Source organism: Cinclus cinclus, chromosome 2, assembly GCF_963662255.1.
Source record: "Cinclus cinclus chromosome 2, bCinCin1.1, whole genome shotgun sequence".
NCBI lineage: Eukaryota > Metazoa > Chordata > Aves > Passeriformes > Cinclidae > Cinclus > Cinclus cinclus.
This window is the reverse complement of record NC_085047.1, coordinates 112,453,620-112,524,970: the sequence shown is the minus strand read 5'-3', so window position 1 is coordinate 112,524,970 and position 71,351 is coordinate 112,453,620. Positions and strand designations below refer to the sequence as shown.

Genomic DNA, 71,351 nt, shown 5'->3' with positions numbered 1-71,351 from the left:
GTGACTGTTCTGAGCCATAAACTGCCATCCAAAAGCTGAGTTTCTAGTTATATTGAATTCCCAGAAAGATGCACAGCAATCAGAGCTTTCAGAGGAATCTGTGCAGTTGTTTTATACCAGCATTTCTTTCACTGATGTGTTGTTCTTTGCTTTTCACAGAACCATTTATTGCTTAAATTTGTTACAATAGTTACAATTTGTTATTCTTCTCAGCAGTTCTATAGAAACATATTTTCACATGCCTATACATAGGTAGGAATATATTTTCTACTTTCTTTTTTTTCTTAACAGAGAAATTAAATTTTAAAAAAGCAACAGGAATTTTAAAAGCCTTGGATTCAAATCTGGAAAAACTACAGGGTTTTTAGCTTTATTCATGCAAAAAATAATAAGAGAGAGAGAACGAGAAAGAAACTATTTTTCAGACTTGTACATGTAGGACTGCAAACGATGCAGCACTACTCTGGCAGCCTGCAGAGATCATTGCCACTGGACAGCAACCTGTTCTCAGGCTGGATAGGATTGATGTGGAGTATTTGGAGCTATGAGATCTTCTCTAAAATCACTGCTTGTTGCTGAAAATTAGAACTCTTCTCCTAACTTTACCAGGCAGCTGTTACCATTAGCAGAGGTTTCATCTGCAAAGTTCCTGTGGACACAAGGGCTCCAGGACTTACAGCCTGTGGTTTCACAACACAAGGCCATCAGAAGCAATTCTGGCACAGACAACTGACCCTGCCCTCCCTTCTTGTCCCCTGTGCCACTCCCTCACACCACACTTGAGACTGGCTTAGGGAATGGATCCAGCAGAAAAGCAAGTAGGGAAATTGTGCAGAATACCCACAGCAAAGGATTCCTGGGGTTTGACCAAGCTCAGGTTCTTGGCAGCACGGGACAAAAACAGATGGGCAGCACAGAAGGAGGCAGGTGAGCCCCAGTGTGAGCAGAGGTGAGAAGCTGAGGGTGCCCACAGCTGTGCTGCCAAAGATGCCACAGTGCAAAAGCACAGCCTGGCTGAGCTCCCACCATGAACAGGGCAGCTGTACTTGGTGCCTCTCCTGAATGCTCTTCTGGCCTAAAAACATGCCTGTGTCCCAGCTTTCCTGAGCCAGCTGCAATGTCCTTCTGGTGACGCTCAGTGGATTTCTCTCCACAAAGTTGTCCAAGCTCCTCCTGGATCCACACGAACTTCCTCAGCATCTACAACACCTCTTAAGGGAGAGAGCTGCTCCATCGTGGAGCCATGGAATGGGAACAGCCAGAGGTGTGGCAGAGCTGGTCCCAGGCAGGGGACAGAGACTCCTGTGCCTCCTGGCAGGACTCCACAAGGCCCTGCTGTGGCACAGACCAGGGGCAGGCTGGCCACTCGTGATTCCTTAGGATTTTAGTTTTTATGTTTCTCATGTATTTGTAGTCCTGCAATTCTTCAGTGTATAACTCTAAACTCCATATAGAGTGCTGGCTGCTGCTTTCCCATTTCGGTCAGACAGCACAATTCCTCTCCAGGCTGGGAATGAAGGACACCTCACTGTCTTGAGCCACAAGAAATCCAAACAAAAGTGAGTTGGGAGGAAGCAAACTTGGGGTAAATGAATTAATTACTTGAAGCTGTAATTGGAAGATTAACCTCCAATATGCTAAAGGACCAAATTTATAAAAGTGTGAAAACCCCTGACCCATTGTCCATTTTGGGTGTAGCCCCTGCGGGGCCTTCATCTACCTGAAATGTACCTGAAGGCCCTTCAATAAATATAACTGCTTTTTATTCCCTTAGTTTTGTCTGGCCTCTGTTTTTAGGTAGTCCAAAAAGGCATCACTCACACTGGGCATGATGGTGGGGGTTGTTTTGGGGCAGGAGAGACACTGGCAGAGTGTGAGGCATTGGCCAGGGAAAGTCTGTTGAAAGCCAAGGGGCCAGTTTATGCTCCAGAGCAAACAAGGGGGCTCAGGAATATGTGTCCTATCCCTCTCCTCTTCCGAAAAAAAGTACCAATTTCCCAGACTTTCAGCATTTTCCCTGAGAGCAGCTGGTGGGGTTCACTGCTGGAGGCAGGAATTCAGCTCATGGGTTGTGATTCCACCTGAGACAACTGTTCCTCCACAGTCCCACCACATGGGAACAACCTGGAAGAACAAGTGGAAGAACTGCTCTCGCTTCTGTCTCAGTGCTGATGGACTGCATTTTCTGGGTGGGAATGTCTGTGCTGCTGCTGAGGTGAGTTATGGCAGAGTGTCAGGTCGTTCAGCATCCTGAAGATTTTGGCTTCTTGCACCTGCCACTTGAACAGCCAACCCTGGCATTTCACACTCCCACTGGACCAAACTTCAAGCCTTTTGCAGAAGCTGAATTTTCAAAGAGGCCGAATCCCCTGCCATGATAAAAACGACAGCATTACTATATTCACTTCAGTTTGTGTCTCTTTATTTGAAATTGCATCTATACCCTAGAGTGGCTGAAACTCTGGATGTACAAATCAATTGAAACTGAGTCACTGGGCTTGATAAAAGCAAACAGACGTCATCATAACAGGAGTGAAGTCCTGCTTCAAGCCTCAACCACCCTGCTGAGTTAAGAGATTAATTAGAGGAATGCATGAAACTGAAAAGAATAAAGCAACCATTACACATGTTGCTAATATTTAAGGAATCTTGGCCAAAAAAAAAAGAGAAAACCAGCTAGTGGACTAATGTTTGCATTGTAAACTGTAAATTTACAGTGTTAACTTACTCCAGAATGAACAAACAAATATTTTAAGCAGGCGAGAAAAATGCACATACTTTCAGCAAACATTGACATCTTCTCACACTGGGGAAATTCTTGTCATGCTTAACCCAAGTGTGACACAATGCCTTGTAATAATTATCCATTACTGGAGCTTATCTGGGCTTGCTGATAACCTGGTGTTCCTGTAGCACATAAAGCAGGGCATATTTCACCCCATTTATCTTGGACACCACTGTATCTGATCCCTAGGAGGCCCAAGTGTATAAACCAAGAAACACTTGGGTGCTTTAAATGACTCACTTGGGGCTATATTCAGTCTTTGTAGAGCTGAAAAACGTGTCAAGTCAGATGGGTAAAGCAGGGCAAGAATATTACTAAATATTCATCTCAGGAGCTGAGGGCTCACCCTCTTCCAGTCTCACCAATTGGGAAAATCACTGTAAGTGAGTTCCCACTGATACTCCAAAACTTACCCAGAACAAAAAGTCAGGGTTTCTTTTAAATCAGTAAATTTGTGATGTCTCACAGGTAGATGCTCCAGTACTGCTTGGTGGGAAGTGGATTCTGTGCTGAGAATGGGAGAGAGGAAGGGTAGATGGTGACAGAGGGAACAAAGCCTCTTATCCAGGGAATCATAACACAATACAGAAAGCAGAGTTATTGATGGCACAGGCTTGATTCAGTTGATAAAAGTTTCACCTGTTTCTGCCTTTTTTTTGTTCATTTACATTAGGTTACATCTGTGGACGTGTCTTTTATACTGATATGGAGAAGGGACATTGAAGAAGTCAAACAACAGATGCATGGGGAACAGTGAGGAGATAGGGAAGAGAGTAGTGAAGACAAATATACATGTTATATATACTCCTCTCTCTTTCAGCAGATGCACATTTTCAAGCCACAGAATGCAATTTTCATGCTGTCTCTAGACATAAGGATAACTGCTCTTCAGGAGCTACTTTGTGTGTTAAACAAATATGACATTTACAGATTGTTTTCTCTCAGTACTTATTTGTTATGTCCTGAGCTAATGACCTTAAAAATTGCTCTCTCTGATGGCGTTAGTGTGAGAGATTTCCAAAAAGCATGAGATTGCAATAAACTGTCAAGTTTGCACAGGTGCACTGGAGATTAAGAGATCAGCCACAGAGCCATTAAGATCTATGGCAAAACGCCCAATGGGACCAAGATCAAACCTTTAGAGTGTTTTTTAAAATGTCATCATTAGGAGAGAGATGCCTTCCCAGGAGCTCCACATAATGCTGGATTTTAACCATACCCTTCTGCAGTGCTCCTCTGAGATGGCAGCTGCTGGAATTTTCTTACTCATTTCTAAATAGATGAAGCAAATATTAATTCTGCTGGAGCAAGGATCAGTGGCACATCCTCACTGAGATACGTTACAGAAGCCTTCAAATTCTTCCTCGCCTGCAGGGAGAGGCACCTCAGAGGTGCAAGAAACCCATTTGCACTCATTGCACAGGGAGATATTTTTACCTACAGTGAAAAACTCTAAGCAGCCAGGTTTGGGGGAAAAATTTGCCCATTAAAAGGTGGATTTCTCACCAGTAACTGTCTTCTCTGCAGACACATATTTCATTCTTATCCCACAACCTTTCCACCCAGAAGGACTCTGGCTCAGGGAAATTCCACTAGCTGGTGTGGTCACAGGCAACAGTGATGCCCTGAGCTGCTGCTCTGCACAGAGAAGTGTGGAAAGAAATCAGTTTTGAAAACATTCCACTGCTTTCACTGATATTTTCCTGGAAGGACAGGCAAATTTCCTTTTAACTGCCTGGGAGTGAACTCCAGAGCATCCCAGCCCCATGAGCCAAGAAATACACTCCAGGGTGCACAGGCAAATGCAGAACCCTTGGTACAGCAGGAGCACTGGCAGAGATTTGCTTTGTAGTGCTCAGACACAGGGATGGCTCTGCCTGAGTGACAGGTGAGGAGCAGAGCATTTGTAATGGCTTGGGAATGCCTTTCAGTGCTTCTCATCTGGAAAATGACATCATCAATGCTGAGGTTAGATTTTGCTTCAGTTCTTTGTTGGCGAAGTCCCACTTCTGTCCTTTTGTGCTGTTGGCTTTGCTCTGTAGCATAAGTCTTACACCACAAATGAGGAAAAAGAGAAAGAGTAAAACCTAATCCAACTTTTTTTCCCCCCCCCCAAACATTCCACGTTGGTTTTCTCAAGAGAAAACCTGTGTTGTTCAAAGAAACCCAAACCCTGTGTCATGCTGTTGAGCACATACTTTCAGTTTGTTCTTCAAATATTTTTGTAAGATAGAGAAGTCAAGCAAGCAGGAGGTGGGAAATGACCAGATCTGAGGACACAAATGCTCAGCAAGCTGAGTCACCCCCAAACCCAGCCAGCTGCCTGCACACAGCTCCCCTGTTGCTCAGCTGCAGATTAGTTCTGGCTTTGGCAGAAATTCTGTCAAACAGGTCATAATAGGGGCTACTTCTGCAGCATTTCATGGCTGATGTTGTCCTGGCCAGCTGTGGCACAGCTCCTGAAGCTCTGCAGTTGACAGCTGGCAGCTGAAGGTGCTTTTTCAAGCCCATCACAACCCCAAATCAGAGCAGCATGAGGTGCTGCTGACAAGAGCCAAGAGCCAACACAGCCCTTCTCAGCCTTTTCCAATACAAAGGCTCATCCACATCTAGTGCTTAATGGCCAAGGGAGGAAAGAGAGCAGAACAAAGGAAGATGCTTGTCTTTATGGAAAATAGTAAAAAGGGCAAGAAAGGCAAAAATATTCTCAACATGAGACAACAATAAGACCTTCTTCCCTGTCCCCTTTGTTATATCCTTGGCCTTCGCTACCATTCTGAATTCAAGGATGGGGAGATTTGCAAGGTAAAAAAAGCCCAAAGCATCCCCTGCAGGGCAGAGGAAGGAAGGGAACTACAGTGAGCCCTTGGGAGAGGGTCTGGATATACAGAAGCTCACAGCACCCACCTGTCTATCTGCCTTCCTCTCATGGCTGTGGCCATGAGGCAGACAGAAGGCACCCTGCCACAGCTGGGCACTGCCACAGCTGGGCACTCTGCCACAGCTGGGCAGCTCCTGGTGCCCCAGCCCTATTGCCCGAGACAGGCCAGGTAACTTTAGGTGCTGTTGCTGCTGTTTTCCCTTCTTCTTCCCCTGCTGCAATCTGTGCTCATTGCTGATGCAGGGAAGCTGAAATACCAGCCTGCTTGGTGAAGACAGGCTTGGCAGCCCCTCAGGGTTGCTGTTCCCTGCTGCCAGCTGAACAGACACACAGTCCAAGGGAACCAGCAGCTCAGGATGGGGAGGTTACTCCACGTGAATGGAAGGAATGTTTTGAGACCTGACAGGGGGATGAGGTGTAGGAGCAGCACTAACACAGGCTGTGCCTCTCTGAAGGCCTGGCAGCTGCTGATCCACAGGCAGAACAATGCTGTGGACTCCAGCAGATTCTCCAGGCTCCCTCTAGCATCAGAAACAAAACATGGGGGATTCCAAATGGCACTCCAAATCTTAGGTTGCCTGCTCCTTGACTACACTTTTTATTTTCCAGGGAAGTTGAGTTCTTCAAGAACAAACAGATTCAGTATTCCAAAAGCATCCAGCCAGGACCTCCCCAGGGGAGGAAAGGGAGCCAGCTCTGCCTGTGCTGCAGTAGGAATGAGAGCACAGCACACAGAGGTCTTCTCAAAGCCTGGCCCACAGGCAGTGCAGCCACCAAGAGAGGTTTCTGCTCCTGGGAGAGCTCTCCAGGGAACAGCCCTACCTCTCTGCCCTGTCCCAAGGATGAGCTTCCCTTGGCCAACTGCTTATCCCTTCCCCACCCTCATTTCCTTTCTCACTTCCTCCCTAAACAGAATCTCCTTCTTTCTACGTCATTGTACTTAAGGGCTGACTCCTTGGAAGCAAGCTTCTTTTTTTTCTTCCTCCTAGTTCCAGAATGCCTTTTTGTCTTCCCTCAAGATCTGCAGGAGTGATTGTTTCATTCTCATCTAGGATTTTTTAATTTAGGATTGTTGGATCCTCATTTAGGACCTTAGCATTCTCCTGTCTGGAGAGGCAGAGGAGCACAGGCCTGGAGAAATTCTCCCTCCCATAATTTACAGGGGTGAGAGCAGGAACACTCTGGGCAATAGAGGAGCTGTTCCTTTTGGCTTCTTCCACATTAAGCTTTCATAGCATGAGCTGAAGAGAGTTCACACAAATGGAGACTGCTGTGAGCAAGCTGGGCTGCAGATAGGCAGGAGCTGAAAGCCTCTCTTTCCACAGGGCTCTTGGTAATCTGGCAGGAGCAACATCTTGTAGGAGACTTGTAGGACTTAAGATGAGCCCTTTTAGCAGCTTGCAGGGGTCTCAATAATTGCAACAGGAGGACTATCGGGACAGCAGAGGACATGTCACAGCTGCACAACTGGCTGGGAGCAGGACTGGCTATCCTCAACACCTCGGGCTCCCTCTTCTCTTTCCCTCAGCCACTCATTACTTGAACTGCAGCACCATCCTCCTTGTGCCTATGAGACACTTCACTCACTTACCTCAAAGAATTTTGCAACCCAAGTAAAAGTGATCAGGCCAAGGCAGAAAGGAGGGGAGTTACATGAAAAGAGAACCAAAGCAGAAAACTGATTTAGAAGACTGAACATTCCAGCATACTCCCTCTGAAATCAGGAATGCTCAAACAGAAGCTCAGCCCCTCAGCAGATTTGCTCCATGTGGTTTACCTGTGCACACAGGAGGTCTGTGACTGCACAGGGAACTGAACCCACATCCCTTGAGTCCAAGATAAGCCCAGCAGCTTATCTCAGGCCCCAGGGCTGCACCTCCTGCCCCAACAGGAGCCATGAGACAACATCTCCTGCCTGCCAGTGGAGCACAAGCTGTCCAATCTTTTGCTCACAGAAACTGGAATGCAGGTCTAAGAAACTGAAATTTAATAGCAGCAGGGCACTTCAGAGGAAATGCTTAGTTTGTGTAGTAATATTTTCCCTTTTTTTGTGTGGCATGATAGCAGTGCCTTAGTAGCACTTCCCTCTGCTCTCTTGTGACAGCTTTATCAGTGAGAAGGTTGCTAGTGGGTCAGCCCCTGACGCAGACAGCCTGTACAGGAGAAGCTCCCTATCACTACAGAACACTCCATTATAATTAAAAATTAATGGCAAATGCACTCTCTCTCTCTCTCTCTCAATCCTGAGAAATGTGTATCATTCCAGGGACAAAAGCTTGTGGGATGCCAAACACTTTCAGTTAAGAGGCTCTGCGAATGGCTCTGTGGCAGCTCCCTCATCAGCGTCGCTGTGCTCTCATGCTTGTGATCTGCCCTTGAAACCTCGCCTCTCCCTTGGCCACTGACAGCAGCACTATTGTTTTTAGCAGCTCAGCTTTTCAGCTGACTTCAGGATCCCCAGAGGCCATCCCTTTTTTTCTGCCTGTGCTCCGGATTGCCATCAGTGCTCATGAAATGACTCCAGCACCGTTTGGTCCCTTGCCATTTACAGCCACGAGGGCATCTCCTTTCCCTTGGCTTCCTTACCCGGGACCTGTCTGCTGCTGGCTGAGCTGCCTGGGCACTGCAGACACTGGCTGTGCCTGACAAGCAGTCTCAGAAGGTTTCCGGGGCAATGTTACCCTCTGTCGGCATTGTTAGAGCTCAGCAGGGCTGCTCAGGATCATTGCTAGAGAGGCTTCCTGAAGGGGCTTCCTTGCTGGAATGTGGATGACTCACTGCTCTCAGCCGCTCTCGTCTCAAAGACATCACACTCCTGCTGCACCAGGGCAGTGATGATGGTCGTGAAAATCCCTAGGAAAAAACACTTGCTGCAATATTAAAAGGAGAGAGGATGTTTGGGAACAGCAGTCACTATTGGTAGCTTCTTGCTGCTGAACAATTTCCGAGTGCATGGAGAGCTCTGTGTCCCTTTGCACCAGCCACTTCATTTTCCAAAATGCAGCTGCACCCAGCCAGGTGTGGAGTACAGAATACAGTGACGAGAGCTTGTGTGTTTCTGTGCGTGCCTGCTGGGGAGCTTGCAGAGAGTCTGCACATGTGAAGCAGAGGTGACCACCTGCCCACCCAGTTGTGGGTCCATAATGTGTTACAGATCCCACAGAGATCCTGTTTTCCCTGTGAGCAGCTCTGCCCACACACCTCCAGGGTCAGCAAGAGCTGCTGGGGACCCATGGGGAGGTTAGCAGGGGAGCCTGCACTTGGGTTTTCAGTGGCTGGATGCCCTTCAGGTTGGCCACCCCGTCCTTTGCCCAGGTTTGTTACTTGGAAAAGGCATCCCACAAAATGCCAGCACCATTTCCTGGCACAAGCAAGGTCCTGGTGCTTTTGGCAACCTCTGCGAAGTCAGGCAACTCAGGACACTCACTCAGCACTGTGTATCCCAGTGCCCCCCAGCCTGAGCACAAACATGCTGCCCCACTGCTGGGAGAAGAGCCTGGAGCACTGCTGAAACCCTGGGCATGTCTGCCCCAGCCTCTCTGCCCTGCCTCCAGCAGCCTCAGACATTTCACTCCCCCATAGCAATGACTCTCTTTCGGGCAGCAAGGCCCAGTCTGACAAGGGAGAAGCTGGAGAGGGACTCTGTCAGAAACTGTAGTGACAGGACAAGAGGAAATGGGTACAAGTTGAGAGGAAATTTAGGTTCAATATTAGGAAGAAATTCTTTACTGTGAGGCTAGGGAAGCCCCATCTCTGGCAGTGTTCAAGGCCAGGCTGAATAAGACCTTGAGCAACCTGAACTAGCGGGAGGTGTCCCATCCCATGGCAGTAGGCTGGAATGAGATGATCTTTAAGGTCCATTCCAACCCAAACCACTTGGGATTCTATAAAACTGATTCTGGGCACCACAGATCCTGCTCAGGAGGAAGGTGTGCAGAAGAACTGGGCTTTTTTTCCCTACATTCTCCATTTTCTGTTTTGTTCTAGTACAGGGTGACTGCTGCATTTTATTTGACCCTGGTGGTGACACAGCTACAGAAGAAGCAAGGAGGGATTTATTTCTGCAGAGAGCTTCAAGCAGCTCAACCGATCTCCTAACACCCAACCCAATCCCCTGCCTCAAAGCAAGACTCAAAGTTCAAACTTTTCATACAACTTCAAAGCAAGGCTCAGGTGGCACGAAAGTCCCTTAGGCAGCTCAGTCAGAGCTGACCTTCTCCATCCAGCCCAGGTCACACAAACCCTTCCCATCCCCAGCCCATGCCAGCCTTGCCCTCAGTGGCTGCTGCCTCTCCTATCTGCAGCCCAACAGCACAAACATGTGCATTTGGAAGGACCTGGCATTTGAAGTGCTTTCACTGCAGTCACGCCCACAGTAAAAATTATAGCTCCCATAAATGACATGTGCAACTACAATTTGGTCAAAGTCTTTTCAAGGTTTCCGACTGAGCAAGTTACAGGTTGTAAAGGTCATCATAAAGCATTGGAGAAGTTTAAATCTCTACGACCTGGAGAGCTCTCTAATGACTTTTTATCAGCTCTGACTTGGAACTTGCATATTCAAGCAGCAAACAGCAGTTGCAAACGTTCCTGCATGGAAGCCAGGAAAATTCCAAACAACACAGACACGGCCAGATGCAGCTGCAAATGAAATGCTATGAAGAGAAATGAAGGGGCAACCATGCTTTGCATAGCTCATAACTTGTAGTAGAAGCACTAGGCAGGGATAACAGAGCAAAGAGGTTCCTTATTCTCCAGGAAAACTCCTTTTTCCTCACCTCCAGCATCCTCGCAGGACTGGAGGCAGTAGAGGAGATGAATCATACAATATTTGCAAGACTTGTAAAATCTTATCAATTCTGAAAGCCAATTTGTGCTAATCAGCACATATAGCAAGTGCAAATGATAACTCAAAGGAGCAGCTAAACGACTGGTGCAACCAGATGAAATTGAATCATCTGAAAGTTCACTTGTGGCCACAATACCAAATTGTCACATCTCCCATTCTCCCTCCAATTCTTCCTTAAAAGGGACTTATTTCCCTCTCTTAAGCAACCATAACAGGATGATGTGCCTTGAACTCCAGCTCACTGCCCTTCTCATGAGTGCTGGGAATGGGCCAGTGTCGTCATGGAACCAAACACCACCTCCCCTCAGGACAGCTGGTTGCTGTTCCCACCCAAGCTCTCACAGTGCCCTTCAGAGATGCCAGGCCCCTCCTGCTGCCATGCCTGTCCCTCAGCACAGGGAGCCACCAGCCTGCTTTCTTCTACTGAGGTTTGCCGATTTCTTTCCAGCCAGATCATGGTCCAGCCTGAACACCAGCCTGAGAGACTATACAAAGAACTAGTGGGGCAGTACATTACGCAGATAAACTTCTTCAGCTGCAGGAAGTAAGTTTAGGGGATCCTCATTTATTTTACCTTTGCATCTAATTTACCACCAGCATCAACTATGAAGAGCCAGTACCTCCCTGGAGCATCAGCAAACAGGCATCATTCCAGGGCTCTGTACAGTGTATACAGACCGAAAGGAGCAAAGTTCACTTTTAATTGTGCAGCTGATACTGTGAACTTTCTTCTACAAGCAGTTAAAACACATCTTTCATCTTCTGAGACAGCTAAGCGTCAAATTTTACTTTCAGTTATATGGGTTTAAGTCTGGAGTAATTGATAATCTCAAAGCAGCACCAAAAATCACATTTTCTCCTCCACTGAAACTCTGAGATTGTGCAACAGAGGAAATGGCAAGGCTGGAGAAACTCTGGACTTTGAACACAGCTACTGAAACTCATGCTTTGACTGTGTGAACCCCCTTAACTCCTGTAAGCTACCAATCCGGTTAATCAAGTAATGCAGTTAATCAATTAAGTACTTCAGTTAAACAAATACTACACAGAAGAATCCCAACTTTTCAAAAGCATCCAAAAAAAGCAACACTCCACAGCTGGCGTTTTTTACAGTCCAGCCTGAACTCTTGATTTTAAACCAATAAAGCTTCCTAATGGTCCTGAGTTTCAGAATTAAGCAAATCTGAAGCAAAATAAAAGATGAGATTTACAGTGCATCTGTTGACCAGTCTTTAATTGCAGCAGCCTCTTGTGTCATACCATGTCCTGCGTGCCATGCATTGTTCAACTTCACACATAAAGCTTTGGCACAGTCTGAATTTCCAGAGTCTCTGTTATTCAGAGAGTTATTTCTTTTATTCATAACCTGTCAAGAAAAGGGTGTCTTTCAGGAGAAAGGGAGACTCAAAGGAGATCCACAGTCACTTAATAGCCTAATTTCTAGCACTAACCACATCAAGACAAATTAGGCCTTCACTCTTCTCTTCCAACAGGGATCTCTCAAGCTTATCAACACGTAAGATTATAAAATGCTGCCTGCAAACAGTAGAGTGATCTGAAAACTTGCAAAATCTGTTATTGCAAAATAGGCACCAAAGGGTAGGATTCACCTCGCCTAATTTTAGCCATCTAAATAGTTGGCATCTGATCTCAACAAGTCACTGCAGCTTCCTCTACAGCCAATGGCATGAGATTCCCTCCTATTTTAGGATGGAAAAAGGCAGAAAAGAAGGCATTGATGCTGTTGGTGGGGGAGAACAGATCAATAGTTTATGATAGATCTGGAAGGTGTGGGAGAATCCCACCATGACATGTCCAAGAGTATGCACAGGGTGTAACAAACTCCTGTGGGAAAAGCTGCAGGCTTCACACCACAGTGAAAAGGTTCAACTAATTGTACACAGCCCTAGAGCTGTGAGGAGCAGGAGGGGCTCGTCCCTGGCTCCATCAAATGGGGGATTAGGGAAGGAAGGAATGTGAAAAACAGAAGAATGATCTAACAGCTCATCATGCAATCTGCAATTACTAATGTCCATTTCATTTCACTGAAACATTTGAGACACCTGGAACATTTCAAATACTCTGGAATATTAAAGGGTCAGGTTTATCCCTGGCTTTTATCCACTCACCTTGTTTCAGCATAATCTGACTCCAGTGAATTTTTTTCCAACCAAAAAAAGTACTATGAATTTGCCTCCCTGTGATAAGTTTCCCTCAAATGCTGTCTTTTTCTTTTTCATAAACTCAGTTGATTGTGAACACCTAGAAAAAGTAAGCTTGGGGAAAACACATTCTAGAGAACTGTTCAACATAGGTTCATCTCTGATGTTTCTGATACTTTTCCTTTCTAGTATTTTTAAATATGCACTCTATTTACAGATGAGGTGACTTCTTCTTATTTTTCAGTCTTGCATAAGGAAACACTTTGTACAGAAAAAGGACTTTCTCGAGGTTGGTGGGTCACTGATGATTTGGCTCTGAAGAAACAGTCCAGGCAAGCTACACCTGAAAACACAGTCATATGGGAGACACTGAAAGAACTTACAATCAAATCTGAGCAGCTTGCTGGGGAAAACTGTATCTCAAATCACCCCTTTGAGCATGGCAGACCATGCCAGTGGACACACAATTAAGATGAAGAGCCCTGATTCGTTTCCTGATTTCACATGGAAATGAGGTGCAGATGCACTGCCTGTCCCTCTCATAATGTTGGATTTGGCCCATCACCACAGTTCACTGACCTGGCTGTGAGCACCTGTGTCACTCCCAGCTTGTGCACACCACACTGATCCTTGGAAGGTCTTGGTTTCAGGTTGGGAAGGGCAGGGAAATTTTCAATAAATATCTGAAATCCACAGGACATGAGGCTCCATCAGCTTTTCTGCTCACAGAACTACTTCCTTCTTTTCCTGTTATTTCTTGGCTTCCAAGGTTTGATGAAAGACCTTTGTGAGCAGATAATTCAATGCAAAGTGGATGATGCCCTTCAGTGTTTCTTAAAATCGAACACTTTCATGAGTTGATATTCCAGGAAACTACCAATTATCATTTTGATCCCTTTAGAATTAAACTCTAGGAGGATTAACTAGGATAGCAAGATAAGAAAACACATCCAAAGAAAGCACACTTAACAGAAGATTTAAAGCCTTCCACAAATCTGTACTTGGTAAGTTCATTGTGGTGCTGAATCAGACATGGCAGAACCCTGCAATCCATCCGTGTATGAGATCTCTATCTTAATCCTCATTTTACAGCCCCAAACCAGACTGTTACCATTTGCAGCATCTGAGCCAAGTAATTTCAAGCTGATTTATTACATTTCTAACTCTGAACATCCATCATTCTGCAAACAGCCTAAAGGGAGATACCCTATACCTTAACTTACACGTTTTACAGTGGTCTCCCTCTAAAGCTGTCTGCCAATCATGATATTTAAATCCTACGAAGTTTACTTCGTGTTTTCTGTAATTTGAAGTCCATATTGTATCTTGTTAACACACTGGGTTCCCAGATGAGGTGCAAGAACTTTACTATGGAAAAAGGTGCTACCACAGCACTGCACTTCTCATTTGCTGTTCCCTTGAATAGCCTCACTTAACTGGCCCTCTTTCTGACATAGAAATAATGCTATCATTTTCTAAAAACATTAGAAATTCTACCAATATCTAGCACCAAGTGTTTGTATTTACCCCTAAGGTAAGCAAGCTGTACTCAGAAGCTCCAACAAACCCCAGGGTTGTGAGGGGATGTGATGCTGCACAGGACAGAGAAGCAGCTCATTTTAGCCTCTTCAGCACACAACTGGATACCACAAACAACAGCAATTTATTTTCCTTCTCAGGGCTTGTCTAAAAACAACAGCCCAGTTTCTAGCATGCCTGGCAGCCACAGACCAGCTTGACTTGCAGTTAAGAGTGAATCTGAATACAAATTTTGAAGGCAGAATCTGTTACATGCTACAGAATTTCAGTTTTCTTTTATTACAATAGAAAGAGGTGAGAAATAACAACAATAAAACTGGAACTTGGGGTGCATTCTGACACAAAAGAGTTATGAAAGGCAACAGAGTTTTCCTCACAGTACAGTAATTCTAAAGGATGGACCAAAAGGATTATTTACCGCTGCAATGAACTGTTATCAAGGAATGAGACTATTTTATCCCATCTAGACAGCAAATACACAACACAACCACAGACCATTTTGGAAACCCATTATCAATAAAATTCTGCTCAAAGAATATAAACCTGTCCCATCTCTACCAGACCACCCAAGGTTTCATTTGGGCACCTAAAACTCAAGTACGCTTTTCCTTGGGTTAATTCAAATTCCCACAACGGATTTTGTCACCGGAACTTAAACAGAATTTTTTTCTTTTTCAATCAAGCCCATCTCCAACAACACTTGCAGCATAAAAATACGGGAAATACACGAGCATCTGGTGTCGTAGAGCTCTTCTATGCTTGGCAGTCAAACATTTTAAGGTCCTCGAGGAGTTCTTTGGCGAGGGCCTGCAGCTCTGCGTGCCGGCTCTGGGACAGAGCGAAGATGCGCTGCAAGGGCAGCGTCTCGCGCACCTCGGCGCCCGACCTGGCCAGCACCTCTGGCTCCAGCAGCACCGACTGCAGCAGCCGCAGGGCGTGCAGGCAAACCTCTGTGTCCGGGTCTAAAAGCAGGGAAGAAAAGCATCCAGAGCTTGTTAGAAGCCAGTCTGAAAGGATCCACCAGGCAGACAGGGAATAAGGGAAGTGGTGTAATTCCCTGGTGCCGGTGCCGTTTGCTGCTGGCTGGCTGGCTCTAGGAGGTACCTGAAAAACACGTTTTTGCCCTCCCTCAGCAGCTTCTGTTTGCGAGGGAGAGATAACCAGGAACCTTCCTCTTGTGTTTCAAATGTTGAAACTGCTGTAAAGCAGGGAATTTATCAACCTGAATTTATCCAGTCAGTACCCAGGATGTACTGTTGGATGCAATCCAATTTAAGAGCAGAACAAACTGTATCCCATGATTATTCAGACTTAAAAACAAACAGACTAACAAATCAAATTTGCAGTAAATCACCAGGCTTTTCTTTAATTTCTTTTTATATGAGGCTTCAGATTTCTTCAAAGCTCAATGAAATATTAATCTTTATAAAACATTCTAGCAATCACATATCAACCTTGCAAGTGTTTAATTCAGTCTGCACGAAATTGAAATGGGTATTGAAGCACTGCTGTTCAGGAATGTGCCAGGGAAATGCAGCAAAGACCTTTGACTGACTTAAGCCAGGAAGACCTGTAATAACTCCACTGCTAAGAACACAGGATGCATTTTTAATTACTGAAACATTAGGAGCATTACATTTTAATCATTTGCAATGGCCCATTTGCATTTAGTGGTTTACAGCTTCATAAAAAGCATTTGGTAGAAAGACTTCCCTATTCTGCATATTCCAAATGAAAACACCTAATATATTTTTATAGCTGAAGCAGTTATTTGTCCCACGTGCCCATGCATTTTTAACGTGTTTTTCATTAGCATACCTAGTCTTCAGCAAGCTTTTGATAAAGGGTTGTGCAGAAAGGTTGAGAAAATTAATTCAGATCACTTTGAGCACAAAATCACCAGAGAGACCAAAATCTCACTGAAGGAGCATAAAACCAGTGCAGTGATGAACCAGAGTGCACTGAGATTGGAGGAGGTATTTGGTGGGGCTGAGGCAAGCTCTTTCCTTTCCTGGCTTTTTTCACATGTAACACTGGTGACCTGAAAAAGGACTGAGGAGAATTATTTATTAAAGCATAAGGGTTGAAAGCACCCAGGGGGGCAGAGAACAGGATGTGATGGACACTGAAGAAGACTGGATCTCAGCATGAAACTCACTGCTGAGATGGGGATTTTTAAGTAATTCCCAACAGCACAAGTCTGAAGAAAAATATTAAAGACTGTGACATCTGATCTACACCCAAAAGCCAGGCACTCACTCTCTCTCTTCCCCCATTTTCCATCATAAATGGAAATAACCTAGTACAAACCTTTTAAGAAAGGAGTTCCACTTTCTCCTGGAAAACCAGCAGAGTGGGGTATAATCTGAGGGCACAGGTATTGTCCAAACCCAAAATATAACGTGCATTTTCTCCTTTTCTGTGCAATGAGAATCCTAGCTGTCGGGCATGCTGGACAATTTTAAACATGACAAATCAATAAAATCCCTGTGATTAGTGCTGCACAGCCATGGCACAGCCACTCTTATTGCTGACATGAAGGCTGAGGGCTCTAAGGAGTCTCTCTCCATCATCACCTCCAGCAGTACCAGCGGGTGCAACTTTCTGAGTGATCAGCAGTTGTAACTCCTGGGGAAATGCTACAGCTCAGCCTCATAGAAAGACTTCATGCCCCATTTCCTGGCCAGCAACACTTCAGTGAATCCTTTTGAAAAAAACTGGGTACAAGTTTTGGTTTTCAGACTTATTCTGACCTAATCAAAATTCGACTAAAAGCCTCGAATTTTTTCCTCCCTTGCCTTCCTGTTTTGCCTCCATGCCTTCCACATTGTATATTTTTAATGCCTTTTTTTTTTGCCTTATATATTGTTCAAAAACTGCGCAGATCACCTCCCCCTTTTTCTGTTCTTAGTATTATTCTACACTTTTTCATTGGAAATAGCAGCCACAAAATACAGCCCAAATAGGTAACAAGAAGGAAGCTTTGGGGAGTGAAATCTATTGTAGCTCATTTACAATCTTCCTCTGTGTGACATTATTCCTCCATGAAATAAAGCCACTAATACTTTTTAATGGCTTGCAGTACTGCTGGGAAACTTCATATATGTAAGATGAAAAGAGCTTTGTTATTAATACTGTTACAGGAATCAATATTAGTATTATCTGCAAGTGTTTAAAGGCTGTAGAAATTAAAGAATTGATCAGGGGAAGCCTTAGCAGGGGAGCCAAGAAAATGAAGATCTGGAGGAGATCAGGAAATTATTTCCAGCTTGACAAACAAGAATGTTTTCCAGTAAAAGCAGGGAGGTTCTAGGAAGAATTTCCAGCAGCAGCCAGGGAAGCTCAACAGCTTGAGTCATTCAAATGAAGAACAGATTAGGCACAGGGGCATCCAGCAAAGGAAGGAAATGATCCTGCACCAGAAGATGACTTAATACACATTCAACCTCAGATTGCCATTGTTTTGAATGTATTCTGAGATGTTCTGAGTTAAATAACTACATATGCCTTAAAATACGCTCCCTGAGGATTACATGTGGTTTTGAGAATACTACTTATTGAGGATAATCATGTTTCCTAAGGGGATTTAAAAAAAATACCAGAGAAATGTTTCTTTTGTCTCCAATATCATTAGGGACGTTTTCTAAAAGCCATGTCTACAAAGCACTCAGAGAAATGTAAGGAATCTTCATTATTCAGCATTATATTTATGTCAACAGCTTCCACATTTAGTCATTTCTACACTAGCTGAGTAACATTTTGTTTGTACAAGATCAAAAAATCCTTAAGCTGTAATCAAATCAGTACATCACATCCTCCCAACCACCAGCACACACATCTCCAACTACAATTTCAAAACTATCACCATTATTCCTGGAGAAGAGGGGGAGAAATTAAGCTGCTTGCCTCAGCCAGGATCACAGGCATAGCACAAACCTACCACCATCATAAGGCACTGATGTAATTTTACCAAGGTGTTGAAACTGCTGGAGTTTGCTGACGTCCTGCAAGCTTGCCAGCTCAGTTTGATGTCACGGGCTTTCACTCACTGACAAAAGGCAGCTGATAACGTGGACGGATTTTAGTCACATCTGTCATTAGCACCAGGCTCTCAGATGAACTGTCCCCTACAGCAGTGTTTAAGTAATTGCATTACATCAAGGCTGAACAGCTTATCCACAATTGGCTCTGAGTTGTGTGAACTCAGTTTACACGTGGCCACACCATCCCCATGCCACCTGAATGCAAGATTTATTGCCAGCACACTGTTTACAGCTGTGCCTGTGTACATGAGCACAGAAGTTCTCAAGGCCAAGTGCAAGGTCCTGCACATGGGTCGGGGAAATTCCAAGCACAAACACAAGCTGGGGGATTGAGAGCAGCTCTGAGGAGAAGAGCTCAGGGGTGTTGGTGGATGGGAGGCTGGATATGAGCTGGCCGTGTGTACTGACAGCCCAAAAAGCCAAAAGTGTCCTGGGCTGCATCCAAAGCACCGTGGGCAGCAGGGGAGGGGGAATTCTGCCCCTCTGCCCTGCTCAGGTGAGACCCCACCTGCAGAGCTGCCTCCAACCCCTGAGCTCACAGGATAAGGAAGACATGGATCTGTTGGAGCAAGTCCAGAGGAAGGACATAAGGATGATCAGAGGGCTGGGGCACCTCTGCTATGGAGACAGGCTGAGAGGTGAGGCTGTTCAACCTGGAGAACAGAAGGTTTCAGAGAGACCTTAGAGCCTCTTCCTTTAGTGCCTAAAGGAGCTACAAGAGAGCTGGAGAGGGACTTTGTACAAGGGAATATAGTGACAGGACAACGGGCAATGGTTTAAACTGGAAGAGAGTTAGATGAAATATTAGAAAGAAAATTCCTCACTATTTGTGTGTGATAAGGCACTGGCACAGGTTGGCCAGAGAAGCTGTGGATACCTCATCCCTGCAAGTGTTCAAATTCAGGTTGGATGGATTTCTGAGCAACTTGATCTAGTGGAAGGATGTCCCTGCCCAAAGCAGGGATGGGGGGAGGGGGTGGAACAAGATGCTCGTTAAGATCCCTTCCAATTTAAACCAGCCATTCTATAACTTTACAATTTCAAAAACTTCCCACCATTGCTGTAGATATGATTTAATTCAATTCCTGTCTGATTGCAGCAGGAAGGAGCAATCTGCCTCTCAGCCTTTCCTTGTAATGAGCCTGTCAGAGTATCTGTGTCCAACAGAGACAGCCACAGCCACGGCTTCCCCCGTGTAAGATTCCTTTACATTGCCAATGCTGGCAGGGCTGAGGCAGCATCTGCAGCAGCAAGGATTTCCAGACCTTTCTATACTGTTGGTAAGTCTGAGGAGATGAGAAATGCTGTGGTCAAGATGCTCTGAGGTGAAGGAGCAGGGAGAACACCAAAGTAGAAAAAAAGATCAAGTTTTGCTGCTGCAATTCTTACAGACACAAATGCACTTTCTCTCTGCAAAATTTTTGCACCAGCTCCTGTGTTACAGCTGGATTTCTGCCAGTCTCTTCTCTGGCTGGGGGGCTGCTCCCACATGGAGTTCAGCTAAGGAGAACTCCCCACTCTCCTATAGACACATATGTCATGCTTTTATCAGGGAAATCCTTGAGGGAGACTCCCAGGATCCGAACTGAAACAGCAATTCAGTGCCAGTTTGCCTGGCCTCTACTCAGGGGATGAGAGTGAACAGGAGTTTGGACAGAGCTCTGTAGCTGGTGGGTAACACTGCTCCTCACCAGAACATTAATTTGCAAGAGCTGTTAGGCAGGGCAAGGACCTTGTCAAGCAGCTCCTGCTCAGATGGCAAGGACAGCCCGGAGCTCCATCCGGGCAAGCAGCCGAGTATGGAAAAGCATGAGTATGGAAAAGGGCAAACATTCCATGAGACTTGCCCTGGCCTCTCTTCCAGCCTCCCAGATAACTGAGGCTCAGGGAACTCTGCGTCACAGCCGACATCTCTGCATTTACCCAAATGGATGTGGGTTTAAAGGGCAATCCTCTACTTGAAATTAATTTCATCATCTGAAGAACAGCATGAAGATGAGTCAGGGGAGGTTTAGACTGGATATCAGAAGTTTTTTCAGCCAGAGGGTGGCTGGGCACTAGAATAAGAACCACAGGGAAGTTGTCACAGTCCCAAGCCTGCCAGAGTTCAAGGAGCATTTGGACAAACATTCTCAGGCACATGGTGGGATTCTTGAGATGTTTTCTGGGGTCAGGAGTTTGACTCAGTGATCCTGATGGGTCCCTTCCAATTCACCATATTCTATGGTTCTATGACAAGAGGAGGAAATTCTTGCGCACTTGAAAGACTGGTTTTCATTTATGAACCAGAATTTATTTTAATGCAGACATCAGTTTATAAATATGACGGTTCTGCTTGTCCAGATGTTTTTTAAATAACATGCTGCCATGCAAATAACCTGAAATTTCAAAAGCTCTCACAGCCATAATGAATTCAGACAGAAGAGCAAGGCATTAGAAACCTTCAGAGTTAGTCATGAAAAGCAAATATTGAGGGTGCAGGCAGCAAAGTGAGAATGTGCTTCACACAAGCATTTCTAATAGAGAGCATAAATTGCAAAGAATTTGGATAAACAAGGTTGGATTTCCACATGGAACTGTGGTGGAGGAGACTGAAGGGCAAGATCTAAAATGAATCCTATTTCTGTTTTTGTGCTTTGTTTAATGAAGTACCTGGAGCAATTTCCCAGCTATGGACAAGAAATGTCACTGTCAAAGTGTCTCTGAATTCCACGCTTTTCAAGTATGCAAAGAGACAATTTTTTTAAACTGCATTCAAAGAAAAGGAAAGTGGGGGGAAAAAAACCAAAGACACACAAAAAGCCCAACCAACCAAAAAACCTGAACCAGAGAAAGTAGAGAAGAGCCTAGACTCCTTTTCTCCAGCACTCATTTGCAGGCAGATGTTCTGCATGATCAAAAATGAAAAATATTAAATTTAGTCTTTATTATTAATACCTGAGCTGATTGTTACTTCTTATTCTTCAAGAGATCCTTGGCAGAGTCATGTTCCAATCCACTTCTTTGGGAGGTACAGAATGGATGTCTTATTGCATCTTTAGATGGAAAACACCAGAAAAAAAAAAAAAAAGACAAATCTCAGGTGGCTCTCTACCCAATATGATACAGGCTTCTTTTTCTGTGGCTGAAGACAGGGCTTCTTTAATCTGAAAGTTATGTGAAACCCTCAGCCAGGACACCAACACAGGGACAGCAGCTGATGGAGGAAGCTAAAGCTGCCTATTTTGTCCAAGATGGGAACAGCTGCTCTGCAAACAAATGGTGCTCCACAAGAGGAGCACCCTATTGCTCCCACAAGCTGCTCCACAGACAGAAATCTGAGTCATCATTCATGTGCTTTATGCTGGCACCAGGCTGGGAAGGTGTAGGCAGGCACAGCTGATATCTACACAGAGGATTCAGTGACCAGTGCTGGTTATTAAAGGGTGTTCATCTTTCAGAAAGTTTTTAAAAGGCAGAAAAATAAGGAAGAAAAAGACAGTCCAGCTCATGAAATGTTAAAACTACAGAGACCTGCATTATCTTCAAAAATTGTGTCAAACATTTGGTTTTCTCCTGTGATCAGTACAGCCTCCAGCAGAAAGAGCTATTAAGAATTCCTGTTGGTGAACATGAAGTCACACCAGCTCATCCAAGTTTTCCAAAGACAGCAGGCTAGTTTGCTGTTAATATTCCTACTCCATTAGAAACCTTTATTAGATTTTTCCCCTTCTTTCTCTTCCAATCAATGTATTCAGCATCTAGGCACATTTCTATCTCTTCGAAAATGCTGTGAGACAACTTGAATCAAATCCCTCTTTGCTTCAGATACAACAAAGGGAAATAAAGACAATCGAGTCAATTATTTTCCCTCTTCATTTAGTGGGAAGGACATTCTTCTTCAGGGGACAAGGATAGGCAAAGACTATGAACTCAGAGAAGGAATTTGAGGGAGTTATCAGCTGCATACAAGGCAGTGGGAGAAAGATGGGAGTGAGGTACAGGCTGAGGTCATGGACACTTGTAAAATGACAATGGAAAAGCAAACAGGATGATTCTCTGAAAATAAAAAAATATCAGAGGATGATTTCTGGGGCCTCTCTTAGTGGGAATGGTGATAAAAGCATACAAAACTGGAAAGCTGAGTCATGTCATAAGTCTTAATCAAAACAGGCTTTGAAGAAGCTTCCTGCAGGCAGGCAGCACATCCAGGACACTCTGCCAGCACAGGGTAGAGATCTACTCTCCAGCATGGAAAAAACAGGACCTTATACTGTAGCAGCTCCAGGTGTTTATGAGCTCAATCATGGCTAGCAGAACCTGAAGATGCTGGTCAGGGAAACGGGAGAGGAGCAAGAGTGGGAGGAAGGTGCTAGATTTTCCAAGTAGAGACATTTAGAGATAGATTAAATGCTGGAAAACTACAGAGATCTATAGGATTCTTTGAGGGTACTTTGAATTGGTATTTTTTTGCTAGAACAGCTTATGTGTATGTTAGCCAACATAAATTAAAAGGAATACCTGGACTAAGACATGTAAAATTTCAAAGCACAGCTGAACAAAGGACCACGTATTTGATGCTCTCTGAGGATCCCATTTTTATCAAAATATATTAAAAACCCTGTAGAAATGGTGTTTCCCTTACAAGGATTACTTAATTTCCTGAAACCTTGGAAGAGAAAGCCTGTGGCATTCCACAGCAGGAAATTATTTGATGAAAAGCTTGAGCAGCTATGTTTTCTGTAAAATAGTTAAGGGAACCATGAGCTATACAAATAGCTTTCAGTTTACCAACCCTAACCAAAGCTTTTTCAAAAATTCAGCATCAAAATAATGTCTGGAAAAAACAGATGCAATCTTCCTCATTTCAGCTGCTCCAAGTGTTTAGCAGTAGTACCTTAGCAGGGCTTTAGCAGAACGGAGCGATAATTAACCTCAGTTCTATCTGCACACCAAAATCTCATAAATCTTGAGGATGCCCAGGCAGGACAGTGTCACAGCTCTGTCCCCCTGCTGTCCCTCACGAGCTGTGCATGCAGCTGCCAGCCCAGCCCAGCGACAATCCCTGCTGGCTCCTGCACAGGGATTCGAAGCCTCCCAAAGAGAAGAGCTTCGATGTCACCCATGTACTTGACAGTGACAACACAAGTCCTTGACGTCCTTGGAGTCCTGCACTGGCTAAAGGCATAGCTGGGAATAGTTCTCCAGCCCTGGAGCTCCAAATCCTATTAAAGTATATGGCCTCTCTTCAGAAAGGGACTCTTTTGCAATCGGTCAGTGTAGTTACAGACTTGGCTTCTTCCCCCAGATGTGTACATTTCCCTTTGTTAATGGTAGTGAACTGATATGTGGTTTCCCCTTAAGGTTTATTTTAAGGTTGGTATGTGAAGACACAAGTGGCTTCTTTTTTAAACCACTTCATCAAATTTCACCATTTCCTACTCTTAAATCTACCACCTTTAAATTTTACATTGATGGAATATTACATACAGTGCCAAAAACTTTGTGGAAAATGCACACCTCCCTCCAGCTATCTGCCCTTCATGTTTACTTTTATTCTGTCAAAAGCTAATCAGGTTACAGATACAGATTTCTGGTTTGTTATTTGCAACATCCATTGCAAACCTATAGAATCCTGAAAGTCACAGTTGACAAGGTTTCTGGAGCAACTTACCATTCAACAGCCACCAAAGCAGGGGAATAAAACCTGGACTCTCACTGATGTACTTCAAGCCTTTCATGTTGATACTCACATTGTAAAGTGACATTAGCATTAGCCTAGAATTGAAAGAAAGGAGATGTAAGGGCCTTTCATTTCTTTGCATTCTTCAGCATCTTTTGTCATTTGTGTCAAGCGTGAACTGATGCAGAAGCCTGTGCTAATAATTTACATTTTGGTAACAGAGATAAATCTCTAATTATGCATAAGCAATGTTGTGCAAACCTTTGTTTCTACTGTCAAAATGGCATACTCCAAACACATGGAAAAGAGTAAGAAAGTCCCAGGGAGGAGCTGGAATGTTCTCTGTTCTGGAGCCAGCTTGGCTACTGCTCTGTCTCATGCCTGAGATAAACCTGCATGTCACTGCACTGACACCATGTCCAAACAAAAGGGAAATGATAGTTCCAAATAGACTTCACACCTCACATCCAATTCTCAAACAAGGTCTCATGGATTCAGCTCCTATGCCACCAGCAGACTTTTGGACACTGTGTGGACACCTTCAGAAAGCAGAAAAGGTAGTGACCCACTGCAGGCTAAACTGAGTTTTAAGAGATGACACTTATGTGCTCTGAGTTTGATCACCTCACTTACTAAAGAGGAGAAAGAAGAAAGAGCAGATTTATTAAATATACTGCACCAGTGGCCACTGCCAAGCAGGGAGAGGTGCTCTGGATCTGAAACTGCAGCTGGTAAAGCCCATACACTTCTTTTCATCCAGCCCCTGCAGCTCTGGGCTTCCAGAACAAGCCCTGACAAAAGAGCACAGCACTACCTGTAATCAGCCAGAATGGAAATAATCAATAAACCATCATCTTATAATGGCAATGTTAACATTTCTTGAGAATGTCTTTCACCCTTAATCTGTTTGACATTTGCAGTTAGAAATAAAGTGACGTAAAATGGCACTGCTGTGTTTGTATTTTTATTTCACTTGTTTGCTTTGTGCAGACAAAAGGGATTGGTGGTGGTGATCCAGGGAAGTGCTGAGGTTTTTGGTGTGCTAGAACACCCCAGAAACCAATGCAGTGGCATATTAATGTGTAACAGCATATTTAATTAAACACACTCACCTAGGCACAATAGAGAAGCATTTCCAGTCCCTTAATACCCACCTTCACCTCCAGTATCAGCACATTTTAGTAAATATTTTTTTGAATAATAATTGCAAAAGTGCTTATTGAAGCAAACCTGACATAAATGATTACTGGACAAACAATACTTTCTGATGTTTTTTTCTAAAATCTGGAGTGAGTCTTAATTATGCATTTCATAATCTTCCTACTTAGACAAGCCAAATTTAATTAACATCTTGTATACTACTGTATCTGTCAATGCTTTCTTTAAAATCTAGAACTAAATGCACAGCTAAAGCCCCTTCTTGTCTTGTTAATACATGGGATTAGTATATAAAATGTACTATTATGTTTAAATATGTCTCTTTACTGGCTACTTTCAACTGCCACAAAAGCAAAGTTGAATATTCTTAACCACTGAATTATAGCTACAAACAATTATGTAAATGTTTATTGACTGTATAACAATTACAGACACTGAATAAACCCTACACCAATGAGAAGAAAACCCAAAGTCTTTCACATCTGCTATTTCAGAAAGGCAAGGACACCCCTGAGATTTCAGTCTCAGCACTCAGGTTGATGGCTGGGATATATTTATTCCATGCTCACAGACTACAGGGGTTATCACAGCAGTTTTGTAATCAGTGACAGGTTCTCCCTGTAATTTTTTTGTTTATATACTCATCCAAATAGAACACAGGATTGCTAGAACTAGAGAAGAGTTATCAGCTTCTTCCTCTCTTTATCAGCTCACTAGAATTGGACTCACAGTTTCCCCTGATTTGTCACACAGCAGTGAAAAATATTCTCAAAAATAAAAGCTGGAAAATAATCATAAAACCTCAGAACTAAGCAAAAGACAACCACAGCACTGAAAATTAACAGCCAAATATTTACTTCAACTAATTGGATTATAAATTGATGTCCTCCCACATAAAGCTATAGTGATGTTTTAAGAAAAACACATTGCATTTCCAGAATAATGAACAGACATTTTAACCTGCGAGGTGTAGTTTTAAAAATGCATCTATCTGCATGAATAAGCATATAAATGTATGTGTAAGCATTGTTTATGATGACTCCAGAGTCCATCTTCACCTAATTTTGAAATTGCACTAGAATTTATGGCAACCTTCATATCTCTGTCTCACAGCTGTCTTTCACTTTGTCCTGGCTTGTGTTCCTTATGGGAGGAGAAGAGGGAGTTCTTCTGACACATCTGCTTATGAAAATGCTAATTAAGGTTAACCAGCAGCTAAAAAGCCTTACATGCAAAGAACAATACAAAAACAAATCAATCAACCCCCCAAAACCCTTCTTTTCTGGGCTGAGAAACTGCAAACTGGAAAACTCCCCAAATGGATAAGAAAAAAATCTAGTGTGTGTTAGTAACAGGTTTTTCAAACTGAGCAGTGACAAGACACATATAGAGCTCATTAAAAAAAGGGACTTCTTTTCTACTATGGACATGAAAGACAAACACTGGGAAACATTTTGCACTAAATCATTTGAGCAAATTAGGCTCCCTCATTCTCTGACAAGGCCATGAAGAAATGTCCTTCCTGGCATTTGCTCTAATGTCAGAATACAGCAATTTTTTTTTAATCCAATGGCAAGTTCAGAGTAATGGAAAAAAATATTGTTGCTTCTGTGGGATAAATATCATTATCAGAAAACATCATTCATCAGAAAATATCATCACTGCACTACATTCAAGCTATTGTAACATATCCTTAATATTTCTCATTTATCAGCCACCTTGAGCAACCTCTTATGCAAGCTTTCTTCCACTTGTTAGCCTACAAAGCTGCCCCTGTTGAATTCCTTGCCACCTCACAGGATTGTTCTAGGTATATTTTACCAGCAGTGTTGTATTGGCAGCCAAGTTTACAATAATTAAATGGGTAATTCTTCTGGGTAATTCTTCTGCAAAGCAGGCAGATTTTTAAGTATAGTAACAAGCAACCCAAGGTATAAACTCAGAAGAAAGCCCTTAAATCAAATTACAATAATACAATATGAAATGACCAAAAATAGTTTATCTGGACCCATAGACATGCATCCACCTGAAATTCAGTGTGTGTGTGTGTGTGTGTGTGTGTGTGTGTGTGTGTGTGAACATCTTCCCTCCTCCTCTCAAAGTCCTCTTTTATTCTTATCCCATTTACAGATTCTGAAACAGTATGGATCCTCTTTTCAGGGTTGTTTTTTGGTTTTGTCTGTTTGGATGGTTTGATTTTTTTACACACATGAAGGCACAAATTACCTTTTCTTTTGTAAATTGGGATTCTCATACAATTCTTTCAGTTGGGATGTTATAAAAAAATCCCTACCACTGACCTTCAAGCCCAATGCTTGGGAAACAGAGTAAATAACTGATCTCAAATCATCAAGGCACTCTCTATAGCACAGGCAGCTCAGCTTTCCCCTCACCACCCAACAGGGAAAGGCAAAAACCTTCAGAGGGCAACTTGCTCCCCCTCATACAAGCAATCACCAGACAGCACCATCTCCTCCCAGTGACTGTGGGAAGGAGCCTGGTCAGTCAGCAAATGCTTGACATCCTCCTTTCTGACAGCTGAGGTTAGGCAAGATAAAAGCCCTCCAAGTGAAGACCCAGCCTGATTTCATGACTATCACATCCAACCTGCCTAAATGTGTGCCTGGATGTGGTCAAGTTACTATAGCTGACAGGGCTGCTGTTTGTCAGCTGAGCTGTGACAGCTGCCTGGAGTATGAATTGTTTGTGTATTTATGGAAAAACTACCACAGTGGCTCAAAGAACTTTCATGGACAAAGGAACCAGGTGTACAGGACCAATACCCACAATTCAGCAGATGAGCCACTCCTTAAGCCACAGTAATTTGCTCAGTCAAGGCCATATAGCTTCAGCTTCTAAGGTCTTGGAGAAAAAGGCAAAGACAATTGTTTATTTAATCTCTCCATCAGCTGAAAAGCACTTTTTCAGTAGCTGAACTGTGCAACAGGGCCTTGCCTTTAAAGCTGCATTGCAAGGCCACTTTTCAGGCATTGTCTCTTACAAACTGCAGGGTGTGGTGAGTCTGGCTGCTAAGGAGCCTAAAACGATTTAATTTTTGCTCTTCGAAGATCCACAATTCACTTTCTTCTAAGGACATGTGACATTTTACACTTCATACTAAAAGGGAATAAAAATGAGTTCACATTTCCCACATCATCTCTGTTGTAAAACTTGACATCACACCTTCCTTATTTCACACCAAACTCATGACCCCCTCCCAAGCTAGAAGAGGGCACCCCTGCTCACCTTCACAATACTATGGTGCTTAAGAGACTTCCCAAGAGACACAAAACCTGGATAAAGCTTTGTAGTCAACCCTAGTGTACCTGCAAGGAATGCTACTGGGAAAAGAGCTTCCAAAAATTATGTTTCCTCTCCAGGAAAGGAATAATGGGAGAGTGGGAAAACTATTGTCATGACTTGAGCTGCACTGCAAGATCATGCATTTCATTTGAAAGGGACAAAAAAGGGTCAACATACACTTTAAATTTGTTACAGAGTCCTGGCTTCATTTCTCCCAGGAGATGCATCATAGTGTCCAGTAATTCCTGACTGGAACTGACCAGGAACTCACGGCCACATGCCAGTGCAGCCACATCTGTGGGAAAGCAAAAAACATCACCAAAAATCATGTTTCAAACAAAAGTTTAAGCCAATTATCAGGACCACTAAAAAGATATGTCAGCTGTGAAGAATGAACTATGGCATTGATATAAACTTCAGACTACATGCACCTACATAGCAAATACTGAACAACAAACACTGGTCAAGCTCCTTCAAAATTCTGCATTGGTAACCAAAGCATTTATTCAGAATGCCCAATAGCAACACAGTAAATTGTGAAACAAAAGGCTGTATTCATCCACAGGTAATGTGCGACTGAAACAAAGCTGATCATCATAGGTTCCACTTTAAAGGAACAGGACTGTAGAGTTTTACAGCTACTCAATTCAATATACCTGGTACATCACACAACCAAGACTCTTATAAACATCTACTCAAAAGTTATTTTCCTACCTCTCTGCAAGTGTGGCATTATTCAAGCACAAACTAAAAGAGGAAATTATTTCTAAAGGCTACTGTTCTAAAGCAGACTTTCTTTTATTATTTTCCCTTATACCTGCCCCCCACTCAGTACAGTGGCATAATGCATCACATAGTAATTTTATTATCTTATATTTATTGACATCCCAACACCTACAAATGCCACTCAGAAAAGCTGTTCATTCAAGATTCACTTATTTATACCAATATCCACTGTTTCATCTATCTTGCATGATGTCTTTATTGTAATTTTGACAGTTACAGTTTCACTGAACAATACAGAAATTCAGATGATGTATCAACCTTATGCCTCACAGCGTCCCAAACCAGGCACAGTCATTCTACAACAGATATGTGGCTTTTTACTTATTTTTTGGCCCTAAAAAACAACAACAACAACAACAAAACAAACAAAAAAAAAAAAAACAAAAACAAAAAACAACTCAGTATGGAAGTCAGGTTTATAACCTTCTACTTCTCTTATACAGTGAAAGTGCAGTGTATGTGACAGTAACAAAATTTTTAAGCACTTTCAAAATCCTTAGTCCATGTCTTAAGCTAGGACTGATCTACTTGCACTACCTGCAATTTGTCATCTTGTAGATGTTGGCATCACTGGTGACTCACAAAGTAAATTGTTCAATATGTACACTGGTACAATGGTCCTCGTTTCATTCCAGACTGAGAGATGCAATAGGGAATTTCAGAACTCAATGGCTCTTACCCGTCTAATCCTTAGCAATGTCACAGGCAGCACAGAAGTGCCTTTAATAGAAGTGTCAGTAACAAAATTTGATAGAACTTTAGAAAACCAGAAAGTCACCCAAGATACCAACATTGACAACTTAACCTGAAAAGCTGTACTCACTGCAGCCTCTATGAGGCAATACACATTCCCAGTAGGTGAGGAATGCTATTCTGACACACAACATTAACTTACTTGTTACAATCCCTGCCAAAGCTAAAACAAACTGATTTTCCTCAGAATCCAAATCCTGCTGTTTCATGTCTTCACTTAATGACTTCACAAAGCTCTCCATGGTCTGGGCAGTGATTGCAAAAAACTTTACTGCTTTAGTCTGCAAGTATGGAGGAGAAGAAAGATTACACACACTATAGCAACTATAAATATTAGATGCTACAGTAAAACTGCCCAATCTTCCAAATTATTAAAATGTCCAGTTACTTCAAATAAACAACAGAAAATACCATGTATTCACTGAGTGACGTTTGATCCCCTAATAACTGAAACCGTTACCTTAGAAGAAAACAGGAAGCTACTCAATGCTATATTTATTCATAAAAATACTGAACTACTACATATCTACCTCCTAAGCACACAATAATACATAATCAACCAGCAGAAATAAAGCTTATTATCAGAAGTGAGTACATTCTCTGTTTTGCAGTAATTGCACCAGGTGTTTTACAGTTACCTGCCCTACTACAGCAGCTTTTGTCAACATCAGCTGAAGATTGGAGACTTAACATGAAGTTTCTAAGAAAACAATGAAGTCCCAAGGGAAAAAAAAAAGCAGAATTCAAATGGATCCTAATAGGAGTCATTAATTGCTCAGTACAGCATGGAGAGTAATAGACTGTGCAGAAGTTCTTTGGAAAAGGAAATTGAGGTCTCTCCTGGGTCACAGTTGAGCTTAAGTCAACCATGTCACGTAAGAAAAAAAAATCACCACAGCAGAGCACACAAACAGAAGCACAGGCTGTGACTGTGGGACATTCTTTTCCCCTCAGCTGCAATCCTGCTCCATTTGGAGGTATCTCAGCTGAGGGAGCATCACCTGGTACAAAGCTCAGGGCAAAGAGCCTGCCCTGAGGTGCAGAGTCCACAAAGAGGGACAGAGAGACCTGTTTCTGTTTATTGGTAATTCTGACTAGTAAAACATTGCTGGAACTCTATTTCACACAGCAGATGAAGGCTTTCATAACCAAAATAGTGTGGCATAGAGCCCATAATGCTGGGTTTCCCAGTGTCTTTAATAATTTTTCTAATTGTTTCATGAAGCAGCTGAAACTTTTAGTCATTCCCAGCAGTGACCCAATGAGAGAGTTCAAGAAATGCCCGAGATTCTATTCATTTTGTAAAGTGACTGAAAATCTTAATATTTTTGCAAAATTACTGCTTTCACAGTATGTGCAAAGCTAGTGGTAACATTTATTTATTTATTCCTCCACTGCTGCACATTCATCACATTAAAGATGTACCATTCCTGTGGGGTGACTTCAGCAAGAGGGGACAAAAAGCAGGCTGTCAACACAGTATCTTCACAAATGATGCTGTGGCCCCAGAGCAACAGGAGCAAAGGGATCACAGAGAAAGAGGAATTCTGCATGTGCAGGACGTAGTTTTTATATGGACAACACTCCTCAAAGACAGCAATTATAACACAAGCACTGACTACAGCTCAAGAAGCAGGAGGGTGAGAGAAAATGAAGATCCCAAGAGGTCATTATGAAAATACATATTCACATGGGAACATGAGGGTACTAAGCACGCTGAGTAGTTGGTACGTTGCACACAAAACACAGAAAACAAGAGAAATCTTGCATCTCCCAACCTCTTGAGGTTTCACTGGGGTCCTCTCTGCTGATCCTCCTTTCCAGACAGCCACTACTTAGCTAGCACTGAGCTCCAGCACAGACCCATCAGGTTTATAAATAGCAAACATTGCACACTCTGCACAATCTCTTATTAACTTGATGGCATTTTCATGGGACTGAAGAATGTGTCACCCACACACATTGAGATAAGGACAGCTTTGAAAGCAGCCATTAAGGTGCTTGAGCTCACATGGTGCAATGAACCCTCTGCTATCTGTGGAACTCCTGTGTGAAAGCTCCAGGTAACATGAAAAATTGCTGCCACAAAATATAAAGTCGTTTGTCACCATATCAGACAACTGAAGTAGCAAAACACCTTGTAGGATCCAAAACTACTCAAGTTGAAGCAAGCCTTGATACTGTTCTAAAATCCAACCTCCAGGTTGTACTTCCATATGAGAAGCCCATCATATCTGGCTGAAGCTTTTTGAAAGACATCTAAAATACTCTCATGGGAATTAACTTACTTCTTTTTTTGGTACATGCAGGTAGGAAACCTTGAAAACTCTCTCATGGTGCTTCTCTGGATGTCTCTTCAATTTCTCTCTAGGAACATGGGCAAAACCAGCAGGCATCTCTCCCCCACTGTCTTGAGAACTACCTGTGTCACATTTCAAATCTGCTGCTTAAGTTCTGATTTTCCCAACCCTTATGGACACAAAGTGTACCTTGGTCACTAACATCATTTCAGTCTGTTTGCATTACAGGACTGGAAAAAACACCAACTTCTGTATTGCTTCAAAGACTGAAAAAAAGCTTGGGCATTGTTCTGTAAGGCAGGACATGATTCTGAATTGATGCCACCTTCCTCATGTGCTTAATTATCAGCAACAGTTTCAAAGCACCCTTGATGCTCTCATACACTTCTGTAGTTCACAGCAACTTCTCAGGGGAGGAGGGAAGAAGCTACAAGCTGTACAGCTTGTCCCAAAATAACCCAAACAAAATCTTCATCATCTTTTAACGACCTGACTCACTGCCAGTTGCAATCTGTGGTTGACACAATGCCACATAATCCATTTATGCTTTTCCTAGGAATCTTGTTGCAAGCCCAGGCACGTTTTTTACAGTGTTACATGCACCATCCCAAGAAAATGATGTTGCTAAATGTTGCTCTGATCTTCACCTGAAGTACAGCAGTTCAACAGGCTTTAATGACTTCTGGAAATGACTAAGAGAAGTATTTTGCATTTCAAATCAATCTAACCCCCCAAAGCATTATAACTTCACCTTTGGGTTTTTTACCTTCAAACAAATCTTCAGGCAACAGCTTTGTTTTTAACTAATTCAACTGAATAATAATACTAAAGACTGCATTCAACAACCAGCCTTGTTCTTTACATTTTAACTGCTTCATACAGTGTTTTACAGATGTTTTTCCCAGTAACTGCTGCTGCTTGGATTTGGAATCATCAGAAGGTGTAATTAATTAGGCATCACTGTACAGCTTTCTAATATCCAATATAAAGTTGTAATTGTATTTTGGAACACCCAACTAGAACAACTCTTACAAACACATTGGTTTACCACTTACTATAATGAACTAAATCCTTTTCATTCAGCTGTTCATCATGCTGCTGAAAAATCAAGCCAAAAGAAACTGTGGCATCAGTTCACTCAGATTAAATACAGTAATTCCTTCTCATGTTGGCTGTGTCAAGAATGAAAACCATATTTTTATCAGGCCTGTTGCCCTAGTCCCTCCTAATTCCATCAGCTGCACTTAGCAGTGAAATCGTGATAGCTGCAATATTACCATTGCCATTAACTGTTGTTGTTTTGGTTTTGTGGTTTGTTATTGCATTTGTTGGTTTTTTGTTTTTTTTCAAACAGTCTACTCGCTCATGTTTAATATTGATGATTTAATATTATCCATGAGCAGTGAGGGTCTCTAAATTTCCAGGAGTCATTTATGTATTAAGGCAGCAGAAAGATTTAAAGAAGTTGAGACTCAATTGATCTGTCTTTTCTCCATGGAAATAGCTCCTCCAAGCTCTCCACAGGCGGGAAAACTCCTGCATGTGCCCACGAACTATTCTCTCCTTCTGTTAGCTTATGAAGATATTTACATTGTGCTAACTGTAGCCTTGCTTCCAGTTCAGCTGTGTGTGGTGGGAAACAGATAACCCCCATTTGGTAACAAAATAAATAATTACTGCATTTATTCATAACACTTTACAGCTCCAACCCTTCTTAAACCAAAATGGATGATTCCCAAAGAACATGCAAAACAGGAAACATTTTTGCTGTCCAGACAGCTCCTGAAATGCATCCTCAAAATGTGCTCCACAGCAAGGCCCTTATTTTAAAGGTCCTTGTTTCAAAGGCCTGAGAGCACTCCCAGGGGTCAGTATTCAGCTGCCATACTTACTCCTCCTAGAATGGATTTCACAGCCTCCTCATTGCTGGATACCCCCCAGAGCAAGGTGCACACTGCTGCTCCCATCTCTGTGCAATACTCTGCCTGCTGCAGGAGCTGCTGCTTGGCCTCGCTCAGCTGCTGCTGCAGGTCCAGTTTCTCCTGGAGCAGGTCCAGTTTCTCCTGGAACAGTGTAAGGAAACTTTGGTTGCACTTCACGTCTCCCACACCAAGTTTCTAGGCTAAGGGACAGAACAAGAAACACAGTCACGGGCATTTCTGAAATGGAGGGTAACCCAGAGCAGCTGCAGACACATTCCTTGCCTCCTGAGCTCTAAGTAGTGCAGGCTGACAGGAACCAGAAACTGTCCACAAGGTCAAACCAAGTGACCCACTGAGACTGAGTGGCACCTAGAGAAGCCTGATAGGAGACATCTCCCACTGAGCAAACAGCTCCATGTCTCTTCAAGAGAGAGGGGATTTCAGCATCAGGGGCCAGCCTTCCCTGACACCTTCCAAAAGATACAGGAAACATCTCACAAGAGGGGAAGGTTGTTTTGTTTTTCAAAACAGGCTTCTGCTCCAGCCGACAAGGAACATTTGCTGGATATCTAGGATAAATACCATTGTCTCTTCCAACTCTTTTCCATTGGCATAGATCTGAGCAGCAGTGGCAAAGAAAGACAGAGTCCCCAAAAAACACAGCTAAGGTTTGAAGTTTGGAGGACCTTCCATTACAAAACCAAGGCACCACTGTGCATCCATGAGGTTCTGAGCAACCTGATCTAGTGAAAGTAGTCCCAGTCCACAGTAGGTGGTTGGAATGAGGTAACACAACTCCAAAATCCCTTCCAACCCAAAGCATTCTGTGACACAATGACTCTATGATCACGTAAGTGAACTGCTAAGTAGTTCTTGCCACAAAACATAGAGAGAATAGATCAACCTACAGAACCAGAACACAACTTCTATTTGGCAGTACTTTTTTCCAATCACATGGGCAGCTGGCCAGAAGAATATCATGGAATTGGGCAGGATTCTAGGCCTCACTGGCTTCCTACCAGTTGCCACAGGAGTAGCAAAGCTGCTGCACATCTCAGTGACTTTTAGAGCCAGCACAGACAGCAAGATCAAGGCAGGGATTCTGCAATCTGTGTCTTAGGGTGGGTAGGGGCTCCCAGCTAACTCCAGGTAGAGTAGTATTAGTGCTAAGGTCAGTCCAGGAAAATGATGCTAATTCAAATATTAAAAGAGAGAGAATCACAGATCACACAATGTTCAAAACAGAAGGATCTTACTCTGCCCATTTTACAAACATGATATTTTCAAATTCACTGCAGAAAACACCTTCCTCAGCTCAGCCTTCCCAGTGCTTGGTGTCAGGATGAGGTCTGGGGAAACAAGAAGGAATCTTTCCTATGTCAGTTTTGAAAGCAACTAAACAGAACAAGACTTTCAACCATGTATTGTCATCAAGAATTTACGTATCTTGCTGGTTTTGGGGTTCACCTCAATGCTTCATATTGAGGGTTTGTAAAGAATAGAAATGTAAACTCATCTGAAAATTTACATAATTGGCTGCATTTAGCTGCATTGGCTCTGTCACCAACTACCTACTGAGCCTCCTGATCACACCTATCAGCCTGATTTGCACTGCTGCTGATGGAAAGCACAGGTGAGGATTTCTAAAGTTCAAGTTTAATTCCTCAAGTAGACTGTGTGTATTTACTCTCTGGAGTCTCTCTCACCTATATATGCAAAAGACTAACACTTGCTGCTGATTCCACAGGCAGAATCTCCCAGGAAAAGTCTCTTATTTCTTAATACTTCAATCATTTTTAAGCAAATTAGCCAAATTCCATCTTTTACATGACTCACTTCCAGGCCAATCAGCTTTTCTGCCACCATGTGTATCCACAAAATGTCCTCAGGCATCTTCCTGCCTAATCCCTATATTCTCTCTGTCTTTTCCACACTGTCCTAGTCTTAGGGAAATCTATCTTTAATTTTATTTGCATTTGGATGCTAATACTGAGTAAGACACAAAACCCAATAATACCAAATCTAGATCCCCCAACAAGCATGCAAAGCCAGCACAAAAAATGCCAGAATTTTTAATAGATCAAAAGCAAAACCAGAACAAAGATATGAGGCAAGGAAAACAAAACAGTACATGCAAGAGCCAGGAAAATAAATGGAGCCTGCAAAAGCAAATAACCTGGCTGGAAGCAACACTCCTAAGAGCTCACATCACCCAGCAATCAATCCCTGTGCTATGCAACACCACCATCTCCAGGAAAAGGTCAAGGCACAAGAACACAGCAGTGCCCAAGTATGGAAGTGCAAAAAGACAGACAAAGGAGACATTAGCCAAGAATAACATGTGCACTTCAAGTTTTGCTCAGGTTCAGAAAGCACAGCAATGCCCTAAACAGTGACACAGCACAGAGAATTTGGAATGCAAAATGTTGATTTATGATGGCCTCAGAAAAGGACACTGCTCAACCAGAAATGTATTTATTCCATGTTTGTTTCAGTGAATAATTTTCTTCTCCTTCAGAAGATAAATATGTAGAAAACAATTCAGAAACTCCACACAAGGATGCCTAGAGCAGAACAGCAACCAAATGAAAAACACCAAAAAGTAATTAACAGGGATAAAAATCACTCATATACACATACCATCTTTCTGTAACCTGAAGAGCTAAAGGACTTCACATCATGAACACAATCCACTGAAATACACCTTCCTGGCATTTAACAGAACCCAGTCAAACAACTGCCTCACACCACACAACAGCAAAGACATGAAGAGAAGAGCTTTGAAACATCAAAACAACTGTTCCTAGTAAACTATCCATGCTTTAAGTAAAACTCATCCAAAATAAATCATAAACCCAAAGCACCTGCCCTTTATTTTGTACTGTTAACAAGAATCATAGGTGGGACTTACTTCGTCAGGATCTAAAGCAACAGCATTCAGTTTTACAGGGATTTTATCCTGCAACTGAAGCCCTCAGTGCACAGCAAAATGAACTCTGTACCTATTGCTGAACTGCAATATCTATCCCAGAATATATTTATTTTGAAATAAGAAATTTCAATATAATCTTTTTAATAAGGAATCCAGATTGACAACTATTCCATCATGCCAAACTTCATTCCAGAGTGTCTCATTTACGCAGATGTGCACTGAAAGTGCATTTCTGAACTCTTCACTATTCCTTTTCAAAAATGAAATAAGTTTTGTGGTTCATCTGTCTTTGTACAATCACAAGGCTGGAAAATGCCAGCTGTACAACCCCAACTACTGAAGATGGCTCCAAGGAAATGAACTTTTGCAGGAAATAATCACCACTGATTCTCACAGAGAGACTCATTTGAACCCAAACGGCTTCACAATCTGAGAAGCCAGTGTCTTTGCTATTCCTTAATTGTTAAGAATCTCCCTTCTCATAATCACTAAATACAATATTGACAGAGCAAGAGGAGCCCTGAAATTGCTCTTTGATTCTCAACTGTACATAGCAATTGGATCAATAGGTGCTTTGAGAAAGACTATTAACACTAAACAAATGTACACAGCTCACAGAAAACCAAGAGAGGCTGCTTTCATTCTGTATATTGCACTGCTTAAACTATTCTCTGTTGCCCTCTTTGCAAATATGTTATAGCAATGTTAAATTCACAAGAACCGATTATGTGAAGGACCTTTTGATTCCAGCTATGGCACAATCTTCCCAAATACCCAGTGTTTTATACTTTGACATGTTAATATGGATACGCATGACTATCTGGATAGAAATCCCAAATTGTTTTTGAGACTGAGGATTCATTTTGTGACATGAAAATGAAAATTTTATCATTACTGCTTTTGCAATTAAAACTCAAAAGACACAGATATCAATATCCTGGCAGCAGATCTACCTTCTTCTCTCTCATGCAATCTGCCTGGGCCGTTTCCAGACGGGCTCTGAAGTGCTCACAATCCATTCTCAGCTGCTCTATTTCCTCCTCCTTCTTCTCCAGGTCTGTGACAAAATAAATCAGATAAAAGAAAGAAGGAACACATTATGGTCATCTGGCCGGCGGCATTAAAGCAAAGAGAACCCACCAGAAGTGACTTTACTGAGGTACCTCAGTCGTTTGCTTGTGCGAGATCACCTCCCTGTGGCTAAACGGGAATCTCACAATTTGCTGTGTGGCAACAGCTCTGAGAAAGCAACACGTCTGATTTTAAAAAATCACATGTAGCTGTTAAATGCTGAGGGTTGAGAAGATTTTCAAAAAATTACTCAGTTTTCTACTTTGTTTTCTTGTTGGTTTCCATTAAAACTCTGTGAGCGAAATCTTACCCAAGTCAGTGACTGTATTAAAAACATAAGAAAAATACCAACAGTAGTCAAAAGTGAGGGTTTCAATCTACAATTTACAACTTACATGGATAGCAGGAATGAAAAGCAACTATTCCAAATATTTTTAAACAGTATTTATAAAGTAGAATAAGCAACCTGGGCTTGTGAAAGTTGTCCCTGCCCACAGCAATGGGGTTAGAACTGGATGATCTTTAAGATCCCTTCCATCTCAACACAATCTGTGATTTTATGATTATAAACTATTTAAACATTGTATCAGTTACAAGAAAATTTTATGATTACTTTATAAAATAAATTTCTGATGTTATTGAATTTCTGATGTTACCAGAAATTCATTCTAATTTAGGCACTTTATTTTAGTGAACAGAAATCAAGTTAAAAGTATTCCATTTCACCAGCATGATGCCTGTTTAAAAAAAAATTCTCTTAGAAGGACAGTTCAGTTCATTTTACAGGTGTGTATGGTATTTTACTTTAAACAACCAGGTCTCGGATGCTCAGTATCTATACTGAAAAAAGGAAACATGTTTTAAGTAGTTCCAAAAAGTAAAATCCGAACAACATCTACTGTAACCTTGGTTAGTTTAAAAAAAATAAAATACACCCCACTTCAAACACCACACCCTTGAACATGACAGTTTGGTCTATGGCTTAATACACTTGAAATACTTCCCCAGGCATGTGACAGTATTTTTTTCAATGGAATCACCAAAAATCATATCAATTTCGACCATAAAAGGCAACACAATTTAAAATTATCTAAATATGTTCTTATTAAACAAAGGACTTGGCTTCTGGCATTCTACTTAGTAATTCTACATGATTTGAAAAGAAATATCTTCCTGCTATGGTCCTAACTGACAAGTTTATCATCTTAAATACACACACATTGCCTTGAGTAGCCCGTATAAAAGGAGAAAAGCTGTGATTAATATGAAGAGGTAGAAGACATTTCCACTCAGCCCTTGAGTGATTCCAAGCCAGCAACACTTTTTAGCAGAAAGCAAAGAGGCAAGGCAAGGGCTAACTGCTGAGAAATATCTCTGTGCCAGGACATGCTCTCTGAGCAACTCACTTCTTTTCAACCTGCAGTCCAAAGGAAAAGAATGAAAGGAGGAATGGGTTAATTAAGTTCTTCAGGATAACTATGGTCAGTGGCAAGGAACTTTCCTTCTGTCAAGTGAAGAAAATTCAGTCTCATGCACTTCTGACTATGTGAGTGTGAGTCCCAAGAAGCTGACTGAAGATGTCTTGAGGGGGAATAGAACATGCTCTGCTCACCTACAGCAGGCCAAGAACCTGTTTAGCCTTGCCAGGTTAAGCTCATCCAGTGAAAATCCCTGTCCCTGCAAGGAAACAAGCTCTCCAGAAAAAGAAGACTCACTTCCAGCCTTTGAGAGGATGGATCCAACCTGAATCTAGCCAGCAGACTCATGAAGATGCCACATCCTTCACCAGCAAACTTCAAAGGACCTGAAACCTGAGCCACAAGGAGAATAATATTGACTACTGAGTGGTAACACAATGCAACCTGGACTTTTTTAAGGGCTTCAGATAAAAGAAGGATGTGTCAACATCCTCTAAGGTATCACAATATTTTATGTAGAAGGAGAAAAAAAGGAGAATAGTGGAAGCTGCTGAAAAGAGACTTACTTCTAGTTGTTCCTCATTTGTGGAAGCTCCCCTGCTATGCCCAGGCAGCCCTCCCAGCGGGGCCTTTACTCTGAAGAGAAAGAAGCAGCTTTCACTACCAACTTGGGTGAGCAAAATAAAAAAATTGAAATTGTACCTTCACACAAAGAAGAAATATATAACTTCACCACTGCAGTGGTAAATCAGACTCTGGGAAGTGGAACGTGCTTCCAAGATAGAGACTCAAAAGCAGAACAAGACACTGGGCACAGGAAAGAAGAGAAGGCTCCCATTTCAGATGTGAGGTAGATTCGTTCTCATCCACAGAAAGTTATAGGTCATACCAAGAGATTTTCTGGACTAGAGATCTAATCTCAAAGGTTTGGGAGGTGGAGAACTGAGTACAATAGGGATGAATGCCAACAAGTGATGGAATTCCAATTCCACTGATCCAAATGCTAGATCAATGTGAAATGCTATTTTTATTACTCTCCAAGTGGAGTGAGTTACACTAAACATATCCATAATAATGCAGAAAAATTGTTTGACCTGTACTTCTAAGACTCCTGGAGCCAAGCACTCTTCCTGTGAGAAGGGTAATAAGAACAGAAAAGAACCCTCTTTTCAAAATTAACAATTACCCTGGCAAGAATCTTAATGAGGCCCTGAGAGCAGCCTGAAAAGCACTGCCAGCTCAGATCTTAGACATCACCCCAGGAAGCCTCAGGAAATGGGAGTTCTATTGACCTAAACACAGCAGTGAAATGTGCAAAGATCTCAAGGTTTCTCAAAGCTGTTCAAGACTCTATCAGTCCCACAGCTGAATAGGCCAGAGGTGTTGAAAGTCTCTAACTGTAATCTGCACTTCTTGAGGAGCAGGAGGCTGCTGCTCAAGCACACTTCAACAGTACCCAGAAAACTGCAACAGCTGAGGGAAGTCTGGAGACGTACAGATCACACATTAGGCTCCTCTAAGACCAACATGAAAAAACGTCTCCAGGAGCTGCCAGGACCCCTGTGAGCTTCACATGCCATACCAAGAGGTTGTATGTAGCACACAGCACCATTCTGAGAGTGAGGGCTGCTTGTGTTCCTGTGATGTCCAACCTTCAGTGATTTGTATGCTCCAAAGCCTCTTTTCAGTCTGCTTTACTTCATGCTGCTGAGGTAGGAGAAGACGAAAGCAGCAAAAACCTCCACTTGGCTTATCCAGCTGTAGGGGCACACAATGGCCAGAGCCTGAATAAATACTGAAATGACCTCATTACCTGCAAGAGAAATCTTCACTGTGGAGAAAGACTCAAGAGAATTCAAAGTCAGTTTCAGGCCCTGCCCTAGAGGACCCACAGAATGCTGGGCAGACAGCACAACATTTCAAGGAGCCTTAAAATCCCCATGTTGATGCCATGAGCCTGCTCTGGGTGGCCCCAAGAGTGTTTCCTTGATGCCTGGCATAAGGAATGTAAGAAGGATCAGTGAGAGGAATCTCAAGACAGGTAGGTAATAGCTAATTGAGGATCTTGAACACTTAACACAGCTGGAAACACAATGCATTGCAACAGCAGAAAGAGAACACTTTCAGAGCCTATCCACTGTTTGTGACACAGAAAAAGTTTCCCAAAGAGTGGATCACTGAGGCAGCTGGAAACTCTGCCCCTTGTATTACATTGTCAGACACAGGCCTTGAGCCCCTCTCTTGCTCTTCCTTAGCTGGCTGCTGCAAATTAAGTTCCCATTTACCACTTGATATTCTAGAAGAGACACACTCTCTGTAATCTGTCTCAGTGCTTGTTCCATGTCTTTTCAGGCAAACCCAAATTCAGGTAAATTGTACAGCTGCAGGTAAGCTACAGGCAAGGGATGGAGCTGACTCCTATCTGGCCCTGATGGCATGCTGGGAGTGGGGTAATTTAAAAAAAAAAACAATGCACAGAGAAACTCAACATTGAAAAACTGGACTTTATGGACAGGAGTGAAAGGACTTTTATTACAGAATCTTTTTTTTTATTATTATTAGTAAAGTACACAAGCTAAAAAACAAGACAGATTAACACACTCTTCCTTCAAATTCTTACCCACTGCTATTTACCATTATTTTGTAGGCTTTTTTTTTTCTGCACAGTGACCTTTTGAAAAACAAAATGCTTTTGCCATTTTCAAAGGAAAACAACTATTTCTTCCTCATACAGCTTCCCTTACTGCCTGAACTATGTATGTATGTTTTTATCCAGAGTAAAATATTTTTAAAGATTAATTTGACATTTCTGATTATTCCTAAGGCAGCCTGTAATTTTCTTCACTATAAACATATTAATTTACTGAAGCAGTCACTGAACAACACAGTTGAATCTGGAATAGCTCCACAAACTACTACTATTTCTGGGGCACAACACTTTGTTCTAAGCAGTTCTGGCAGAAACTGCAAGAGCTTGTAAGATAGTGCTACTCACTTGATTCAATAGCATCCAACTTCTGGAATGTCCCCAAGATATCTCCATTTACTATTTTGGGTAAGAAATCCCGCAGTTGCATAACTTCAGTTGTCAGCCTTTCCAAATCCCTCCTTCTAACTTTCACAAATTCCTCTTTGGTCTCAGCCTTCTGAAATAAAACAACAAAGCAAAACAAAAACAAACAAACCAATAACCAACCAAAGACACTGTAGTGCTTTTCTGCTTCAGTTTCTTTTCTTGGACAAAAATATTCCTCTCTATGACATCACTTCAGAAATTTGTAACTTTAAGGAGAACTATCCAGCAATCAAATCCAAAAGTCTCTGAGGTTGATCCTTTGACTGTAATCTTAATTTTGAAATGGCCTAAAGTAAACAGTATTACCTCTCTGCATGTGTTTCTTCACCCAAAATGTATGCAGTGCATCTGAGAATGCTGCAAAAATTAACACTCACATTTTAAAATGTGAGCAGCATACACCAAGCTGGTGTTTCATGACTGTCAAAAAGGATACAATTACTCAGCGTTTTAATTAATTCAAACATTTAAAAGATCCTCAGTCCTAAATTACAACAACTTTTCTGGAGGAAGCTGAACATGTTTTCAAACCAATTTATCTTTTTTTGAAGAGCAAAAATTATTTCCAGACATCTGCAACCCAATCTCACATAAATAATTTAATCCCAAGGTAAAACAGAAATGTTTCCTAGCTTCCTCTCCTGCCAAACTATAGCTATAGAACGATTTTCATTCAATATTCCAGCAGCATGTATGTTAATTTCAAAATTACAAAGCTATTTCTGTACAAAAAAACCCATTAAGTTCAATTTCTGATGCACACAAATGCATGCTATATTGGATATGAAAAAGGCTGATACACACACACCAAGAAAAAGAAAGTTTTGACAGGTTTTGACTAAAACATCAATCACTTAATACACTTTCAGAATGCAAAGTTGTATCTTAGTATTGCTTCACACTGCACTGAGAACAGTGCTGACAAAAAGAGATTTTTTATGTGTCAAATCTTATTCCAGAGGGAAGAGGCTAACAGACAAAATCTAATCTCCTACAGGTTCCAAATGTGCCATCCCCACAAACCTCTCAAGAGCAGACACACAAGACAAACAGAAGGCAATCTCTCCAGCCATTCCCTACAATTCTTCCTGCTTCCCTGTTTCCACAGATTGAACATTTCCCTTCAGTTTTGCTTCCTCCTCTATTTCTTTCCCAGCTGTCTTTCAAATCCAGAGAGTTTTGGGACAGGTCAGTCCCACCTCTGCAGGTTCAGAGCTGTAATGAAGGTATGGAAGAAGGATTGTTTTTTAATTTGAACTGTAAGCTTTAAGATGCATCCAGGAAGTGCTTATGGCAATGTTCATAAGGTCAAGCAGCACCACACAACGTGACTCTAAAAAAATTCTACTCGTCTAGGTTTCAAGAAAGCATGGAACAAACAAATGGGAAGAGGAGTCTTTAGAGAAATGTCATCTGCACGTCAACAACCACGGATGACAGAGAGAATTCAGTATTGCTCAGACTTATGGAGCAAAATTTGGTACATAAAATATCTCTGTTCACCAGCAGAAGCTGAATTCAAATAAAGCACAGTGTGAATAACTGGTGTAGAGATAATAAAAACTGCAGTAAGGAGAAAACTCTCATTTGTAGTTCCCACTGTAAGCACAGGTCTTTGCAGTGCTGCAATTACAGTAGACAGGTTTTGTTTTCTCTGTTTAAGCAGCTTCTCCACATCTCTCTGCACTATAAGAGTATGTTAAAGGCAAATACAGCCAGAGGAGAACAGGAGTTTTCTGTCCAGTCCTTACAGTAGCAGCAGGTGCCTGGAGGTAGGAAATCTGACTTCTTTCACAGGGGTGAAGTCACCCTGAGCTCATGTCCTGCCTGGTGTGAGCCCAGGGAAGGGAATCCAGGTGGGAGGGGGGGCCGAGCAGTGCAGAGCTCCAGCTGGCGATGAACCCCAGCAAGCAATCACAGCCAGCCCCCTCCCCACTCACTCCTCACCAGCCCAGGGTGCCTCTGGCACCGCCCTACAGCCCCCACCACGCTCCGCTCTACCTGCGGCCCCTCCACCGCCCCCTCAGGGCCCCATGAGACCCAGGACCACCACACAATCCCCCGCTCCTTCTGCTCCTCGGGGCACACACGCCCGCCTGGATCTCCGGGCCGGGCCCGGCCTCAGAGCCAGCCCCGGGCCGCTCGCGATACCTGCGCGTCGCCAGCGAGGCCGGCGCTGCGCCACATCGCGACAGCGGCGACAGCGGCGTCGTACGGGACGGGAGGAGGGAGAGCGGGCGTGAGGGCGGGAAGGAGCACCCTGTGGCCACGCCCCCGGTGTGGCTACGCCGGCTCCGATTGGGCGGGTGCGTATCGGGGGCGTGGTCTTTGGGTCAGGCTCCGCCCCCGCCGGAGTGGCCCCGGGACAACACCGCGAGGATACCGGGATGACAGTGGGATAACAGCGCGACAACATCGGGATAACACCATGGCAATACCGGGACAATACTGGGCTGCCGGGGACGGCCAGAGCAAGGCAGTGTTGTGGGGAGCTGCAGCCCGGCCTTGCTGTGGTGCCGGTGCGGCTGGAGGCTCCAGGGAGTGACACCAAGTTGGGAACGAGTACTGACTGATGTGCTGGAGGGCAGAGAGGCTCTGCAGGGAGATCTGGACAGGCTGGATGGAAGGAAGGACCGAGGCCAGTGGTGTGAGGTTCAACAAGGCCAGCTGCTGGGTCCTGCACTTGGGTCCCAAGAAGCCCCTGCAGCTCCAGGCTGAGGAAACAAGAGTCTGGAAAGCTGCCCAGAGGAAAAGGACCTGGGGGATGCTGGTCACAGAGGCTGAACATGAGGCAGGTGTGCCCAGGCGGCCGAGAAGGCCAATGGCACCTGGCTTGTGTCGACAATAGTGTGGCCAGCAGGAGCAGGACAACGATTATGGCTCTGTACTGGACACAGGTGAGGCCACAGCTCAGGTGCTGTGTCCAGCTGCGGGCCCCTCGATTCAGGAAGGACCGTGGCACTTAGTGCCATGGGCTGGCTAACAGGGTCACAGATCGTTCACAGATTGGACTCGATGGTCCCAGAGGTTCTTTTCCAGCCTTAATGACTTTGCGATCTGTGGGGTGCCCGGGCCGGTGCCTCTCGTGGCTGAGCCCGCCCCGCTGGTGCCGATGAGCCCCGCACCCCGCGAGGCTCCCGCACCGCCCATCCCTGCGCTCCGCCTTCCCGCGGTGACGGCAGAGCCCGCCGCCAGTGACGGCATCAGGCGGGGCCTGCCGCGGGCAGCACGGGCCGGGCCGGGCCGGGAGCGGGGCAGGAGCGGGCCGGGAGCGGGGCCAGGCCGGGCCATGGCTCCCGCGGCCGTGCAGCCGCCCGAGGTGCAGTTCGCACAGCGCTTGGCCGCCAACGAGAAGCGCATCCGAGACCGCGCCCTCAAAAAGCTGCGGGGCTACATCGGCGTGCGGACCCAGCGCCCCGCCGGTACGGACCGGGGCGGCCCGGGGAGCGGACAGGGATCGGGGCAGGGACAAGGACAAGGACAGGGGCAGGGACTGGGACAGGGGCAGGGGCAGGTCCCGGTGCTGTGGCGGGGCAGCGGCAGCCCCGGCGGCGGACGGCGTGGGGAAAGAAGGAAGCACCACGTGTGCGCCCTGACCCCGGCACGCCTCCTCAGCGCTCCATCTCGTGCTTTCATTTTTTTTTTCTTTTTTTTTTTTTTTTTTTTTTTTTTTTTTTACTTTTACGCGTGTATTTCACCGTTTTACGCACGTATTGCCCCGGTGCTGCCGCAAGCGCTGCCCCAGCCCTTGGGAACCGAGGGACTCGTGGGTCCTCGCTCGGGAAAAGTCTCCTGGCACTGGAGGGGCTCGGGAGGGATCAGATTGGATCCAGGGAGAGTCTTGCTGGCAGCATTAACAAATCCGGGACGGGAGCAGGATGGCTCGTGTGCTCTCATTCTCAAGGAACCATAAATGTTCAGTGCACATAAATGCACTGAACTGATCCCGGCTGGGAACATCCCGGTGTATTCAGCAGAAAGTTTTATCTTCTGTTGTTTCTGCGAGGGGATGGATATCTGTCTCCACGACTGATATTCAGGATCATAATCGAGGAAAGCTTAAGTTATATTTCAGCACTTGTGCAATTGCAGGTGATTCTGTGTAACCCATTTGGGTTACCTGTTACCTCTACTTCATGGTATCAAAAGCTTCTTTTCTATGTTTTTCAAAAAATTCTACTTGGAGCTGCATATTGGCACCTTAGAACTAAGTTTAGTGGTGTCTCTGGAGTCAGTTTGAGGCTGGTAAGGCCAGTCTGAAGTTTCCTGCACCTGAAAGTGCCTCATGCCCAGTTTCCACATGGATGTATGTTATTCCTATACCTTACATTATATATGATACATGTAATGTAATGTATAATCTATATGTTTTGTTTATATAAAACATATGGTTTATAAGCTGTTTTATATTTTATTACCATATATTTTAAAAATATATATATATATTATTGCATATTACATTTATATTTTATATATTAGTATACATTACATATATGGCTTTGGGGAACCAGCCTAGAGCTGACCCCAAGAGCTAAACTGCAGCTGGAGTGCTGATTGACCTCAATGAATTCCTTGGAAAGACTGTAGAATGAATATTGTTTCTCACCTTTCCAAGTAGTATTTGTCCCACTAGCCACATCTGACAGAGAGAAGGACACAGGGTCAGGCCAGGGAGCCAAGCAATCATTATTCCATTCCTGACAGCATAGATCTAGGGATTGCCTGGGGACCAGGACAGTACCTCCCAAGTGCTTTCTGTCTTTCAGCTGTGGACTCTTGTGTTCCGTAGTGCTCTCTGCATCTCGCTGCAAAGTGTGGATTCCTTGCAGTTTGTGGAAGCAGCCACAAGGACTTGAGTGCCCATAACTGAAGGAAAAGGCTGCAGGTTCAGGCACTGCTTGTCATGAAAGCATCACAGGGAAATTGCTCAGTTGGGCTGAGCATGTTAAAATCAGCCCACCATGGAATGCAAATGAGTAGGAAACAAGGGTGACTACCTTCCAGAGCTCTTAGATTTACTTGCTGTTAGGTGCTATCCAGACTGGTGGTATTGAAACAAAGACTAACTTGTTCAGGCTTGGAGAAAAAGCACATACAGGAGAGAGGGTTTTTTTTTAAGTTAGTTATTAATTAGCAGCCTTATACCCATCCAGTGTTGTAAGGGAGATGAGGCTCACACATCAGGCAACCCAGGTAAGATGCCCTAAACTGAGGAGTTGAGAATGTGCTGACTTTTGGAAGAGGTGCTGGAATTCACCTCATGTTCAGGGCTGTCAGGTGTTTTGTAGGTAGACAGGTAAACACAGCTTTTTTTTGCTCTGTGTGGTCTGTGCTAAGGCTGAGGGAGCTTATCCAGAGAGCCAGAGCTCTTCACTTTCAGCAAGAAGTTAAACTCTGTGGAAGGCATTGAGCTACCAAATGAATCAATGAAAGAATAGTGAACAGAAATAACTTCTAGTAAAAGAGAGAAGATTGCTGGAGGGTTTCTTGTCTGACAGAGTTGCACTTACTTGGGCCTGGATCTGTAATACATTTATTTAATTTCTACTGAAATATGGCTGTGTGAGTCTGGTCCATTGCACTTATCTAGAATAGGAAAAATTCTAACAAATTCAGTGATAGCAGTGTCAAAGCAGCCCAACTCCTGAACAGAAGTGTTGACTAGGCTTGCATTAAAGTAGCTGTGAGTGGTTGTAACATGTTAATCCCAGCTCCCACAATAGGTAGGACAGAGTCACTGTGCATGGGGGCAGTTACAATTCAAGCCTTAAAATCAAAATCTTTCTCAGGATAGGTTTAAGGCATAGAGAGCCTTCAGTTCTGGGCACTGTGGTTGCTAATGCAAATGCATTCAGGTTTTAAAATAACCTTACTTTAATTGTTATTATTAATTGCCAGCTGTGGCTAGGGAGAGCAGTTAAAGTTGAAAAACAGAAAACACAATCTTGAAAAAGAGAAAACACTCTTTGAGCCATTAGGATAAGAAAATGGCTCTGATTTTTGGTCAGAGTCTTAGGTCAAATGGACACAGGACTGCCTAGGACACTTCAAAAAGCCCTGTGTGTATGAAAAGCAGCCCCATGGAAGTCTTTGTTTTCTTCCCTCAGAGCACAGGAACAGGCTGTCCAGGGCACTGGTAGAGTCACTGTCCCTGGAGGGACTTAAAAGACACGTAGATGTGGCACTTGGGGACATGGTTTAGTGGTGGCCTTGGCAGTGATTATCTGAGAGGTCTTTTCCTACCTGAATAATTCTGTGATTCAATTCTGTGAACTCACGAGCCACATTTATAGGTAGCAGGTGATGCCTCTGTCTGATGCTTCTGTGGGGTTAATGCTGCCTGTGAGGTTAAAACTGCTTCTTACCACTCAGTATGTCACATATAATTCCTCTAAGAAATGTTATTTATTTTAATATTCCAATGAATATTAAATCAGTGAATATTTTTTTGTATTTTATTGTAACAATACTGTCAAATCTAAGTTAAATTTATAATTAATGCTTAATATTACTGGACACATTGCTTCCTACATAGCATTTTGCATATTTCCTCACTTCCTTTCTTTTTAAGCAAGCAGGACTAACGTGTTTGCAGGTGTTTTTGTCTGAGTGATAATTGCTTCCAAATTATTTGGTCCAAGGAGAAGGTGCACAATTTAGATCTTGCACTGGGTCTCAGGCTTTTTAATTGGCACACCCCTGAGACAGTGATCTTTTTGGAGCAAATTTCAGCTTTCTGAAGGTGATGACCTCTTCAAAGTGATTTTTCATGAGATTGCTTGGGAGTATTTAATAGGCCATGGTTTAAAAATAGCTGTAGTAGGTCATTGTAGCTGCCTTGTAACAATGTACTGTTACAATTTTACTTCACAGAAATTTAGCTGATGTAGTGAAAAACAGAGCTTTTGAGCAGGTTGTAGTGACTTACCATGTAGTACTTTACTTCTGGAATGTGAAAATATTTTTTTTTGGCTGTTAAAATTCCAGTGCTACTACATCCCAAGACTAACTGTATTAGAAATACTTTTGTTGTAGTTACTCAGGCTCTTTGACTATAAAGTTTAATGTACAAATAAATATGTTGATTGCTAGAAGTTTGTTCTATCAAATCCCTAGTAAAGAGTAAAACTCTTGGTAAAGTGACACTTTTGTTAAAAACAACAAAACAAAACCATTATGTCTTTTGTAAAACTATTTCTTATACTCTGATTAAAAATTTCTTTCAGACTTGGTGTTAAAATGTGCCAAAGACATTTATCCAAATTATCTTGGTATTCATCTTACCTGTGATTGCTTTGAAATCTTTGTTGTTTCAGTAAAGGTAGAAGCTTACAGTCACTGAATCACTGTTCTATGCCAAATTGCTTTCCAATTAATGTGCTTACAGTAGGAACCCAGAGAAAATAACGAAAACAGGGAGCAGAGGGAACTGCATGAAAATATTTTGGTGGAAATGTGTGGTTTTTTCCTTTTATTCGGACTTGTTCTGTACCATAGGTGGCTTCAGTCAGGAAGAACTGCTGAAAATATGGAAGGGCCTTTTCTATTGTATGTGGATGCAGGATAAACCTCTGCTTCAGGTATGGTAATTGAGTTTGTATTTGTTTGAGTGGGCCCCTCCAAAATACACTCTAGGGACATAATAATTTAGAATGGGGAAAATTACCTTTTTTTTTTTTTTTTCTTTTTCTTCCCCTGCAGCCCATGTGCAGGAGAGGAGGTGACTGTAACTTGGTGATCTGAACATGAATAGATCATCCTTGGAGTCACCTTCTGAGGGGCAGGTGTAGCTGTTTACCTTCAAAAGGACAGCTAAAACAGATGCCTCATAAAATGTTGATTTTGTGTAACTAAAGCTGTAACAGCAGGTTGCCCTTAACTGCAGCTACATTTGTGTAGATTTTAGTGTTAAAGTTCCACACTTCCTTTTCCTTTGTTAGCTCAGTAGCACTTCCTTTACTGCCAACTGTGTCCTTACTGCATATTTTTGTCAACTTCTACTAGTTTGTCTCCCTGCTTTGCAAAGATACTGGTTTTGGAGTAGCAGCTCTCAGTAACCTCAATTTTCAAATCACTTGTCAGCATGAACAAGGTTTATCTCACACATAGCTCACACCCCTCCAGAGAGACCTACATGAGAGCAGTGCCCTGTAAGTTTTTCATCATGTATCAATTCAAATACGTTGGGTTCTTCTCCTCCTAATTTAATTTTGTCTGCTGTCAGAAAGATGGTTTGTGCAGAGATCTGGTAAAATGAACAGGTTTTGATACCCTTGAAACTTCTCTTCCAGATGGCCTAGTCCCAGTACAAGGATAACTGCAGTACTAAAGCAGCTGTTGAGAGAATATTTTTTATTTTGAGAGATGCTTCATGAAATTCATACTTCTTGCTGCTTGCTGGTCATGTGTTTGGTGAGGAGACCAAACTCAAACATGCTACACTAACTATATTTATTTACTTTTAGGAGGAACTTGCAGCCAATATCTCTCAGCTCATCCATGTGTTTCAGAATACAGAGGCTCGTAAGTACTGTTTAATTACCTAATGCTTTGTATGGTACTTCCCTCTTTGGTGATTCCACTGTCACAGTGCCAGAATAAAGACAGACAGAGGGCTGTTTTGGTGGTTTTGTCTTTCCTTTTTGTCCATCTGGTCTGTGTGATTGCACTAAGGCAGGCATGAGCTGCAGGTTTTTTCTGGCTGTTGCAGGAGAAGAGTTGTCTTCAGTGTGATACAGGTGAGATTTTTCAGGACAGGTAGCAAAACAAATTTGTACCCTTACTTCTCCTTTCTGCATAGACTGTTCTGTGTATTTCCTGCTTAAAACCAGCCTTGTTTCATGAGCTGTTATGCCCCTGGTATTCAAAATGCTTATGAAATGGAGTACTCAGTCAATGCCAAAAATGCACAGGTAGAAATGGGTGCAGAATAGATATTTTGCTCAAACTTGTTTGTATATAACACAAAATAGATACAAATCTGTCCCTATAATTAAACTTGGTTTTAAAAGTAGCCGTGTGCCTTTTCTTGTATTGTTCTCAAGTTTAATTGATTCTTGTACAAGTGTCAAGGCTGTCTTCCCACAGCTCTGTCACTGTCACTAGGAGAATCCTAGGGAGCTGCATCCATTCTTGAGATTCTTTCAGATTAACAGATCAGCCCACTGTGCCAGACACGCAGGTGTTTTTCCTTGCTCCCTTGCAGGACACCTGTTCATCCAGACATTTTGGCAGACGATGAACCGGGAATGGAACGGGATTGACAATCTGCGTCTGGACAAGTACTACATGGTAATTGTACCTCTCTGGGTGGTGTTTTCTCCTAGAAAATGTGTGGTGCTGATGTGCTGGAAGGCAGCTCTGTCTGCACATGTATTGGTGTGTACTGTAAGGGAAGACAAGGTATCATCTTCTTGACACATTGCAAGAGTTGTTTGTTTCAAAGGCTTTCATTCACCACTGTGTGAGTCTAAAAGCCAGTACAGTTTATATCATGCTCAAGTGCTTTTCCTTCTAACATAGTGATTTCTCTTATTGATTTCTATACTGGAATATAAATACTGTCTCAAAGGACATCAGTTGTTTAGATCAGACTGTTTAAAGACTCTGTTATGACTGCACTAGAACCCCAACTCTCCACTAGTAAAGTATCCATTGTAGTACATTCAGTAGTCAGAATTTTTCGATAGGAAACAGAATATTAAAACGGAAACTAAAATCTTTAAAAGCATACCTTTGTAAAGAACAAAATCCCATTATCATCTTCTTTGAAAAAAGTTAAATGCAGGCACATTCATTGGTGGTTTTTCATTCCCAGCATTAGCAGATACAAGTTATTTCAGTAAGTGAAATGTTTTGAGCCAGTTGAATGTGGCTGTTTTATATGTAACTGTCTCTTAGTGCAATTTTCAAGTAAGTTATGGGACAAATGCTAAGGATAATAATATATTGTTGTGACCAGTTTACGCTGTGGCTTTTCCTAGATCAAGGCACCACTTAGTGAAGAAATCAGGGATGTGAATGAAGAGAAAGCTGTATAGTAGAAGTGATCATGGATTTTTTTGTGCTTAGCTTATGAAAATAGTTTGTTGTCTTTTTTGCTTCACAGCACCCCTCTGTTGCATTAAATGACAGACAATCTGTCAAAATGTTCATGTGAGGCAGTTTCCACTTTGTACTATAGAGGTTTACCAAGAAATCTGTTCATGCTACCTACAGTCACAGTGACTCCTTTACCTGTTTTCATAAACAATATGTTTAACAGATTTTGTGCTTTGCAGCTGATGCGTCTGATTTTGAGGCAATCCTTTGAAGTGCTGAAAAGAAATGAATGGGATGAGGGGTAAGCAGATTTCTGAATGGCGTTGGATCATAAACAAGTCACCCAATATACCTGTATTCAAATATATTTTCATTTAATAGATTCTTTTTTTCCATAGATGCCACTGTCTTTAAATTCTTAATATTAAGGCTTATGGGTTCTTCATATCACTTTCTTTAGTAACATTAAGGTGTTACATGTCATTAAATTAAATGCATTATTTAATGTATCTCATTTTCTGATGTAGCCAGAAGAGCTATCAATGAAATATCACCTACAGAGAGACTAGACAGGGAACCTGCATCCCAGAAAATATAGAAGAGGAATTTGTTTGTTGTTTTCTGATTGGCTTTGACTTTTTAAAGTATTTATTTTACTGTGATTAATCATGGTGACTTTTCTGATAAGGCAGACGCCCTTAATTGTAAACTAGCCTCCTGTTTGTTGCAAACATCAGTGGTTTTGGTTGTATTTCTTCCATATTCTATTGCAAGGCAAATAATTGCAGTCATTTGCTCTGTCTAGAGCTCTTGTGCCACTTCTAAGTTTGACTTTAAATTAATTAAGAGTTTGTAATCTTTTAATTGAAAGTGCTCGATAACCCAGTGTTAAGGTTATCCTTTCTCACCCTCTGAAATGTGGGATGAACATGGGCATGTTTTTGTGGAAACAGAAAGGAATACAGAGCTCAAAGACACCCCATCCCTCCTCTTCCACCTTAATTTTGCCCTGGGTAGATGTCATCAGGTTGAAGAGAAGAAAATGTTTCCTGACACAAGCAGAAGATGTGGGAGGGGGTTTGATAAAGCTGAAGCCCTTCTTTCCACACACATGGTCACTCAAACTGGTCTCTGACAAGGTTTCTTATTCTTTGGCCTCCATCTTTCACTGGAACGAGGCAGTGTTGGAAGAGTGGATCATGATTCCTTTCTTTGCAGAGGGAGGGAGCTCAAGAACTGCTTTTCCCTCCTGAGTGGCCAAGAAACTGCTTAGCATGACTTTATTCCCTCTTGTCTTTCAAAATGCTTTTGAAGAAAGGTGTATTAAAGTAAAACTGAAAGAATGTTAACAGGTTTTCAATGTTTTGAATTCTTTTTGGGACTGGAAATGTTTGTTCCAGGCAAAACTGTGGCAGGTCCCAAAGAACACCAAGGGAGAAACCTTGGAATATACCAAACTTCACTTTCCTGAAAGATAGCAATCATAGGCCTCAGGGTAAAAAAAAAGAAAAAAGGAAGGAAAAAATTCAAATTGTATAGCTGTCCATAACTGTAAAGAAGTGGAGTTTGTTGTCAAGACAAGAGTTTGTTTTCAAGGCAAATAAGGCATGAGCAATTGAATATGAATCTCTTGTTATTTTTTTCTCTATTATTTTTTTTTTCAGTCTAATTGAAGCATTGCTGCAGTTATTAATGAAAGAAGTTATGGACCCAGACAGCAATTCTCCCACTGGGATAAAGTTCCATTTCATTGATATCTATCTGGATGAATTGGCTAAAGTTGGTGCAAAGGAGGTTAGAAAATACTTTGTCATTTTATTCTTGATTGATGTTAACTGTGGCATGAAGCATCTTAGAAGAAGTGTAATTTTTAGATTATGTAATTTTTTAGTGGTTTTAAATATAACAACACTTGAGTAAGCATGAAGAATGTAACTTACTAAAAGTTATGCTTTTACTTTTATTCATGTCTTTGACAGTGGGAATATGGTAGTTTCTCTCAAGTTCCTGAGTACTGCTATGCTGCTCCAAATTGAGGTTGGAAAAACAGTGATAGAAAAGTTAGACTATTCTAACTTGTTTGTTTCAGAGGGGACTCAGTATAATTTCCCTTGTGTGAACACGTTTTCCAGTCTTTGCTTTTGCAAAGGCTGACATAAAGCCTGCTTCTTGGCTTGTTGTGTAACACCTAAATAGAGGAGGAAAGTGAGCTTTCACAGTTGTCTAATACCTGCTTATTGCTGTCTGTGCATTGTACAGCTTACCCTCCACATCCAGGTGTTTGTTTTGCTGGTGACATCTGTTTGCTCTGCTGTGTGTTGCTGTGACAGTTAATTTATGGCCCTAAATTTTGGCTGCTGTTGCAGTGGTGCAGAGTTTTGCAGCAGCAAAGCCAAGGAGCATTTTTCCTGTCCTTCCACCGTTCCTGCTGCCCCACTTTTGTCCCAGGCTCCTCCTCAGTTACTTCCCCTTATCTCTGGCCTCTGATACTTCTCCTTGAAAAGCTGTCAGCAGTTTCCCATTTCTGTTCCTTGCAGTCAGTATTCAAACCAATCCTGCCTGCAAGTTTTGAGGTTCTGGATTGTGGATGAAGAGAGAAGAAGTCTGCACCAAAGAAGTGTGGGCAATTGGGGCCCAAATAATTTCTGCAGCTCCACAGTCGCTCAGCTGTAGTTAAGCCACTCACTGGAAGCCTGGAGTGGGGAGCAAGTTCCCCCAGACTATTTGAAATCTCAGATCATGTTCATAAATTGGATTTTGGAGGGAAGGGTCTTTCTCTTTAGCTCTACTGTAGCTGAAAGGGTTTTGGTGCAAGCAGCCCAGTTAAGAGAAACCTGAATCTTATTCTTCTACAGACTTCTGGGAAAGTACACAAAATTATTTAAGCTTTTTGTGCCTCATGGTTCATTATCTGAAGTAAGAAGCTTTGCTGTATTTCTGTACTCAGCAGAATAAAGTCTGCAAGGCAGTCAGTGTTTTGATAATACTTCCAGGGAATATCTGGAAGTTAGTGGTAGCAGTGGTAACAAAAATGCCCTAGATACCTCTGCCAGTGGGAATTAGATAATATGCTGAAAGACTGTTAAAGAAGATCCCCCAACACCAATTCCTGTACAAACACCAATATTCAAGGAATTTCAGTGTACACATAGAGCATTTTCTGTACTCACATTTTTTTTTCTTTTTACTCAAACAGCTCACAGCAGACCAGAATCTCAAGTTCATAGAACCTTTCTGCAAAATTGCCGCCAAATCAAAGGAGTAAGTTTAATGAAAGGATAAATATTTTTTAAGAATTAAGAAATTCTGAATATAGTAATAAATGGATCAAATAACCATAATTTCAGAATGTAGAGAAAGAAGGGTATTTTACCAGCAATGTGTATAGTCATTTGATGATAACTTGTGTTTATTAAAGCTATAGATAGTCTTCATGGATTTATAATAACAATATCAATCTTTGTTGGTTAATTTGTCCACTTATTTTAATTTTTTAATGCAAAGAGCAGCTGAGCTGCTTCTTTGCAGTGTAATATAGGTCAGCATATAAACAGTGACATTTAAGAGGGGCACATTAGCAGGACACTGCTTGGATTAAAGAACTTCTGTTTAGGGAGTAACAGGTTCACTTTCATCATCTGAAGAGCTCGGTATTCTTCTACTTTCTTTCTCATCTGTTTTCCTTCAAATTCCCACTTTTTTCACTTGAGAGGGGAGGGTGTTTATGGTGTGCCTTTGGGCTCACCCTGCTCTCCTGTGACACAGTCGGCGTGTGCTCCATGCTGTGGCCAGCGGTGTCTTTGAGATGATTGTGGATCAGTCCCCCTTTGCCATCGAGGACCTGATGAAAGAGCTGGGTACCAAGAGTGATGAGGAGGATGTTTCTGAAGAAGGCACACAGGAAGCTGAAGAGATGCTTAAAACCAAAGGTGAGGAGGAAACTAAATTTCGCTGGTAAGTGTTGCTAGGATGGGAGAACCTGTTTCCTAAAAATACATTTCTGCTCTGAACCAATCAAACATGTGTTCAGAGTGTTGTAAGGATAATTGTGTCTCCCCATCTTCCCTTCAGATGTGCTTAATAAAGCTTGTTCTTTTGGAGTCACTATCTCAGACAAACTATTAATATTCAGTCTTTTTTCTATAATAGCAGACAGATGTCTGTCAGGAAAATCAGCACAGAACTCTGAAAAAATAGAGGATATCAATGAAAATGTTGATGATGGAATTGGGACTGTTCTTCAGGTTTGTGCCTCTTTTGCTCTGTTACTGATATTTCTGCTCTCTTTTTTCCCCATCCTTTTCAAGAGGTGCAGAAGTAAAGGGTGTTAATGGATAAACGTGCTACAAAGTTTTAATCTCTTTCTGATTTATAGTTAGGTGGTATCTGTGTGATGTATATTCTGTGAGTGGTAGTAAAATAAATCCATGTCTAAATTCCTCTTTCCTCTCTCCCATACCTTCTGTTTTCTGCTCTTCCCTTCTTGTTTCAAGAGTTAAAAAAATGTGTGGGCTAAAGGCCAAGTTAGTGAGGGTGAAGAAGCAGTCAGCCTGATTTTCATTGAACAAGGATGATGTGATACATAGGAGAGAGGTTAATATGTTACAATTTGGGTTTTCTAGACCCAGGGCCAGTGTAGTGTAGTGATTGTGACAGATCCTCCCAGCAAACACTCAGGTGGATACACTTCATGCATCTATGGCTTTTAAGCAAGAATTAGGACATGGCGCACTTTAAATCTGATATTTAGCTAAATATTTATGGGAGTTTTCAAGTGGGTTGGCTTCTGTCTTGTGTAAGAATTAAGGTTAGAAACATTTGAGGAAGTGGTTCTGAACCAAGTTCAGCTGTTCTGTTAATGAAGCAGCCATTGGTACAAGTCAGTGTGTGAAGGGGGTGTACATTTCAGCAGTGGAAAACATTTGGGGTTTAAAGGAAGTGTCTGTTTCAAGATGTGTATCTTTACAATTTACCTATTGAACTTAACACTTGACATATTCCTAACACGAGTTGCACTGGGTCATCCTGCATGGATAAACTAAGAACAGCTGTGTTGTACTTTCCTCCAACAGTTTGATTACAAGGCTGTTGCTGACAAAATCTTTGAATTTGCAAGCAAGAAAAATACACCTTCCCTGAACAGAAAGCGGCTGTACAAGCTGGTCAAAAAGTGAGTTCTGCTGAAATACACCTTGTCCTAATCTACTTTGATTTTCTTTGTGCCCAACCTCTATTGTCCTGGCAACATTCTCATGCTGTTCCTCACTGGTACCAGACAACTGCAGCCAGCTGGGGTTTATCTGCACAGTGTGGGTTTGAAATGCAGGATATGACATCAGGTTGGGTGTGATGCAAGGAACAGATGCAGGAAAAGTGTTAAATTGATGTTTTCTCAATATTTTCGGTGATTTGGTTTGAGTTTGGGGGTTTCTGAGGCAGATCTTTTCTGGAGTTTGTAACTTCCTATGCAAAAATACATTATTCCTATTTTGACAAAACCATAGTAAGTACAGTGATGCTGTTCTGCTAGTGTTATTACTGGTACTGAATGAGTAATCATGTTTTGGTTTTTCTTTTCTGCCTTCCTCTCACCTGCAGGTTCCAGGACTTAGCAGAAGGTAAGGACTGAACACCAGAGAAAGCAGTTCTTTTCCATTAAATTATATATAATGTTCCCATACAATGTGTATTGGAATTTTCTTCCTCTTTTTTTAATGTGTATTTCGAGAACATAATGTTGGGGGTTTTGTGGGTTTTTAAGATCTCATTAAGACACGTTACACATTTTTTTGAGAGATGGCCAAATTCCTTTCACAATTTGAGCAACCCTGTACTTTGTCCTTAAATGAAAGATGATTATTTTTGCTTAAACAAATAGGAATCGGTCATATGCTTTCCTTTAAGGTTGGCTGGGGAAAAAGGAGTTGTTTTTTCTTTCTGTAGGAGTTATGCTGTATATGAACAGCATAGCTGTTCATAGAAGTAGGACTCTCAGTTTTCTGATGCCTTATCCTTCTTCAACAGGAATCTTCCCCCAAGATATTCCTGAAGAAGTTTCTACAGATGAAGACGATGATGAATCTGGTAGGCGAAAGCGAAAGAAAAAAGCTGTCAAGCCTTGGCAGCAAAACGAGCTGGAAAAAGTAAAAGGTAAGGCAAGATCAATATTTGGGAGAGAGACAATCTGCAGTGACTTGTGCAATTTGGCAAAGTGTCAGATACGAGCGGTTTTGAAGAAAACAACACTATTGTTCAGGATGTGCTGATTTGTATCGTGTTGTGATGAAGGTTAAATGTGAAACTAAGTTCTCTTTGAAAGTGGGGGGAAGTTCTCTTCCCAATTCTGAGGCAAACATCACCTAAAAATTTCAGTCAAAAGCAGAACTGGAAGCAGCTGTTTGCATTGTTCCTGTGAGCAGGTGCATTTATTGTAAGAAAGCCAGAACATGTCAGTCTTAAAACAGGATCATTGTTAGAATATAAGAATTAGGAGATGTTGGAATACTGAACTCCTGAGTTGCCCTTCTGATGGGCTTAAAAAGTGGGTAATAACTCTTTTTAAGGATGTTGCTATGAAAGATAGGGTTGCCACAGGGAATGGTTTAGATCTTACTTGTGACAAGGCAAAATTAGCAAAGTATTAATTAGACCAGACGTCATCAGACTGCAGTGTCCTGAGCAGCTGTAACAATGAAACTGTTGGGCAGGCTGATAACAGGAAGCTAGTGCACCTATTTTAAAAGAAAAGAACAAAAATGGAATAGATTTCAGTTGTTTTAAGTACCTTTGTGTTTCACATGTGTCTTATGGCATTCTTTTTGGGATGGATTTAGAGGATAAAGAAGACCTGTCGAGTGTGAAGGTGCCATCAGTTCCCCAGAGGAAGAGGAAAAAAAGGAAGAAGAGGTACAGCCCAAGTGCTGATTCTGGAACAGCTGGTGGAAATTTTGAAGAGGGAAAAGCTGAAACATCTGGATCCAATGCTTCTAGCCAGGAAAAGGTGCCGGATAATAACAAGGAGAGGAAGAGAAAGAAATTGCTAGTAAATGAGACCAGTGAGACCACAAATGTATCAACTGACACCAGAGAAAATCACAGTATCTGTGTGCAGAACAGTCTGACTGACGCAGAACAGAGTAAGAAGAGTCAGTTGAAGAAAATTAATCCCAAAATGCAGAACGTTCCTACAAAACCAGCGTGTCAGAATGGACCAGCCACTGCCAGTGCAGCAGAGGATGTCAGCCCATCTGTCACACTGTTACCTCCTAAGGCTGTGAAAAAGAAGCAGAAAACAGGGGCTGTCCTGGTGAATGGGGATCGCCTTGTGCAGCAAACTGACCTGAAACCCAGCAAGGAAGGATTGCTGGGGACCCTGCCAAGAAAGACAGGGGCTGAATCTGCACCTTCCAGAAAGGTCACACTGCAGACAAAGTTAGTTGGTTTGGAAGGCATGAACGTCCCCAGTCAGAATGCAGCAACTCTGAAAAAGAAGAGAAAAGTGAAAGAGGTGCTAAACTCTGTTGAAGCCAACGGAGTGCTGGAGACTGTATGCAAGAAAAGCAGGAAGGTGGTATGTACATCTCATTCTTTTCTCTGCCTGCTTCAGGAACTACCAAATCTGGTTTTAGCTTTCTGAGCATGGGGCTGCTTGGGCTGCTTGCTGATGTCATCACGCATTGTCACCAAAAAAGAACTTGATTCCCTCGAAATCCACACCCTCCTGTACAATGGCAGTAAATCCTGTGCCAGCCATGCAGCTGGAAGAACCCATCTAGCTGAAAAATGGGATGTTAGGAGCAAGATGGGCTTGTCTCTTTTTTTTTTTTTCCTTCCCTTTGGTCCTTGTGTTAATTATGCTTTTTGCATTGGGTCTCTGAGCTTTACAGCATGCTCACAAAGGGCCTCATATTTTGGCAAAACAATGAAAAATGGGAAGGTGAACATCCCTTCTGCAGCAGTAGCAGCACACAAGATTAGGATCAGCTCTTTGTGAAACTGCCCACAGCAGTTCCAGGAGTAGCTTCTTTTGCTTGCTCACTGCTTCATCTTAAAATCCTGGGGAAAGAGAATAGACATTGGAACATTGGAATAGAGAATATGACACTGACTTTTAATGTCAACAGTGGCTGTGTGGTCACATTTATGAATGGTCCAGTTTTTTATAAAGACAATACTGTGTTTGTTCACTAGGAAGGTCTGATGTGTTCTTCAGAAATGTATGCCTTGCAGTTTGGGAACAACCTATTTTTTTTACCTCTCTACCTTGCACCCCCATTACCCTCTTTGCAATAGGTAGAATAGGCTTGATTTTTCTTAGTGATTTGAGAGTCAAAAAGCATTTTGCACTGTATAATTTTGATAGTATGGTTTAGCAAGACAGTTCAGGTGTTCTTCCCTCTCCTGCTACTGAAATTCTTTTTAACTGCTCATTTCCCATGTGCATATTAACCCTAACACATTCAGGGGGTTAGTTACATTGTTGGAAGGCTTGCTGACAGCCTCACTTTGGTGGAAAAGAATTCATAAAGCACAGATGAGATTATGAGTACAAAAAAAGAGTTAAAACTGCATGTTATGAGCCTATGAGCTCACTTTTGTTTGACTTAAGTTTAAAACTGTAGGATTAGTTAAGTAGTGCAGCCTTGTGTATGGAGATATAACTACTCAGTCCTTCACAGGAAGAAAAATTCATACTGAAACTTTGTTTAACTGACATTTTCTGGTTTTTAGTGATGAAGTGTTGAGAGGGAAGAGCCAAAAGGTTTCTCTCTCCCCACTATTCAAACTGCATTTCTCTCACTGTGGGGCTTCCAAAGTAGGAACCATTGGCTTTGTCTCCTTTTGCCTCAATATTCCAAGTTTAATTTCTAAGAAAATATGATTATGACACCCCCATCTCTTTCTGTAAGACTTTGCTGCAGGTGACCAACAGGTTCCAAGACCTGTGGTAGATTCAAGATAAGAAGTTCCTACAAACTTCATGGAAATGAGTTGTTGGCACAATTTAGCCTAGGCACTGAGGGAAAGGCAGCAGCACAACCCCAGCACTGGCATGTTGGCCAGCAGGGCATGGGCTGCTGGGTCACTCTTCATGTGGAATTCCAAAGAAATTATGGCCTTTGCTTTTTCTTGCTCAGTCCATATAGTTGTGTGAATGTGTATTAAAAGGGAGGAGAGGGCTGGAGACAAGGAAAGATACTTGGAAGTTGAGTCAGGAGGAGAGGGAGAACACTGATGGAAGAAAGAAGAGGGCAGGGTAAAGCTAAAATGCACAAATGCAGAAGAAATTAAGCTTTGCTAATTTTGTTTTCATTGCTTGAGAAATAACATGTTGTTTTATTTCCTGATTTTAGTTATGTAATCCTGGCCTTGTGCCCAGAAATGAGGGGAATGTTTTGATTCTTGATTTCAAGGACAACTTACACCTCCAGAGAATTAGCTTCAAATATTCAGAGGAAAGAGGAGGAGGAGGAGAAGGGGAAAAAAAACAGACAAGATCAGCATTATTTCAGAGCTGTCTGCAATTCAGAAAACTAAAAGTCTTGTGGTTTTTCCTTTTATTTGAAGCAGAAGTGATTTTCAAATCAAAAGAGGCCATATCTGCTGTATATTTTCCACAGTTTGTCAGTGAATGCCTTTGGAATTCCATGTCTGTAGGTTGATGAGAAGCATAACTGAACTTCCCCTCACCACCCTCCACAGACAGCAGGTTAGAAAGTCCTAAGAATTGCCTTGTACTGGAGACAAGAATTGTTTAAATGCCATAAAAGTTTGAATTTTAAGCAGCAGACCAGTAGTATTACACAATAGCTGAATTTCTGAAAATACAGTCATTTCATACTCCATTTTTTTCTTCAAAGTCTCCATTTCAGTCCAAAGCTGTGTTTGTTCATTAGTTATTTATCTTATTCATCCAGAGGTACCACAGAAGAGTTTTTGCTTATGATGAAAGAAAAGAAATGATCACTTGTGTGCAGGAGAGTCGGATCAATTGCAAAGTACCTTCATGTACATGGAGAAGACATTTGTTTGCACTCTGTGTGGCTTGGCAAATCTGTTGCAGATTCTTCCTTCTGTGCTTTGCAATGGCTTTCCTGTTTCTACACAGAGCTTGCCTTAAACTTCTGCTTTCAGTCATGTTAATTGCTAATTGCAAAATTACCTGCTGGGAGCTAAATATGATGATTAACTGATGTGAGTGTGTGGTCAGCACTGGTCACAGCACTAGGTATTAGTTAACTACAGTACTTTGTACTGAAACGTTTTCCCTTTCCCTCCTTCACAGGAAAGCAGTGCTGCTCTGTCACCATTAAAGAAAAAGAAAGCGAAACCAGGAGGCGATTTTGTAAAATTTGAAAAATCAACTGTACCAAAGGCAGTGTTCTTCAGGAAAGCCAGAAGCACCATCTCTTCCACCAGGACATCCCTGCAGGTGAGGTGATCTCATAAAGGGCAGCTGAGTCTGGGGACAGGTGTATTCCCAGGCAAGCTCCCCAGCAAAGGGTGTGACCTCACTGGTGCTGTCTTTTCAGCTCCCTGTTAGTCTCCTAACATGAGCAGATATAACTGGAAACGCAGATGCATTTCCCTGTAGACAGGGTCAGACATGGCTCCAGAGTTTCAGAAAATGAGCTAAAGGTGTCTCTGAAATCTCTTCCTTCCCCTCTGCTTTCAGCTTTCTTGTTGTTCTTCAGTTGAACGTACACCATTCCAGATCTGCTCATTTCACAAGAAAGCAAAAACATAAACTGATTTCAGTCTTGCAAAAGGACTTTGTGCCTCCATTTCTTCTCATTTGTGGAGAGTGGCACACTGCAGGGCTTCAAAAGTCTGCCCTCTTCTCTAGAGATTTTTAACATTTAAAGCTTTTCAAGTCCTCTTAGCAGTTTGAGGCCCGAGTGCAGTGGGGCCAGTCTATTTAGCACACAAATATCTTCTTGTTTGTTGTTGAATTACATAATGACATTACGGAGAGTATGTGATTTCTGCACAAATGCAGTATGTTTGCTTTTGGCTAGGAAAACAGTGCTGTCTTAGCAGCAGTCAGTGCCAGAGGATTGAGGCAGTTCTAAACCAAATGAAGGAAGAAATAGGTTGCTTTACATCAGTGAGGTGCAGGTGAAAGAACTCAAAGCATTAACTCAGAAATCTTATTTTATTTCATGTCTTTATTTTGCTTTGTAGCTGAACAAACTGCAGGCACCCAGCTCCAAAAAAGTCACGTTTGGCTTGAATAGAAACATGACTGCAGGTGAGTCTGATGTGTGTGTGTGTGTGTGTGTGTGTGTGTGTGTGTGTGTCCACAGTCTCTCTGGTAGCTAAGGAATGGGGAAGCTGCACACACACCTGTGGAGCACCTCTAAAACAGGGTGGTTCTGTTCCTTTTTTGTCTCAATATTTGCATTTAGTTTACAAACCCTCCTCAAGTTCCTTTCCAGAGGAGATGGTAACTTTTAGGACATTCAGCTCTGCAGCTAGACTTGAGCAATTCCAGGGTGCTGCATTAGTGACCTGCAGAAGGAGCCTCATGGATGGAAAACTGCAGCAGGGTGGTGAACTTACCTTGCTGAGCTGCCTGTTTGCAGGGCTCCTCTGGAAACACGTGCACTTCACAGTCTTCATTGCTCACTTCTGTTTTCCAAGGCAAAGGTGCTGACATGCTGATAAAATCAGTCTTTGTAGAAGCAAAGTTTGCTTTTTATCTTGGCCGTTTGTGGTTTATTAATGATCATGAGTAGATAAAGGTCACTTCCCTTCTGTAAGCAGCTGGTGTTTTCCCTGTTAAATAAATGTCTAGCTCAATAGCATAGAGTTATATTCCATGTATTCATTTAGCTACTTTTTAACTCTCTGAGGTGTGCAGTAGATCAAGTTCAAATTGAGAACAGTGTATTTAGGTAAATGTCTTCATATTAATGTAACTCAGCTGAATAAAATGAAAAATAAATGCGTCCCTGCTGGCTGAAGAGTCTCTAGAGCTGTTCAGCAGACAGAGTAGTGACACTGCTTTCCCATTGTCATCTTTTGAAGTCCAGTGTGGTGTTTTTTAGGATAGCTGGAACACTTGTGTCTGAGGAAGAGGCCCAGAGTCTCTGGTGGTCTGTGGAACCACGGCAAGGGTTCACAGTGGATTGCAGCAGACCCTGTTCCCCAAGGGGCTCTGCTGAGAGATGTGCTTCGCCACCATGTCTTTTCTCTGCCAAGTCTTAGGCTTCTGATCCTTGCTGGGTTTGAGGATTCTAATTCAGGCTTCTAGGGCTGGGAATTTCCACAGTTGATTGACAGGCACAGTTTTTCCAGGGGTTGCATTTCTTTTTAACTTGTTGGCTTGTTTTCCAACAGAATTTAAAAAGACTGACAAAAGTATCTTAGTGAGCCCAGAAGGACCCTCCCGTGTGGCTTTCAATCCTGAACAGAAACCTCGTCATGGGGTGCTGAAGTCACCCTCGGTGACCCCAGCAAAAGAGCCCCAAATGAAGAGACCATTTACTATGTCAGCTAAGAAGAGACCAACTGCTGTGGACTTCTTTTAAACCAACAAATGTGGCCTACTTTTGTACAGGACATTTTGCTAACCTAGAATGTTCTCTGGAGGTATTTTGAACTTCTTTATTTTTTTAAGTTAATACAGATTGTATATACAAAATTCTGATTATGACCTGGGTCATTGCTATTTTGAAACCACTTCAGCTCTACCTTGAAATACTTGTTTTGTCTTTTTACAGAAAAGAAATCTCTGCTCAGGTTTGGTCTACAAAAAGTATGCTCTCTGCCCACATTATTTCTGAGAGACTTGTCGATTTAATTAAGGAATGTTCAGGGTTTGATTGTTCCAGTGGTTTTTTTTTAGTCAGTGTAAGAGCATGCACTTCATACTGTTCAACTGTCTTTCATTAGACAGAGTTTAAGTGGGAAAAAGGCAATGCAAATTTTAAGCCTACTTGGTCATGTATTTTAAAATTCGACTCTGTCATTTTTTATGTGTCGCCCCTGGCAACCTGTTAATTCTTCTGGAAATAATTATTACCTCGTGTCTCTGTTTAATAACAGCCGGATTTAGGTAGCTTTGCAGCTAGCAGGTGAGCTTTCCCTGGGATAAGAAACCCTTAGCTGTTACTCAAGTGGTCACTGGTGCAAATAAACCTTCACAGCTGGTTGCCTGCTGAGCTGGGGACAACTCACCACGTTATTTTCAGTAACACAAGTGCCAAAACTGGCTTGAGCCTGTCACACTGTGAGCTGGCTCCTCTTCACTGCACTGAAGTTCATGTTCTTGCGCAGAAGAAATCTTTGATATTTCCAAGTCTTTCCCCAGCCCCCTCTGCTGCCTTTTCTGAAGGTCTGACAAGACTCCTGGTTTTCTGCTTTAGCGGCTGGTGTCACCACACTGTGCCAGAGCTCAGCCCTCATTCAGTGCATGAACTGAAGTGAGCTAGATGGGTGTAGTGCATCTTTGGGTAGGACACATTTCTCTGAAATCTTTGGTGCCTCTCAGTACAGGGTGGAACTTTACATCCTGTGCAGCTTGGTTTTGGTTTTGATGCAGAATCAGATTTCCACTTGGCATTGCTTAGAGTTCAGTTTTTCTTTGGGTATTTTATTACTACTCTGTGTGTTTTGGTTTTAATTTGCTTCTTTGGTAAGAATTGAGGTGCATTGTTGCAAGAGATAATTTATGTAATTTGAATGGGAACACTGAGGAGGGGGAGAGTAAATTAAAATAGAACCTTTTTTGATACAATTGGAAGATGCAAAATCTTTCTTTGGAAATTTTCCTTATGTGAACGAGGCAAAGGCTTTGCAGCAGATCTCTACATTAGAGCTCAGCTTAGAAGCACAGAGTGGAAGCCAAAGCCGGTGCCAGAGCAAAGCTTTCATGAAGCTCCACACCAGTTATTCCTGTGAACCTGTAAGAGAGAGGGTGAGCCTGCTTCATTACCTTGTCTTAGGATAACTGGATAATCAGTTAAATAAACTGATAAATGTTTATTTAGCTACTTCAGCCAGCAAAATTTCATTTTGTGACATATTTGCAAACTTCAGTGCTGTTTTTTTACCAGTCCTTGATGTTGTCTGCCGTCTGCCAGATTAGTCATAAGCAACGGTATTGAAACTCTTCTTTTGCAGCTCATCTGCAATTGCTTCAAAATACTGGGGTACTTCCAGATGGCTGGTTGGTCTCAGCTACTCAATTCTAATCCATCCCAGTTCTCTCACTAAGTTTGGGACAGTCCATGGTTTGTGGTACTGCCAGAAATTAATTTTGCTCTTTTCTCATTTACGGTGAAGGACTGAATTTCATTTGGTTATGGTATTGGTCTAGGCTCTATCTGTTTCTGTGATCAATAAAGAACTCTGGAGAAAACATTGATAAATTAATGATAGTCGTTTATGCAAGTATTGCTCATTTATGTTTTAAAAAGCTCACTGTATATTAGCATAATGGATTTTGTTGACAAGATGATGGTAAGTAGGGTGTAACAGCCTGTTCAATATGTTGTACTGTTGCTTTGTCCTGTGGGTGAAAAGTCTCATGTGGAATATGCATAAAACCATTTGTATGTGCATGGTTGTGAATGCCTCAGGTTGGAGAAGCCACGTTCCTCCAAGGATAGAGATGCAAACAATCACTTGGTGGATCTGGTGTGCACAGGAAAATCCAGGATCCGGACACATTGGGGTTTGGTTTGGTTTTAATACCTATAACTTATTATGGAAATGTGTTGGTTGTCTGGGTCTTTTGCTGTTGATTGTAGATCCACTGAACCTGTTGCTTGTCCAACTATTTTGTTGTCCATGGTTTTAAATGGAGAGGGCAGAAATAGCAGTCAGGTTTTTATTAAAATTTTAGTGATGTGATTGCTTGTTGTGATGCATCCATACTCCATCTGTGCCACAAAACTGGTGCAATGTTTTGTAAATTTACCCATGAGGTGGGTATTGTCTTCAGTGATGTCTGGAATTTCATTCAGGGCAATGTTACAAACAAAATCTGACCCCTGTCAATGCCGTTTATTCAGCATTGCTGGGTTACAATTGAATATATTATCCAAATTACTGAATAGTGACAATGCCAGTAAACAATGAAGACACACACAAAAAAAATTAACTTGCAATATCCACTGCACAGATACAGTGGTACTCTGAGGAGAGATGTATTGGTAAGAAAAGAGAATGGAAAACTCATCTGACCTGTTTGTTGTCACTTCATGGGGGTTTTTTTTTTTCAGTGTTATTCCAGCTCCCTAGCTGCCAGCCATGCCCGGAGTCAAAAATAATGTGGCTTAACTTTTAAAGGACAGTGGTTTTTAATGATTATCTCTGTATTTTTGTTATAATTTATCAACTTTGTCAAGCTCTAATAGTTTATAATTCTTCACAGCTTCAAGAGAACTCAGACAAAATTAATTCAGCAAGGTGAAAAGCTGAAATTCTATTTCAATTATTGGATCTGCAAGATCTCTTATGGTCTGTCAAAGCTGTATGACTTAGAAAGTATCCAGTGCCCTTTGTCATTAATTACCTGCACTGACATTTCATTAGAGGCAGGGGAAAAAGTATCATTTTATGTTCCTCTGCAAGAACATTGTTAATACAAATACAATGCCTGAGCATTACATCATTTAATCTAGTCCAATAAACCATATTTTTTGTGGACATTGTATTTTGGGTAAATTTGTGAATTTGGGAGGTTTGGAGAGGGTAACATCTGGGGGGCCACTTGTAAGCACAAAGTTGTTCTTGCTGGCATGTAGTTGCTATCTGAATTTTCCTTTTATTTGATAGTATCAGCCCAAACTGATGATGACTCAAGACACCTTTGGAGTATGCTTGGGACAGGCCATAGATGTTCATACACTTTGAACTTCATACATTTGGAACTGGGTCAGAGATTGCAGCACCTAAAAGATTGCTCAGGAGAAATTAGTAGATCATATCCTGTCACTGCTTGTTGATGAAAATTTATAACCAAAGTGATAATGTGACAAGATGTGCATGAATCCTCAGAGTTCCTTCAGAGAAAAGTGTAAAAGAGGCTGGGCCTTTTAGCCTGTGTGGATTCCCAAGGGAGCTACACAGGGTGGCTTCAAGTATGGACACATTATTAAAAGATGCTGCTCTTCCAACTGTGCTCACCTGTGCCTGGTCCATTACAGGAGCCAGAAGGGGCTAGGGAAAGCAGCAGAGATCTGAAATTCTGAAACTGAAACAGCTGTAGTCTGTGGCCAAGTCTGTGTCACTGGGGAAGCCATGGCAGAGCCCTGGGGACAGCCTTCATCCCTGTCCTGCAGCTGCACATGGAGCCACTGCCCACAGCTCCTTGGCTGTGTCCATCCAGCCAGTGGCTCATGCCCCGAATAGCCCAGCCTCCAAAGGCAGGGCTTTGCAGGGTAAGGCTGGGGCTGTCGTGTGGGAGCGTGGCCAAAGCCTCACAGGGGCCTGGGCACAGCAGGGGCTAAAAGTGCCCAAGTCTGGGGCTGCTCCGTGCCAGAGCTGTGCCAGTTCCAGTGGGGTCAGCTGTGAAGGGATGTTGAGTGTGGCCCTTTGTGACACAGGCCCGTGGTGATGCAGGACAGGGTGGTGCCCAGAGCCCTTTGTGACATGGCAGAGCCCCGCCCGGCCAGAGGGGGATCTGAGGGGTATTTAAGGGACACAGAGCCCTGGCGTGCCCAGTCCCAGGAGAGCCGCTCAGTCAGGAGGAAGCAGCTCCCCTGAGAGCCTCTGTGGCAGAGCACCATGGAGACTTTTGTGGAGGACGTGAACCCCAACCCCCCCTGTGCCGTGGAGCAGCCAGGCCTGTGCATGAGGCCCCAGGTGACGGCCAGCCCCACAGCCGGGGCACAGAGCCAGGGCCCTGCCCCACACAGCCCCTGCTGCTCCCCCAGTCCCGTGTGTCCCCCCGGCTCCTGCCCTGGGTGGATGGAAGCCCTCGGGGAGCAGGGGGAAGGGGCAGTAGAGGGGACGGAGCTGCCAGGGCCACAGGCTGTGGAGTGTGACTTGGCCAGGGAGGAGAGAGAGTGGGAACCCTGCCTGGGCCAGGAAGTGCCCCAGCGGGAAAATGAGAGTGTCCAAGAGCTGTCCCGTGGGGAAGATGAGAAATGCCAAGATCTGTCCCAACTGGAATTTGAGAGAGACCAAGAGCTGTCCCGTGGGGAAGATGCGAAATGCCAGGAGCCTTCCCAATGGCAAGATGTGAATGGCCAAGAGCTGTACAAGCAGGACAAGAGAAGAGTCCAAGAGCTGTCAGAAGGCGAGTTAGACCCAGAGCTGTACCACTGGGAAACTGAGAGACATCAAGAGCTATCCAAGTGGCTGGACATGGGAATCCAAGAGCTGTCCCGAGAGGAAAGCAGCAGTGACAAAATGTTTCCCCAATGGGAGCACTCCATTGACCGAGAGCTGTCCAGGGGAGAAGTCAGACGATATCCAAAGCTGTCCCAAGAGAGAGGTGACAGTGACAAAAAGGAGTCCCAGGAGGACTGGGAAAGCATCGTGATCCACACCATCTGGATCAACCCCAAGTACCCACAGCTCCTGCAGGACCCCGACGCTGCTCCCCGGGACTCGGCCGAGGCAGCAGCTCGTCCGGCCTCGGCTGAGCAGGCGCAGGCAGCAGGGGCACGGAGCCAGGGCCCTGCCCCGCACGGCCCCTGCTGCCCCCCGGGCCCCTCAGCTCCCCAGCCGGGAGCCCAGGCCCTCAGGGAGCAGCCGGCTCCCCCCAAGGAACGCCCGTCCCGCCTCAGGCGGGCACTGCGGGGGCTGCTGTGCTGGCCCTGCCTGAGGCCGCAGCCGGACAATCGGTGCCCGCCGCCAGCGCCAGGCCGGGCCCGCAGGCGGTGGCTGGCCCGGAGCCTGCCCCGTGGCTGCCTCGGATGTCCGGGTGTCAGGGACAGCAGCTCCTTGTCGGGAGAACGGCCTGGATGAGGCTTAGGGCTCCAGAGGCACCGGGGGTGTCAGAGCCAAGGGCAGGTGCACAAAGCCTGGGCAGAAGGAGCTCCTGCTCAGAGGGGACAGCGAGGATGCGGAAGCGACAGCCACGGGGACGTTTGGCAGAACTTCCCAGATGAGGAACAAACTCACAAAGCCAACTCCGCAACTGTGCTGAAATCGGTTCCAGCTGGGGAAAAGGTGCTTGTGGCACAGGGAGATGGCGACCATTGACTCCCGGCCCAGTGACCCCAGAAATGCAGAGAAGAAACAAGAGGCAGATGGAGCACAGAGGAAGACTAGTTAGCATAAGAAGCAAAGGAATCTTTTAACGAGTAGAAGAAAAGTATCATTATCGATATATTAAAGCCAAGATAAAATGTTTCTTTTCATAAAATATGAAAATAATTTTAAAAATAAATAATGCATTAATTTAATAAGAGAGACATATAATGGTTAGCCAATGAACATGAATGCCTTAGTTTGCTGCAATATATAGATAGTGAACATTTTTGATAGCTGCTGTGCTGGCTTTGTGGATTTGCCATCCCAGCACCTGTTTCTGTGCAGAACTGTAAATAAAGGAAATACCTGAACTCTGTGTGGGGATTGGCTTCTTGCACACGGGGCGAAAGAATCCGTTTTGGGATAACAGCTTTGCCATGGCCACATTGCTAAAAGCTGCTGCTTTTCAGGCCGTGCTCACCTGGGCCTGGCCCATCTCGGGATCCAGACGGGCACA

The 71,351-nt window shown here is 42.9% G+C and overlaps 2 protein-coding genes across 3 annotated transcripts; one reads left to right on the top strand and one right to left on the bottom strand.

The window, feature by feature from the left end:
- Positions 1-14,969: 14,969 nt before the first annotated feature.
- Positions 14,970-44,827, bottom strand: HSF2BP (heat shock transcription factor 2 binding protein). The gene is made up of 8 exons (XM_062488150.1): positions 44,792-44,827; positions 42,560-42,710; positions 38,029-38,132; positions 34,114-34,263; positions 30,064-30,202; positions 28,560-28,677; positions 23,913-24,016; positions 14,970-15,178 (listed from the first exon to the last, which is right to left on the bottom strand). The coding sequence occupies exons 1-8, from the start codon at positions 44,825-44,827 to the stop codon at positions 14,970-14,972; spliced, it is 1,011 nt and encodes a 336-aa protein (XP_062344134.1).
- Positions 44,828-45,929: 1,102 nt separating this feature from the next.
- On the top strand, positions 45,930-68,303 carry RRP1B (ribosomal RNA processing 1B). Of its 2 annotated transcripts, none has more exons than XM_062488148.1 (16): positions 45,930-46,062; positions 50,138-50,220; positions 51,106-51,163; positions 51,846-51,931; positions 52,921-52,982; positions 54,346-54,475; positions 55,878-55,942; positions 56,447-56,610; positions 56,831-56,925; positions 57,754-57,851; positions 58,280-58,299; positions 58,706-58,831; positions 59,515-60,251; positions 62,967-63,113; positions 63,866-63,932; positions 65,024-68,303. In XM_062488148.1, exons 1-16 carry the CDS (start codon positions 45,930-45,932, stop codon positions 65,212-65,214), a joined length of 2,262 nt encoding a protein of 753 aa, XP_062344132.1. In that variant the 3' UTR covers positions 65,215-68,303. The 2 variants fall into 2 exon arrangements, with proteins under 2 accessions (XP_062344132.1, XP_062344133.1); XM_062488149.1 differs by having other exon boundaries at positions 58,706-58,836; positions 59,517-60,251.
- The last annotated feature ends 3,048 nt before the right edge of the window (positions 68,304-71,351 follow it).

What these genes read in the sequence shown, in the direction of transcription:
- HSF2BP (XM_062488150.1), bottom strand. Translation starts at nt 44,827, where the DNA reads ATGTGGCGCAGCGCCGGCCTCGCTGGCGACGCGCAG. An exon ending in GTTGGATGCTATTGAATCAA is followed by an intron (nt 38,133 to 42,559) that starts GTGAGTAGCACT and finishes ATTTTGTCACAG; the next exon opens with ACCTGGAGAAGAAGGAGGAG. An exon ending in CTCTGTAACAAATTTAAAGT is followed by an intron (nt 24,017 to 28,559) that starts GTATGTTGACCC and finishes TTTCAATTCTAG; the next exon opens with GCTAATGCTAATGTCACTTT.
- RRP1B (XM_062488149.1), top strand. Translation starts at nt 45,930, where the DNA reads ATGGCTCCCGCGGCCGTGCAGCCGCCCGAGGTGCAGTTCGCACAGCGC. An exon ending in TGGAAAAAGTAAAAGGTAAG is followed by an intron (nt 58,837 to 59,516) that starts GCAAGATCAATA and finishes ATGGATTTAGAG; the next exon opens with GATAAAGAAGACCTGTCGAG. An exon ending in GCAAGAAAAGCAGGAAGGTG is followed by an intron (nt 60,252 to 62,966) that starts GTATGTACATCT and finishes CCTCCTTCACAG; the next exon opens with GAAAGCAGTGCTGCTCTGTC.